This window comes from Helianthus annuus, chromosome 7, assembly GCF_002127325.2.
Source record: "Helianthus annuus cultivar XRQ/B chromosome 7, HanXRQr2.0-SUNRISE, whole genome shotgun sequence".
Taxonomy (NCBI): Eukaryota; Viridiplantae; Streptophyta; class Magnoliopsida; order Asterales; family Asteraceae; genus Helianthus; species Helianthus annuus.
In genome coordinates, this window is record NC_035439.2 from 91,147,932 (window position 1) to 91,220,020 (window position 72,089).

General features: G+C 37.2%; 2 protein-coding genes and 2 non-coding genes across 4 annotated transcripts; 2 read left to right on the plus strand and 2 right to left on the minus strand.

The window, feature by feature from the left end:
* Positions 1-12,304: 12,304 nt before the first annotated feature.
* LOC110903287 (rhodanese-like domain-containing protein 17) lies at positions 12,305-14,159 on the plus strand. Its single transcript, XM_022149332.2, has 5 exons — positions 12,305-12,495; positions 12,762-12,841; positions 13,512-13,582; positions 13,754-13,807; positions 13,953-14,159. Exons 1-5 carry the CDS (start codon positions 12,359-12,361, stop codon positions 14,046-14,048), a joined length of 438 nt encoding a protein of 145 aa, XP_022005024.1. The 5' UTR covers positions 12,305-12,358; the 3' UTR covers positions 14,049-14,159.
* A 1,931-nt stretch (positions 14,160-16,090) lies between these two features.
* Positions 16,091-16,164, minus strand: TRNAI-AAU. Its single transcript has one exon. It is a non-coding gene; the product is annotated as a tRNA-Ile (tRNA).
* A 3,569-nt stretch (positions 16,165-19,733) lies between these two features.
* Positions 19,734-19,807, minus strand: TRNAI-AAU. Its single transcript has one exon. It is a non-coding gene; the product is annotated as a tRNA-Ile (tRNA).
* Positions 19,808-66,151: 46,344 nt separating this feature from the next.
* On the plus strand, positions 66,152-70,695 carry LOC110899458 (protein ALTERED PHOSPHATE STARVATION RESPONSE 1). Its single transcript, XM_022146354.2, has 4 exons — positions 66,152-67,099; positions 67,750-67,943; positions 68,118-68,341; positions 69,684-70,695. Exons 1-4 carry the CDS (start codon positions 66,382-66,384, stop codon positions 70,450-70,452), a joined length of 1,905 nt encoding a protein of 634 aa, XP_022002046.1. The 5' UTR covers positions 66,152-66,381; the 3' UTR covers positions 70,453-70,695.
* The last annotated feature ends 1,394 nt before the right edge of the window (positions 70,696-72,089 follow it).

Genomic DNA, 72,089 nt, shown 5'->3' on the forward strand with positions numbered 1-72,089 from the left:
CCTTGGTGGGAGATTTTTGAAAACTATTTTAGAGAGTGGAACGGATTATTAAGATTCGGGTTTCACCCCTGACTTAACAGCTTCGTTCCTAATTGTGGTTGTGCTCATCGAATAAATCCGAGAGTTCCACTAGAATTTTGAAATGGAGACCTTTGTCGGGATATGGATGTCACTCCTAACTCAACGAAGGGTTCTCGTGCTAGAAATACGCTGAGTGGGCAATCTTATCGAGAGTTCTTAGTTTTCACACCTGGTGTCGACTGAATCACTCGGTTGCGATATGCGAGTATTTTCGAAAACGTGTGTATTGTGGCAGCCTTAGGAAAGGCTAAATAGTATTACAGCCTTAGGAAAGGCTTTTTTGTGCGAAGCTGTAGTATGCGGTGTTCACACAAAGCTGTAACTTTAGCGAGTTCGAAATGAGAGTATCAAGTACGCCCATACAAACCCTAATGGGTTCATACGAGTCGGCCTGTTGGTACTTAGACTATAGACTAGGTCAATTTGTAAGACGTCAACCCAGACTAGGTCGAGTCTAACCTAATTTCCCTATAGTTTTGGCTCTGATACCAATCTGTCACACCCCAACCGATGGCGGAATCATCGGGGCGCGGCACTAGGCGAATCAGATTGCTCAAGAGAATCCATAACAACTATATTGCGATAATATTTATTACATTCATTATCCCATACTAACAAATGATACAATCACATAAGTTATCACATATTTCTTGTCCTCTCGAACAATACAAATCCGACAACCTAGATTTTTGGTGAGTTTCTAGACTTCCTAGCTTGATTTGATGTAGTCTGCGATCTAAACCTGCAACATACGTTAAAACAACGTCAATACAAAAGTATTGGCGAGTATACAAGTTTAGATAGTAGCGAAAAGCGATAAAAGTGCTGCGAATTTCACTTACATAAACGAGATATGCTAACACATAAACACCAGACAGTTACTACCAGCTAAGTCTCTCGAGCTGCGATTGCTACATCCTAACTAGACCTCGTCGGGTACTATAGTACTTACTAGTTAAGGCGGGACCTCGCAAGTAAAAGTCCTATCACTTATGCAACTAGCATCACGTGTTAATAGGTAATTCAGTCATTCGCAAGTGATTTAATAGATTAAACATTTGATTAATTCGATTTAATTTGATAGACGTATGTTACACCCAAAATGCAATAAAAAAGGATTCGAGTATACTCACAGTCGGTGTTTAACAAGTAAACACAACTTGGTTGGATTGAATGGAGCTTGTCTGATATTAGCCTGATTACAAAGCGATAGCGTAAGTGATGAACAGTGCGATAAGCGGTGTCGAGGGGTAACCCAATCGGATGGCAATCCGATCGGATGGCCAGTCGATCGGATGACAATCCGATCGGATGGCAATCTGATCGGATGACAATCCGATCAGATGGCAATCCGATCGGATGGTCATCCGATCGGGTGACCATTCGATTGGGTTGTTATCTCATTTGGTAAGGATGTGTTTGTGTATGAGGGTTTGTTCTTTGAAGTTTTCGTTGTAGCATTTTGGAAGTATCTTCCCCTGTCAGGTGGGTCGATCGAACGGTCGTTCGATCGGGTGGCAACCCGATCGGGTGGCTGTTCGATCGGACAATGATCCGATCGGCGAGATACTTTAGTTGATGAAAAATTCACAGTAGACTGGTCACGTGATCGGATGGAAATCCGATCGGGTGACAATCCATTGGAACTGATGTGTGATGAAGATTTGTAAAATGTTTGAGTGTTGAAGATCCAAAAGTCAACCGATCGGATGGTCGTTCGATCGAAAGGCAATCCGATCGGACGACAATCCGTTCATCATTCAGATCTTTGAATGTTTTGAAAATTGTTTAAGTCTTGACACCAAATGCAACCCGATCGAATTGCAGGTCGATCGGGTAGCAATCCGATCGGACGGCAATCCGTCCCGCAACCTGATCGCGTTGAACTTGGATATTTCGAAGGTTTTGCGGTTTGATCGAGACGGTATGACTACGAGCTAAAAAATGGGACTACGAGCTAAATCACCCCGTCCGATCAGTTAACTGTTCTTGACGGTCGTTCATGTTCATCACGCTAAGTCGGTCATCTCGTTGATAGGAACCAGTTCTCACGCCGACTCTTCACTAGAAAAATGAGTAGAAGGTCTGTACGAGCTCTGTTTCAATCGGTTTTGAGTAGAAAGTTAAGAAATTTTCAAGAAACACTTGAAAAACTTAGATTCGGCTTAGATCTAGGTGAGATTAGTGTTTATACACTGTGGAATCTACCAGATCTGAACTATTCTTGATGGGATGAGGTCACATTTCATTGTTCCTAAGAACTCCATGATGACATCACCTTAGAACGGTTCAAATCCGAAGATTTAACGGTGAAAAAGTGAGATTTATTGGTGAAAAAGATGAAGGAGTGCGTGTAGATCATAGAAGTACAAGATTTAGGGTGAAAACTTATAAGAATCGCGAGAAATCGATCGAAAATGGCGAGAAAGCGTCTGGTCGAACGAGAGCAATCACATCAACTGTTGTTGATGTGACAAGTGGGGTATTTATAGGCAAATGAGGAGAAAGGCGGTGCAGTGGATCGGATTGGGTGGTCACTCGATCGGGTGGCAATCCGATCGGATGGCCACTCGATCGGTTGGCCATTCGATCGAGGGCATCCGGCGTGTTACGTTTGGCATTTCGTTTTGATCGTTAAGCGTTGAGATAATTTGGTTACACATTTTCATGCACATATTTATATATTTATTATAATTAATCACGTTGGGTCGTATATACATATCCATTTTCACCAAACTGCGATAATCGAATCGCGCGAAACTGCGAGTGCGTTCTTCGAATATGCGTTGCGTTGCGACACATCACGGCTGTCGAGGAGGGTAGAATAGGTCCTCACTCAACGTCATCGTGAGTGTTAGTGTGTGCGATGCGATGTGTTATAGCGATATAGTTACATTATGATCTGAATCTCTGGTGCTAGGCGTAACGAGTATAGCGAGTGGTAACAACGCACGAAACTGCGGGTTGTTACACCCGGTACCATTTGCTCATCCCTAGTTTGCAGCGGAATGGAAGGAGGTTGTGGTGGTGGTAGAAAGATGAAGCTTGATGTATAATATTTTTGTTTTTTTTTCAAAATGTATTTTAAACAATATGGTAAAAGACATACCGTGCAAGATTCTGAAACAATAACTACAAAACTCGTAAATTTTAAAGGTAAAGGACACTGTCTGAAATCATGTATATGGGTAAAGGGCAAAACTTGCAATTCACTCTAATATTTCAGGTCTAATCACGTATTAAGTATAAATGTAATACGAAACATTAGTCAATCAACCTATAATAACCACATAATATCATATATTTGCGATTTAATCACGTAATAAAGCATAAACACTTAAGTTCTAGTTATTGAATGTGTAATAACGTAAAAAGCATAATTGTAATAATTTGAATTGTAACAAATCATATTGAATGTTTAATCATGTAATAGATTTATATAAATATGCAATCACGTAATGATTTATGTTGAATGTGTAATCACATGATGATATATATCGAATGTGTAATCACGTATCCTACAAAAACAATTAACAAAATTATAGCAATAGTGTACTCGAATTAAAAAGAATAAAAAGCTCGTTCATACAATACAATTTTTTTAAAAAGTATTATCGTATGAAAAAATTATAGTCGTTTAAAAATTAAGGGGAAATAAGTTCAAGAGATAAAAGACCATCATACCCTTCTTTACTTAAATTGCAAAAGACATCAATGAGATAATGGTTCTCTCCACTTCACATGGAATTGTTGTCTTGTAAATGATATCTTTTCTAATAATTATTGGGTACTTTATTTTAAAGTTTAAAAAATATAAAAGAGATTAACATGTTTCATACCTAAACGTAATTTTTCTTATATTTTCTTTGCAACTTTTGTTTTGCTCTCTGTGGTTTGGTCGTTAGTTGTTTTGCTCCAAACTTTTAAAAATAGCCATTTTACTCCCTGATGTTTTGATTTTGCCTCCAATTTGCTCCATGGTCTTAACTCCATCCCAATTGTTTGTTAACTGAAAGGGTATTTTGGTAACTTGCCACATAAAAGTAAGGATATTTTGGTAATTTTACCTATAAATATATTTTTAATTTATATATAATATATGTATACAATATATACCACAACACATACATACATACACTCTCTCGTCTCTCTTTTTAATCAAAACCACTGAAATCACCACCATTCCCGTCATGGTCCATCACCACCCACCCAGTTTTCGCCGCCGCCACCATCCCCCGTAGATCTGAACAATTCTAGAAAGATCTGCGATTGGAAACCCTAGCCGCCGCTACGTGTCGTCGAAACACGGGAATGATGGTGGTTAACCTTGGTAGTTTCGAGCTTAGATCTGGTTTCAAGTTAGGAGCGGCTAGGGTTCTGGATTGCACGGCGGCTAGGGTTAGTCGTTTGCAGGTGCGATTGGGTTATGCAAACACCATCGGATCTGAACACACCTCCAAACATTTTGTATTAATAATAAACAAGAAAAAACTTTGAGCCGATTCTTGACTGAAATAGAGAGAAAGAAAAATAAAAGATCTTGAGCAGGTTTGAAAAATGAATGTGAAGAAGAAAAGGATTTCGTTGCAGTTTTTTTTTTGTTGTGGGGGTGTTTGTGGTTTGTTCTTACAATTTGTTATACAGATGATGATGATGAAATCTAATTGAAAAACAAATGGTGGTGGTGGCGGCGGCGGATTATGGTGGCGGTGGCAGATTATGGTGGTGCTAATGGTGGTTGTGGGTGATGTTTGAAGGTGAGAGCTGATGATGATAAATTGGGTGATGTTTGAAATGTGTCAGTACATATATGAATAAATAGAAATGATTTTATCTTTTTATTTTTATTAGTTAACTCTTTTAGGAATTAGTAATTAGTAATAGGTAATTAAATACTCATATATAAAGTTACTGAAATACCCTTACTTTCAACTGAAGGTTTTAACTGAGTTAGAGCCTTGGAGCAAACTGGAGACAAAATCAGAACATCAAGGAGTAAAATGGCTATTTTTAAAGGTTTGAAGCAAAATCATTAAAACGACTAAACCACAGGGAGCAAAACAGAAGTTTACTAAAAAAATATTCAGGTTAAAAGGTTGTTGTTTGTTGTTTGTGTCAATCTATGAAAACTCTTGTGTTTGTGTTTGACTCTATTTTCGTGTTTTGGTTCCTATCGAACTTTCGAGTTCCTATTGTGTTAAATCCACAAACCCACAAACATAATACATTAAAGAGTAAAATGCCTGTATAGTCCCTGTGGTTTGTCAAAATTTCACCTTTAGTCCTCAACTTTCAAAAATTACACTCTTGCTCCCTGTGGTTTGACCAGTTGTTTCTCGGATAGTCTTGAAGAGGATGGAGGTTAGTTTTCTCAGTTAAGAGAGTGTAAAATTACAAAAATACCCTTATCATTAAAAAAATATTAACTTCATCCTCATCCCCAACCCAAACCACATGTGTAGTTACTGTCAACAGCTCCAAGGACAGGTAAACCACCCTTGTTTAGTGGAACCACCACAGCCCCACCCAATTAACTCCGCCAACCATCATTGTGGAACCCACCCACAACCACCACCATCTTCAGCCCTGTTTATCCGGCCATGGTTTCCAGTAAGACCATGTGTAGTGGGGCGTTTTTTTTAAATTCAAAAAAATGCCGAATCACGCCCCTATCCCATTACATACCGGCGTTATCGGGCGTTTTTCGAGAAAAAAATTCGATTGGCGTTTTTCAAATCCCGCCAAAACTTGAATTGGGAATTGAGTTGACCGTTGCCAACGGTCATTTGTTTATTATTATTATTATTATTTTTTAATTCCAATATTAACACACTATATATATTACCCACTTTTCCATCATTTTTTATAAAAAAAACTCACACACTCTCAAACTTTCTCTCTACTACTTCTATATTTTATAAAAAGATGCATCCATTCCGACCCCCATTTGGTGTCCCCTCAAGACCCATGAACCCGAACACAACCCAACCGCAACAACCCTTTAACCTTCAAGACATGGACCCGAACATGTTAACGTACGCGGCCTACTTGGGTGGCGCTACTCAATTCGTGCAACCCACTTTCGGATTTGGTCAAGCCGGCGGGTCGTAACCTTCACAACAACTAGCCGAACCCGATGTCGATATCGTGCCAGAGACGCAACCCGAACCGGAGTGAGAGACATCGAAACGCGGCCGAAGGTCGTATAAGAAGAAGGAAACGAACGAACCTCGACGTAAGCATTCTTACGTTAATTGGACGAAGGAGGAGGAATACACGTTGGCTCGGGCGTGGCTCGAGGTTTCGGAGGACCCCGAAATTGGTAACTTTTATATTTTTTTACTTATTTTTTCGTACACATCTATTTTGTTTTATTTTTAATGTACAACTTTATATTACAATTTGTAGCAAACTTTCAAAAGGGCCCGAATTTTGGAATAGGGTTCATGCACTCTTTTTTAGCACGTGGGGTAAGGGCGAGCATCGTGACAAAGATTCCATTTCTAGAAAATGGACCGACATCAACAACAAGTGTCACGCCTTCCAAGAAGTGTATCAACGTAACTACGATAATCGCCCGAGCGGAGAAGGTGACGTCGGGGTTTTAACGAAGGCTTTGGAAGAGTACGAGAGAACGAAATGCCCTTTCCCGTACTATAAGTGTTGGGATCTACTACGAAAAAGTCCAAAGTGGGTGAGCATAGTGACCATGACTTCGAGTAGTAGACGTCGAGCTAAATGGTCAAAAACATCTTCCTCCGTTGACCCTGAAACACCGACTTCCGATGCCCACAATGTCGATCTAAATGATGTTGTGGAGGTTGACAAAGAGCAACTTGAAGAAGAGTTGGCCCGACCGCCCGGTAGAAGAAAGGATAAGCGAAGCGGGAAAAAACGGTAAAGTCGTCTTCCAATCTCGAGTTGAAGGAAGATTTCGAGGAGATGAACCGTCGTCTCCAAGAGATTCGCGACCTCGGCCACAAACGTTGGGAGATTATGAAGAACGAGTCGCCGAAACCAAAAAGTTTAACGAGATGCAAGAGGCAAGGCAAATGGAAAAGGACATTGAGTTTTTGTCCAAACCGATCGACCACCTCCAAGGCGACGCGTTCATCCTTGCGCAAATGCATCATCCTTTTTTTAACTTTATTTTTTTCCGTTTTTTTATATTATGTTTTTTTTTTCGTTTTTCTTTTTTTTTTTATTTCAAGTAGTGTAATTTTTTTTAAATTAATGAAGAATTTTATGTTTTAAATTTTAAAAAATAAATAATTATGTAATGATTGCATGAGCATTACTGGGCATTATTTCTACTAAGGCACTTTTGCAATAGCCCCTATAATGCCCTCATGCTGACTGGACTGCCACATGGCAGAAAATGCACTATGGTGGGGGCATTATTGATAAAACCACTACGCATGGTCTAGAAAATAGAAATAGAAATAGAAAATCATTCATGTTCGAAAACAAACCGACAAAAGTTTTCCCGGCTATAAATCTGAACTTCCGGTAGCATTTATTTGAACTATGCAAACGATCATTATCTAAACTTCCAAAACTCATCAGTTTATTATAATACAAAACTAGTGAGTTTCCCTCCACGCTTCGCGGCGGGAATTCTTTGTTATCTGTTCGAATTGTTACGGTACCGTCATTCACTATAATAATAGAAAGAGAAAACCTTACATCTATAAAAAACAATAAAAACGAATATGATGTTGCTTAGTTGATATCAGTTAGTTTGTTTGTGTGTGTTCTATATTTATTTTTTACAACATTGCGATATAAATCATATTGCAAACGAATATTGTACCACTATAATACCAAACCTAACTGAAATTGACTGATGTATTGTTTTCGGTATTTGTTTTTATTGTTTTTGCTTTTGATAAACTTACACCGTATAAGTGAGATTCCCCCGTGCTTCGCGGCGGGTGCTACTATCGTATCAAACCGAACCGAAACCGACTGAACAACATATGTGTTGGTATGTGTACTTATGATTTTTGTTTTTGCTATTGATAAACAAACATCGTATCGCTACCTTACCGTACTGGACAACATCAGCACGAAATGTATTCACTTTTATAGTTTTCTATTTGATAACGGATACAGTGTCGCTACAATAGTGAACTGAACGAACAATATTGGTTTCGGTAATACTATTTTTTATTGTTTTCTTTCGACAAACTGACACCGTATTACTACCGTATCGTATTGTACGGAATAGCATCAGAAATGGTACTTGTATTTATTTTTATGGTTATCGGTATAAAACAAATCATTTATACAACTCTGTTTGCAATGATAAATGAATATCGGAAACAGTATCGTGACAATCTGAACCGATCGATACCGTTTGAACATCAGTGTCGGTGCCAGTGTTCGATTTTATCGTTTTCGGTCAATATAAATAACATGTTGATTTCTATACCGAGTGCATGTATTGTATTGGTAATGTAACTAACCGAATCGATACCGATCTAATGCCCGTCGTAACATACCTTCACAACGTGCGACCAAATAACTTGGAATGATAAAAAATAAATGTTACGGATTTAGATTTTTAAAAAAGTTAACAATGCAAGTTATTACTAAAAATAAAAAATAATAATGTTAAAAAAACAAAGACTTGAATATGATAAATTATCATTTATTATTAAAAATCAAATAAAATGATAAATAAGTATTAATAAAAAATAAATCCTTAAAAATGATGAAATACTATTCATCCAGAATTATTTTTATGGTTACCAATGTAAAAAAAATTCGTTTATACAACTCTGTTTGCAACGATGAATGAATATCGTAAACATTATCGTGACAATCTAAACCGATCGATATCGTTCGAACATCGGTGTCAGTGCCATTGTTCGATTTTATCGTTTCCGGTCAATATAAATCACGTGTTGACTTCTATACCGAGTGCATGTATTGTATCGGTATTATAACTAACCGAATCAATACCGATCTAATGCCCGACGTAATGTACCGTCACAACGTGCGACCAGATAACCTAGAATGATAAAAAAAATAAATGTTACGGATTTAGATTTTTTAAAAAGTTAACGAATGCACATTATTACCAAAAATAAAATATAATAATAGATAGTAAAAGTTGAAAAAAAAAACAAATACTTAAATTTGATCAATTATCATTTATTATTAAAAATCAATAAAATGATACAAAAATTATTAACTACTCATTAAAAATGATGAAACACTATTCATCATGAGTTTAAGTTAATATGTATAATGTATAATAATAAAATTATCTAAATAACATGTATAACATCATAAAAAAAGGCATTAAAATTGATTTAATCATAATTAATTATACATCACGCAAATGCAAATCCAATCATCATTTATTTGCAGAATAACAAAACTTTGTATTATACCTCAATGGTAATCAGAATTAAAGATCTGTTGATCTAGGAACAGATCTGTAACAAATATTCAAAGCCTATACACATGCCATCGGTTCTAAAATTGACGATTTACCGGCAATGGGGTGACACTTGTTCTTTGTTTTAAGACATCGCATACCGGATCAGTTTCTCCCCATCTTCCGACGTAGTAACCCGCGGATCAGTTAGGTGCTGTTTGTTTTTGCAGATAAAAACTGTCTGCATTTCAGCTGATTTTATGTATGCAACTGAAGATGTGGTCTGAAGGTCTGCAAGCTGAAAATATAATACTGTTTGTTTTATAAACTGGATACATCTGTATAACATAAAAAAAACCATAATACAACCACCACCTCCACAATAATTCTCTCAATCACAATAATACCCCACCACACTGCCACTCTCTCTCTAAAACCAGACCGGACTCCGGCTGGTGAAACCGGGGGAGCAGGTGATTAAGATAGTCATGGTGGCGACACACGGTGGCGAACGTCGATGGCTAGAGAAAGAGAACAGGAGAGCGAGAGAGAACGAAGGAGGAAGAAGGGGGCGGCGACGCCGCTGCGGCGACGGTGATGGAGCCGGTGACGACCGGTGACCAGTTTCGAGCGACGGAGGGGACAAAATCAAACATCGGCAGCCGTATTTCACTCCGTTAAGCACCTGGCTCATCTCACTTTCAAATCACAAGTCATTCCTACTTTTAAAAGCTTCTTTTTTTTCGATTCATATGAGTTTTAGGGGCATCGGGTGTCGGATGGTGGTGGTCGTCGGCCGTGGTTACTGCACGGGAAGTGGCGGAGGTTTTGTGGGTGTTGTTGGGAGTGGAGCGGCTCGGCTGGAGTGGTGGTGACGGCCGTGTGGTAATGACGGCAGTGTTGGTCGTGAGACAGACGAACCGAGCCATAATGAAGGTGGAGATGGAGGTGGAGGTGGTGGTGGTGCTGGGTTTTAAAGAGGGAGAGAGAGGGCAGGAAGATCTGTGCTGGGTTTTGAAGATCTGATGGGTTGTTGAAGATGTTAGATATAGGCTTTTTTTAAGCTAATAAAAGCACTTTTCATATCTTCTTTGAAAAAAAACAAACAGTCTTCAAAGCCTTGTGTCTGCCCGCTGCAGACATAGGCTTCTTGCAGATGTTTTAAGCAAAAACAAACAGCACCTTAATGGAATTGTTTGCCACCACCGTCATTTGATCAGAGTGTCCCTTATTTTGCATCGACCATCACGTCGCCCAGAAGGAGAAGAACATATCTGGGAAAGATGAACTGGAAGGGTAATTAGATGGGGGCATTCGATATTTCTGGATTAGGATCAAATATAAAGGCTCCTAATTGTAATTGTAAGAAGGGTACAAAGGCTTTTAAAAAAACCCACTACATAAAAAAAAATCTAAACACCCACTACCACCCAAAAACCTAAACCCCCACCCCACATCACCCACCCACAAAAAAATATATATATACACTTTTTTGCCTGAGGGAGGAAGGGGGTGGGTTGGGGGTTTAGGTTTTTGGGTGGTGGTGGTGAGTGTTTAGGATTTTTTTAGGTTTTTGGGGTGGGGGTGGGGGGTTAGTTTTTTTTAGGTTTTTGGGGGTGGGTGTTTAGGTTTTGGGTGGTGATGTAGTGGGTTTAGGTTTTAGGTTATTGGACACTTGTCACTCTGTAAATCCTTCTTACACTTCTTACAATTAGGAGTCTTTGTAAAATAACTTAACCCTAATATTTCATAAATCTCTGTTTTAGTTTTACTAAAAAAGAAGTAGGCCCAGATTCTTTTATTTTTTATTTTGTTTTTTCAAACATTAAGGGCAAAAATGACATTTCACACATACTTAACTGAGAAAACTAACGTTCATTCGCTTCAGGGGCTATCTGGGTAACAACTAGTCAAACCATAGAGAGCAAGAGTGTAGTTTTAGAAAGTTGGAGACTAAGGGTGAAACTTCAACAAACTAGAGGGACTATCTGTGCATTTTACTCTACATTAAATGAACTTATTACAAGAGCATTCACATTCAATCTCTTATCCTTATTCTTATAATTACACTAAGAGAAAGTTACTTTTTAAGTACTTGTGTTTCAGGGGTATTAATCAGTTAAGTTCAAAATCAAAATATTTAACCTCTTAAGTCCTTAAGCGGTCTTTGACTCAGGGCATTACATTTTAATTTTGGTTCAAGTGGTTAACACCCCTAAAACATAGGGACTCAAAAAACATTTTTCTCTTACACTAAAAATTACTATTTTCTCTCTGTTTTTTTTTTCAATTAAAAATATTTTCATATACATTTATTATTACCTTTTCTCTCTTTTACACTCATAACCACTTTCAAAAATGTTAAAAAAATTATAGAGTTGAACAGTATTTCCTGTATATTTACAGATGAATAGTAATATTTTTTCTCCTTCATTTAAAACTACTCATAACCATTTCTGATAATATAAGTAACTCACTCACATAAATATAAGACATCCATTCTGAATACTCTAAAATATGATTTCCCTTTTCTTTTTTGTTTCTCGTATACCGAAATTTAACTTCAAATTAATAAAAAGGTTCTAGTACTTGCTTGTACACGACGTTGGGAAATCACAAACAATACACTACTAAAAATTTGTAAGTGGTGTTGTGATTATTCAAGACGACTTTTATCAAAAATAACTAAAAGAAATTAAAATTGCTGTTTTAACAAATACACTAAACTCATTTTGTGTGCGGAAGGGAAAGTCAAAATCCGAGCCAACAACTTTGTGGGCGCACCAAGTTACCAATTACAATGTTCATCTTCTTCATAATTTCCTTTTCATGGTATTTAATCTCCCAATTCACTCTGCAAATTCCAACATTCTTTAAATCTCCACCACCATGAACATGATCTACCTCCTTCTTCTTCTTCTTCTTATTTTTAAATCATGTAACTCAGAACCAGAGATGATCACCATCGATATTCATAAAGCGAACCGCCTTATTCGCAATGGTGACTACCGTTACCTTGACGTCAGGTAATCGATCTCTGAGTCCCTAACCACTCATTTTGTAACGTTTTGAGTCCATGTGTTATACTTGTTTTAACCACTTAAGTCCAAAATCAAAAGTAAAAGTGTTAAAAAAATTGGACTCAAAACGTTGTAAAATGAGCGGAGACTTAGGACGTTAAACTTTTTGATTTTAGTCTCAAGTGGTTAAAACTCTAAAACACACGAACTCAAAAAGTAATTTGCTCTTATATTTTGTTTCATTTTGGATTTTTTTTTTCTTTTGCTGGCAGGACTTCGGAAGAATTTATGAAGGGACATGTTGATTTTGATGATGCTCTTAATGTTCCATATATGTTTGATACCCATCAAGGTAAAGTTATCATTTCTGGTAGTTGAAATTAATGAACATGAATCGCTCAAATATTTATTTGTGTTAAAATTACCAATCTTAACCTGGACGGTTAAACCATGTAAAATGAGTCAACAAGATAAACGAGTTGATGAATAAAAAAAATAGTTGTAATTAAGTTTTAAACGAGTTATAAATGGGTTGGTGGATTATGGTTATAAATCATATAATTTTGGTATTAAATGGGTTTCTGGTCGCCTAATTTGATTTTAGAGTTAAATGTCATTTTAGTTCTTGTGGTTTTGGTCATTTTGCCAGTTTAGTCCAAAAGTTTCATTTTTCGCTTGTGTGTCTAAAAAGATTTCACCGTTGCCATTTTAGTTCACTGGGTTAAGTTCATCCATTTTTTCTGTTAACGAGAATGGCAATCCGGTCATTTTATATGGCCGAATTGCCCTTCTAATTAACAGAATTACATATAAAATGACCGAATTGCCCTTATCGTTAACATAAAAAATAGATGAAGTTAACACAGTGGACTAAAGTGACAACGATGAAACCTTTTTGGACCAATTGGTGAAAAATGAAATCTTTAAACTAATCTGACAAAATGACCTAAACCACATGGACTAAAATGGCATTTAACTCTTGATTTTAATAACACAACATTTTTATTTTTATGCAATTTCAGGTAGGGTGAAGAATAGCAACTTCCTGGAACAAGTACTCTCATTGTGCAAGAAGGATGATCATCTTGTTGTGGTAAATTAAATTAAATAAATAATACGTATAAATACTTCATTAAGTAATAATTACAACTTATCATTGATATTTATTTTCCTATCTAATAATTTTATATTTTGCTATACTTTACTTAAAAGAAACTAAATTATAAATTTAATGAATCATGTAACGTTAGAATGTTGTGTGAAGGGTTGTCAATCCGGAGTTCGTTCCGTATATGCATCAAACGTTCTTCTTGAAGCGGTATGTTTTTATTTCTGTCTTAAAAGAAGTGTATTTTGTGGGTAGGCTTGTTTGTTTGTTATTTTTTATTTAAGATTTAACTATTAAAGTATTTAAATTTAATGTGAATCTAATGAAGTAACTATGTACAAACAAATAATTTCAGGGATTCAAGCATATATACAACATGGGAGGGGGCTATCTTGCATGGGTAGAGAATGATCTACCTGTGGCAGTGTTGACACCCAAAGGGGAGCTCTAAGCCTTTACTATTTCCTAACTTATGTATGTATGGTTTTATTATTCAGACTTGTACATCACGAATCTGGTTTTCTTTAATAGAGTATATAATATAATGTTATTACAAGTAGAATGAACTTATTAGTGGGGTTGATTTTACTAATAATATACTTATAAAATTGCATATAATCGATTCATCTATCATATTTGACTGTTAGAAATATAATATAACCGAATCGGTCTATAAACACTACAAAACAAAGGAGAATTAGCAACGGACAAATCCATTGCTAGTTCGTAGGTAAATAAATATAAGATGCCATGGTAATTCATCAGTGAAGGTCTGTAAGAAAACTAGGTGAGGGTAATAGTTTTACGGACGCATCAAAGACGATATTTGTGTTTCAAAGTCTTATTTGCAAAACCTCTTGTTTGTAGGGGAAGTCATAATAAATACAATCTTTGAAACTGTTAATAAAACGATTTAAATGCTTTATAAATTCTCACATTAGGGAGTAGGGGCACTCCACTAGTGATGGTTTTCCATCACTCACAACATCCAATCAAGTTCCGCCACGTCGTTGATTTTCATTCCATCACTAGTGATGAATTTTACTAGGGGTGCCCATCACTAGTGATAGGTTGTTTTTTTAAATATAAATTAACAATAAAACTCCAATCAGTTACAATACTTCAAGATCTAGAAACTTCAATCAAAACTCCTTAAACCAACACCAACAAAAAAACAACAACTTCCACCTTCAATTAAGTCAAACCCACAAACAATCAAAGTGTTCCTATAGATCACAGAATAGAAAGCCAACAACATAGATATACGTATAGACATTGGCATGAAAGATGTGGAGGAGAGATCAGGGTGGTGGATGATGCTCCGGTGAACGCCGCCATGAATGGATCGGATCGGATCGGAGTTGTAGAAGGATCGGCGGAGGCTACAATGTAATGTGATCATCAACAGTCATCAAATTCATTTTTCAACGCGTGATGCCAACGACACGTTGTGGAATCCACGCGTGGAAATTAGGGGCGGCGGTGGTGTTTGACGCTCTAAAACGTGTGGAGTTCGGTGATCACGGGGCGCCCCGACCCCCTTATGGGATACTTAAAAGAGTTAAAGGGGGCCTTGTAGAGAATAAACATACTCTATCAGACTACTAGTCCAAAACTTAACCCAATAAGTAAATGTTCAACCCAATAACACTAGATGGTTTATTAATTGGGCTTCTTGTTGTGGACTTTCTTTGTTTGCATAGCATTATCCTCTCTTGGAACTTTCTTACTTTTCAAGGTTTTTTTAATCAGATAACCAACGGCATAAAGTGCATTAACACAATATTTCTTTATTTTTTCTAATTAGATTCACATCACTTAATTATGTTATCATTTTTTATAGTTACTAATTTACTGTTATGAATATAATTATTATCAGAATACAAATCAATGTTTTGTCATTTGTCTGCAAATTAAAATTAACCTTCTCATTTAACTCTTATCACATATTTCAAAAATGTAACTAAATCTTCTAATATCTCATTACTAGATTCCAACCTGAACCTTCATATTTAGACTCTTAGATTTTTTTTTATAAATTATTGAATATCAGTTTACAAGTATTTTATAAATTCTCAAACCATTGGCAGCAAATGGCATGTTTTCGAAACTTAGATCACCGGACTATAAACAACGTACCTATATCATCTTGATCTGTGTAACACAGACCTCAATCTTTCGGACAACCTAAAACACCCGTGTCACTATGATCTGGATCTCAAACTATGGTGGCAAATGGCAGGGGCGGATATAACCTTTGAATAGGGATAGGTTTTTTCGATTTCGTTATCCATTTTTATTGAAACGTTACCCCTTAACGTTTTTTATAGTTCCGCCAATGGCAAATGACATGTTTCTGGAGGCCATTACTAGTCAAAGGCCATAAATGCATTTAAAGTTGGGTTATATAGTTGTAGAAGATGGACATGGTGAAGGTGCATGCTATGGAAGCTTTACAAAATCCACTAGAAGGTGAGAAAAAAAATGATACTTTGGCCCATGCAGGTCTCGAACCTGCGACCTTCGCGTTATTAGCACGACGCTCTAACCAACTGAGCTAATAGGCCATGTGTTATATTATTGTAAACCAGCATATTTGACAGACATACAAACCGGACAACTTTTCGTTCAAACAGTTTGAACAGCCAAAAAAAGGTCTCTAATTTAAATAAAAGAAATTCTAAGTTACTTTCACTTTAATCTGAAATAATTATTCTAAATATTATTACTATTATTAAGTTTTAACTTGTGGCGAAACTTCTAATGGAGAACATATTGTTTCTGTTAGATGTTATTTCATCTAATGGATAATTATTGTTTCTGTTAGATGTTATTTTAGTTGATTAATGAGTAATTTGATGTTTGAAATATCTTCATTTCTACTTTTTATTTAAGTTTTATAGCCTTTCTATACAAAGTATTCATTATTTAAGTTAGGGCCAATATAAAAAAAAAAAAACAGAATACTTTCTTATTTTTCTCATAAACGTCTCAACAATTTTTTTGTATATGAAAAATCAACATACCTTTTGTTTTGTCTCATAAAAGTCTCTCAACAATTACTTAAATATTAAAGTCACTTCACATCTTAAATTTGAACAATATTCTAACAAAAAAATAAAATTAACAACTTGAAACCTTTAGAGGTTTCCATCGATCCGGTTCTTTTTGGTATATTTGATTACTTGGTTCGTTTTATTTGGTTTGAAATTTGTTGGGTTAAACCAAAAATCGAACCAAACTAAACGGAATTTAAGTACTTCAAAACTAAATCACAAACCACGTTCGAATTTGGTTTGGTTTCAACCGAATACAACGAATTCATATTATTGGGTTTATTCATCTAAATATAAAGTGTGGTTTACTTTGGTTATTCGGTTTATTGGGCTACATATAAATCGAATTCATTTTATTTGGTTCGGGTTTAATCACTTTTTTTGTTTGATTTTTCGTTGTTAACTGTTTTCGGTATTGTATTAATTACCTATACTTTTTCAAACATATCTTAAGTTGAAACATAACTTTATGTAACAAGTGACAAAAAAAAAGTTTATCATAATTTTGTTCAAATTTAACATGTAAATGGACTTTAATGTTCAAAAAATTGTTGAGAGATTTTTGTGAAACAAACAGAAAGTATGTTTGTTTTTTACATGCAAAAAATTGTTGAGGAACTTTTATGAGAAAGAAATCAAAAGTTTGTTTGTTCTATGTGTAAGATACACAACATATTACAAGATTATTAATAACATATGATTGATGTGTGAGGAATTTGATGCCAGATATGTGTTTAAATATAATTTTAAGAGCATCAACCGAAACAACATAATATGTATTGTTGTTTGGATGAAGTATTTATACCAATAATGTTAGAGAATCAATCATATTATAAGTATCATTTTCATAGTGATATATATGGGCATGTATATATTTGTGTACATAAACATATATAAAATATGTAAATACAAATATATCATTCAACTATTCAAGTATGATTAAGGGCCGGTTTTGGGCCTGTGCAAGAGGTGCCATTGCACAGGGCCCAAAACATTTAGGGGCCCAAAATTGTTTAAAAGTTAATATATATTTATATATAAATTTGCTGTTTGGAGAGCTATATGTATTAGTCATTTGGCTCAATGGGTGCAACAATTACTTTTAAAGGTGGAGATACTGGGTTCGAATCCCTTGTTGTTCATTTCTAATTGTTTTTTTTTCCATTCTTAATTCTTTTTTTTTTTCATTTCTAATTATGTTTTGTTTTTGTTTGCCATTTAAGTGGCTGATTTTAGCATGTTTTATCAGTAGGGTAAAAAGTCTCATGTGCTCACACCAATTGCAATTTTGTAAGCTTATTTTTTTATTTTAATTTTGATTTATGCTTACACCAATTGCAACTTTGCAAGCTTATTTTTTAGTTTTAATTTTGATTTTTCACATCTAAATTTGGGCCTCCACAAATTTGCAAGTTCATTCATTTTTTCTTCTCATTTAATCATTTACGTAACAAACTTTACATGTTTTCTTGTAGGTTTTTTTATTTCTCATTTAACCATTTACAATATAAACTTAAAAGAACTCAGTATCTAGTTCTATTTTTTTTTATATGAAAAGGTTTGTATAGGCAAACTAATTTTAGGTATGTTTACATATGTTCAGTTCTTTTTGATACGCTACTTTTGTTTTGTTTATTTTATAACAAATATAGTCGTATTGTGGTTTTTTGATATATGATTGATGAGTTTATATTATAGGGAGGGGCCTGATTTTTTTTTCGCACGGGGCCCAAAAGTATTTTATCATTCTCGGGGACGGCCCTGTATGATTATGCATATATTTGGTTTTAACATATGTAAACATGGATTGGTATGTTATGTAACTAATAACCAGTCAAATTGATAGAATGAAACCTTCTTTACACCATAATTGACTTGTTACAATGGAATGAGTTTCATTATATCATAGTTCCTAAATGTATTGAATTTACACACCAGAAATGGTAGTTTTCAAAGGGATTTGAAATGCAAGATTATTACACTAGTACAGGGTTCCTCTCTCGCCTGCTTCTGGATGAAATGGTCACTAGTCATATAGGAGTGGTCTCCCTATTTGTTTAATTTAGCCTCTCATCCCTTTTTACAAGCATGCTTATTCTTTTTGCCCCCTTGCTCACTTGTGCCCGCCTACGCTCATACAGGGTCCTTTGGTTGTTTGCACCACCAGCGGACTCCAACATCCCAATGTCAGGTTTTGCATGAGCAGGTCCGAGTGAAGGGTAATCCAAATGAGGCAGTGGCTTTGGCCCACACTTTCCAAAGGGCCTCCAATATCTAATAAATTAATTATTTAATTATATATGCAGTAATTCAAATGAGGCTTTTATCAAGAATTGAGTTGTATATCCAGTAAAGAAACCATGATCTAATTGTATTTGGCTAGGAAACTATAAAAGTAGACATTTTAATACATGTTATCCGCCCAACCTGTCCGGTTTATTTGCTCAGTTATACCGTTAGCCAACTGACTTTAGGTTATTATTATTTTTTTTTTACAAAAAAGGCCGCAATTATTGAATTCGCTTTTGGCCTCTTAAAGGGTTGAGTCGGCTCTGTGCATGAGTTCGCTACAACTCTACCCATGCAAGCGAACTGTCTATTTGTACAAAACCTTCCAAAAAAACCCTCTAGAAGTACTTAGCACATCTCTAAACCACCTGAAATTCCATAAGGTTCCCATCTTGTCTTCTTTATAAGGTCATATTTATACAAGATCCAAACTTCTATAAACATTGTTCTGATTTTTTATATCAAGGAGCAAGAATCAAAAGAAATATAAAAAGGCCTCTTTTAGTGTTTGGACGTATCATTTCAAGTCTGAAAAGTGTTGCTTCATTATGAGAATGAACCAGGGGCTAACTATTCTCTTATGGTTTAAAAATAGATCAAAGTGTAGTTCGGTTAGTTGGGACATTTGGCGTAATTTCAACATTAATGTAGTTTTTCATTGTGGTTTGGCGCCCCTATTTGGGGATGGGCGTTGTGAATAAAACATGCTTTTCAAAAAAAAATAAAAAAATAAAACTGTTCTCTTGAACTAACTGAAGTTTGGTTGGCAGAATTAAAAAATACTAATATGATGGCCCATGCAGGTCTCGAACCTGCGACCTTCGCGTTATTAGCACGACGCTCTAACCAACTGAGCTAATAGGCCAAGTGATCTAATTGTTACAACTCTTTAATGTGTTTTTAAATTGTTTTTGGTTATATAATTTATAGTTTGGTTTTGGAAATGTATTCTTTCTTTTTTGTTTTATTCTTTTTAACATTTATATAAAAAAACTTAACGTATTTATTATTTGTTAGAAATAATCTATAATCTAATTTATATTAATTTTACTTGTAATTTCATTTTGTTCATTGATAATTATGCATTTTAGTCAAGTGTTCCTACTTCATTTGCTGTTGAATGGCCAAATCCATTAAATGAGAAACTAATTGGGCGTACAAAACATTTTTACCACTTTGATCACCTCTTCCAAATCTCACCAATAGGAAACCAAACCGATTTCAAAATCCTTAACGCATCAATTTAAAATTAACCCTAATGGGTGGGTTTAAGCAACCAAAATCCCAAACTTATGCAAAAGAAATGAAAGCCTACTGATTCAAGATTCTAACCTTAATTCGAAACAGTGTCAATCCGAAAAGTAATCCGAAATGTCTTATCCGAAAAGCTATCCAAAATTGTGTGTTCAAAATGCTGAATTTGAAACACTGGATCCGAAATGATTTGAAACCTGCAACACAAAAGTTGTTAGTAACAAACTTCCGAATTATCAGGGATTCGAAATCTGATAAACTTGGTAATTGAAATCCCAAAAAATCTTGTAACAAATTTTTCAAGATCTTTCAAGAAATCTTTTCGAATCATTCGAAAAAACCCTTGGCAGATCTTCAAAGATTATTCGAAAACAGCAGCAGACTCAGGAAATCTTCAAGCAACTTTATCTGAAAAGCTCAGAAGATGATCCAAAATCAGCAATGATGATCCGAAATCGACGATTCTGAACACAGCAACCCATCAACTTCCAAAATCAAACCGAATCAGTGTGATATCAATCTGAGCCTAGAAACGGGTTCAAGAGGCTCTGATACCAATTGTAAGTCCCGAAAACCGGATATGACAATGATATCACAACTAGTTTGATTGGTGGTGGAATCACACAATCAAATTGATTCAGTATTAATCACAAGAAATAAGATGAAGCAGAGAAATTGTCTAAAAAGCTTAACTTGCATACAATGATTGTCAGATACAAGTTACAACAGAAATCAATAAGAGTCAACAACCCTAAACAAAAAAACTAAACAAGTATTTATAGGAGAGTCAAGCCCACAACTTCCCCTAAACCTTAAGCCCATGCGCCACCCAAGCCCACTCCATACAAGCCCAAAACCTCAAACTAACAACTAGCCCAAACCACTAAATAATAACTAATGTATAAACCTTTAAGGGCCCAATATCTCGTTATCAATCACAACTAAGGTGTTGTTTGTTTTTTCAGAGGTAAAACATTTGCAGTCTGCGGACCACATCTGCAGACATCTGTAGCTGAAGAGGTGAACCAAACCTCTTCAGTCTGCAAGAAAAAGACTGTTTGTTTTTTAACTTCTGCAAGCTGCTGAAATAAACTGATTTTATTTAACTTAAAAAAGTTTTTCAACATTCAAACATAAATAATAGTTATACAATACTGAAATAATATTCATAAAGATATAATAACATTTTTTAAATCATTTATTCTATGCTTTGCATTAACTGCTCAACAATCTCATCTCGTAACTAAGTCATATATTCCCGATTCGATGCAGTACCATGTGCTTCAACTTCGTCTTCATCAGCATCAACGTGCACTTGACTATTATGCAATGACACATTGGGTTGATCGTATTCCGTAAACAACTCATCGTTCAAACCCTCTTTCCTTATAAAATTATGTAGCGCGAAACATGCAATGGTAATGTTCCTTTGTGTAACCAATGGAAATGGTGCCATCATCTTCAAAATAGGGAATCTTGCTTTCAAGACACCAAAAGCACACTCAATTACGTTCCGAAGTCTTGCATGAGCATGGTTAAATTTCTCTTTATTAGTCAATGCACGTTTACAGCTAAAATCTCCTAGCCAATACCTCACATTACGATATGGAGCCATAAATCCTCATATGTGTGCATATGCGGCATCACAAAGATAATACTTGTCTGTAAAGATATACAATTAATTAGAAAAGTAAACCAAGTTATAAATATTTAACAAAACATAAACATACCTTGTGGTGGAAACGGGAATGGTGCATCTGGATCTAATAATGCCTCTGATAATATTCTTGCATCATGTGCTACACCTTCCCAATCGGCCACAACGAATGTAAAAATCATGTTGAAGTCACAAATTGCTAATACGTTTTGATAACAATCCATTTTCCTCTTCCTCTATATAAATCTTGTTTACTAATAGGGACAACACCATGTATTAAAGTTCCATCTAGCGCACCAACCGCTCCTTTAAAAACCCGTCATAGCCTATTGTTATGTCCCGGTATGTTTGGATTAGGATTGAAAGAAGTTGGTACTATCATTTCTTTGGCAAAAGCATCATTTTATTCAAGACTTCGTAAAAATATTTATGAATTGTTTGCTTTGAGTGTTGAAATCTACGCTTGATAACTACATATCGTTGATTATGGCCGATTATCATAAAAAACAAGCCATCTTCTCCTCAACCAATACATCTTTACTATCCTCTAACGAATAATTTACTCTAAAATGTGCACAAAGTCGGACAAATGATTCACGAGACATACGTAGAAGTTCAATTCATTGTTTGGGATTTCCTGTCATGAGACATACGTAGAAGTTCACGTTATGGGTTGAAATATAAAAGAAAATAAAGCTTCATGCAGGGAAGACCAATGTATAGAGTAGTGACATATGCAGATCAATTATTCCAGTAAATGAAATCGCTATTATCAAAAGAATAACAACTGAACTCGGTGGCTATTATCATTTGTGATAAACCAAATTGCAACTCATCTTTCAAAGAAAGATCAGAGCATATAGATGTGAGCAGCAAGCATGATAGAAGCAGGGACAGTTAAGGTGGAGAAGATAAATGTCACACCCCAACCGATGGCGGAAACATCAGGGTGCGAGCTCTAAGCGTTCAGATTGCTCATGAGATTCCATAACACTATTGTTTCAATATAGATTAATAAATTTCATGCAAAATTGTCTAACAAAATTCAATACCAAAATAAGCCACAAGTATCAAACAGGACATCGAGTTTTAAACATTGTTCATAAACAAATTAACTAGGTGAGTTTCTAAGCTTCATCCTAGCTTGATTCCATGTTATCAGCATCCTATCAGCCTGCAACATGTATTAAAATAGAGTCAGTACAAAAATGTACCGGCGAGTATACAAGTTTGAATATAGAATAATAGATTAAAACAACTCGTATCCACAATGTAAGTAATAAAAATAGTTTCAGTCGTGCTAGTGTCGCAGTCCACGCAATGATAGCCCAAGTATCCCTATGCTTTAGTGTTTACCCAAGACTCAAGGTAAACTAGAATCCTCCTAACAATACCCCCTGAGAATAATGGGAGAGGTGCACCTTCTATAGCGCTACTATTGTTAAGGCGGAACTACACACCCTGGATTAAACGTCACATAGCACAAAATAGAATACTTGAATGCACAAGTTTCACATACACATAGGATAGAGTTTAGTTTGCAAAGTCTCAAGTCTCGTAGTTTAATAGAATACATGTTACATCCCAAAGTTTAAAGCAAAAGGGGATCGAGTATACTCACAATGATAGCTTAACAGTATAGACTGTTATTGGATCAAAGGGAGCTCTTCTAGAATAAGCCTGGTTAGATTACCACAGATAAGGGTCGGGTAGAAATGACGAGATTGCGTAAATTGTTGGAACAGTCACTTGATCAGGTGGCTGTCCGATCGGATGGCTATCCGATCGAATTGCCACTCGATCGGTGACTAATGAGCGAATGGGACGGGTGGCTGTCCGATCGGACAGCTATTCGATCGGGTTGCCACTCGTTTCCAATTGCCAAGTTTCAAGTTTGCTGGCTAAGTGCTTTGATTACCTTGATTGGGTGGCTGCTCGGTCGGATGGCTATCCGATCGGGTTGTCACTCGATCGGGGTTTCCAAAGTTTCAAATTTCTGAAAAGTTTCTAAGTGTTTGAAAAGTTATGAGACAAGCGTCACCCGATCGGTTGGCTGTCCGATCGGATGGCTGTCCGATCGGATGGCTATCCGATCGGGTTGCCGCTCGATCGAGTGATCCTTGTCCCCTCTTGTCACTTTGTAAACTTCTAAGTTTCTAGACGGCACGGTGCGTATTGCGACAACAGTAAACTCATCATTTTACAGCCGTTTTGATCGGGTGGGAATCACCCATGTCCGTTCGGTCGTCTGTTTGCAACAGTTTATGTCGGAATCCGTTCCACGATCGTCTTCTCTGGCAACAATCAGTTTCCAACCCACTCTAGACTATTTGTCAAGTCTACAGTCCATTTATACCCGGATTCCACCGTTTAAAGTAATAATATTAAACGGATGATGAAGAAAACTTTAAGTTTTATTGTAAAACTCCTAGATCTAGCTTAGATTTAGTGTAAAATACCTGAAATTCCTTTGATCCAAGTTAGATCTTATCAGGAACAACATCATATGGCAGTTTGTACAAACCACCGTGATGACATCATCCTCAAGAGCTTAGATCCGAGAGATTTCACGATGAAAAGTGTGATTTCAAAGGTGAATCACATAGAGAATGAAGTGTAGGTCAAGAAAGTACAAGAATCTAGCCTGGAACGTACCGAAATCGCCAAGAATAGTGAAGAAAAGTGGTGTACGTGCGTCTGCTCGAGTGAGGCTGTCACATCAGGGAATTTGGTGATGTGACAAGCCTATTTATAGTGTGTGTGGAAGTCAAGGCGGTGTGGCACGGATCGGATAGCAGGCCCACCGAGTGGCCATCCGATCGGGTGGCCATCCGTGTCACACCCCGACCACGTAAAACAACAAAACGTGGCGGAAACGTCGGGGAGTGTTGTAACAGAATCATTGTTTCACAACCATGGATTAAACAGTTTTGTTTTATTGCATTATTGAACTAAATGTTTTGATACAAATTAGATAAATACAACTATTATCTTTCAAGTTTTAAAGTCGCTAAGGCCTTGTTCATTCCTATGTGAGAGTGCACCAATATCATCATCAAGCATCATCAACTATAGTACCTGAAACACATGTGAAAATAGGTACGTCAGCACAAAAATGCCGGCGAGTACATAGGTTTTGTATGAGTTTCAGATTCATGGCTAGTTTGCATGTTGCAATACTTATTTAAAAACCTTGTTTTGAAAAATATAGTATTGCGACATAGTTAACCAACTCAAATCAAATTGGTTACAGTTTATAAAATCTCGTAGCCATGGTTCTTAACTCCAAAACATTTGTTTAATTAAATCCAGATTGTAAATCGTTTTTGGAATAAAATTTTGAATAGTATATATATATCATTGGAAAAACCTTGTAATATATCTTTGTTTCAATAACCTTGCCCAAGTGATCTAGTTAACGCAACAACATCTAATGTATTAAAAGCACTTATATATAGGAAGTACCAGCGGCGTATCCACCATGCTTTTAACACATTACACCTGCCCTGTTACCTAATCACTTCCCTAACCCAACGGTTCAAACAGATTTCAAACGGTTCATGTCAATCAGCGGTTACAAACGGTTCACATAGTCAAGTAGTCACAAACGGTTCACATAATCAAACGGTTACAAACGGTTCACATAGTCAAGTAGTCACAAACGGTTCACATAATCAAACGGTTACAAACGATTCACATAGTCAAGAGATCACAAACGGTTCACAGGATCAAACGGTTACAACGGTTCAGAGGATCAAACGGTTACAACGGTTCAAAATGTAAAACAATGTGTCCATATGCTGGATGAGCATATGAGACAAAATGTAATATACGGAAATCAATATGCTAGCATGTTAAGTGAACATACATAGCAAAACATAATGAAATCATGTACTAATAGTGTACTATTGAACATAGTAAGTATATGATATAAAAACATGGGAAACATGAAAGTATCAAGTAGGCACATGTGTTCCACCCCAAAACAGTTTGAAAACAGTAAAAGAGGGGACTATGTACTCACTTGAGGGTGCTTAGAAGTCTTGGACAACAACCAAGCAAAGCTAGAGGGATCACGGAATCAAACGGCACCCTATATAGGTAACTATGTAAATAACCGGACCTAAATCGGGAGATCGGATAGAATGAGGTCTTGTAAACAAAATGAGTGTTGGAACTCATGTGATATGGTTTAACAAAGCCTACATCCTAAAAGGAAACCAAACCTAAGTGCTTTCGACCCGTTACGACCCGTTTAAGTAGCTTACGCTACTTTAACGCGTCGTTCGCGTAAAACGCGTTCGAGACGTCTAACTAGTCCTATGACAAGTATTATATGCCTAAACATGTTTAATTATGTTGCATAATCAGTTAGGTGACAAATGTTTAGGTTACATATGCTTAAAATCCAATTATGCATGAAAAGGGCATTTTGGTCATTTACCTAAGGCATATAATCTACCTATCATACAACTACTTAAACTAGGTGACCATAAGGTATAACCTCGGAAGGTTATTCCCTATACAACTATGGTCACTAAACATGCTTAGTCGGATCCTAATGATCGACCAAACGGGTCGAGTTCGAAAGTCTAAGCGGTGGTTTAGACCGCTTGACTTACGACTCTAAACAAGCACTAAACTAAAAGTGACGAGCTAAGCATGTTAAAACATGCTTAACTAAGTTAGAAAACGGGTTTTGATATCAAAACAAAGTGTTTCGATACCAAGAGTAGTTTGGTTGCAAAATACGCTTAATGCGCATTTTGACCGAAACTACGACTCGTCACTACGCCTAGTCAACATGGTAATCAGTAGGTATAGTCACTAAGGACTATAACCATCGTGATTACGCTCACGTTGCGAAGTTCAAACGAACTTCTCGTTGACCATCTCGTGGTCAAAGCTGAAAGTCAAACAAAGTTTGACTTTCGAGCTAGGAAAACAATAAAAGAATGAAAGAGGACTTACAAAGGGTCCAAAAAGATTTGGTTCCAAGTATTCTCAGGTAGGAAGTGAAATATCACAACCACTTAGAGAAATCTCAGACCAAATGCAAGGAAAAAGGAATGAAAGCATGGCCTATATATAGTTTTCTCAAAACCGTTAGGATCATTTCTTGGAGAAGAGGGCATGATCCAAGCCATACAAGTGTTAAGGACTGATTGGGGGACTTGTTCCCCACACAAACCAGCCCATAGCATGAAAAACCATTGATCAAAACCATCAAAATCGAACTGAATGACCAGATTCAATGTTTCTGTCTGATAGGCTCATGCGCCCCGCGTAAGAATAAGGCTTGGGTTTACGCGGGCCGCCTGGCCATGTGTCACGGCCCCCGACCCGGTTTGACCCGTTTCAGGAGCCGCGGGACAGGAATCCCGTGGTATTTAATTTAAGCGACAGCGGAAGTCTTTTTAAAACAGGATCTTTTAATAATTTAAACTGCCCGTTTCATAACTTAGGGATAAATTCCCGAAATTTACAATACTGTGATTTCTCAGGGAAATCTTTATTTTCAAAACATGTTCATTTATTTATTTACATTGAGCCACTTTTCTAAGCTGGGAGTGCTCCACGGCACTTTTCTTTGCTCATACCAGATCACCTGAAACATGTTTGAAAAAGGTTTTGTCAGCGGGGAAATACTGAGTGAATCATTCAGTTTACTGAAAACGACACATTTGTTATAATCTACAGTATTAAGGGGAATTACAATGTTTCTGATATGAAACCAACTACCCACAGTATTTGTCACTCGACCATCCATTGGCTAGCCCATTTGTCCAATGGTGTCTGTGACTGTGGTCAGATCACCCCTTGGCCACCCGTTTGTCCAAGTGTGACGGGAAATAAGTAATGTATACAAAACCCCACATACCGGCTGTAACTTGGTGATTACATAGACTTAATCACTGTAACTATAACTTTGAAAATAATTTGGAGTTTTGTAAAATAGTTGACTCACAAACTGTGAGAAAAGAGTTTATAAAAGAGGAATGACTCACATTGCAGATTTACGAGCAGAGTATAAGCTTTACTGATTAGCCTTTTAACCTAATTTAATGCACACACAAACGGGATTAGTAACTAATTCAGCAGTTACTTCAATTCACGAGATTAAACCCTCACAACTATTATCAAGCGCGATACTTAACAATTCAATGGATTCACAACGAATGACAGAGCATAGTCCGAATTCAAACAGCACTCAAACATTCAAGTTGAAATCACAATGAATAACAAAGTACAAGCTCAATTTGAGCAGCACTCAGACAATCGTTGGATAGTTATAATCGATCGGACGTTGAATCGTAATAGCGATTGAGTTATTACCCTGATTGCGGCAGCACCTCGTGATCGTGTGTGTGTTTATTGTGGTATAATGGCCTGAACTCGACGTACACAGAAGCTATTTACGTCGTTTTAACTTCTACAGATGAGTGCCAATGTCGGCTATTTATAGCAAGTTTTGAGGCTCCCTTACGGACCGTAAGCCCGAACCTTTACGATCCGTAAGCTAAGCAGTCTAAATATAGGCTGCCTAGGCTCGGGACTAGCTTGGGTGAATCAATGGAATTGGCCAATCAGAAGTTTGCAACGTTTGAATTTAGATAATTATCAACTAGGGTTTACCCCCCTCGAGTTTTTAGGGGCCCTGATCCTGATTCCGATCATTCTGAAAATTTTAGGGTTAGTGCAGAATTACTTGGGTGTCTCAATTAGGGTTCTCTTATTGACTAATTATTGTCCTAATTATTGATTTTAGTGGCAGTTGTTACATCCTCCCCACCTTGAGAAAAATCTCGTCCTCGAGATTTACTGAAATAGATGAGGGTACTTTCGCTTCATTTCTGATTCCAGTTCCCAAGTGTATTCTGGTCCTCTCCTGGATTCCCATTTGACTTTTACTAGCACTAGTCGTTTATGTTTGAGAAACTTAATCTTCCGATCTTCTATTTGTAGGGGTTTCACTACGAATTTCAGCTTTTCATTTACCTCTACTACCAGGGATTCGTCTGATAAACATTTCTTGAGATTGGATACATGAAACACATCATGTACTCCAGCTAACTCTTCTGGTAGTTGTAAACGATAAGCTACTGGTCCTATTCGTTGGATCACTGGGAATGGTCCAACATATCTGGGACTCAGTTTTCCTTTCTTACCGAATCGTACTACTCCTTTCCAAGGAGATACTTTTAATAGTACTTTGTCTCCGACTTGGAATTCTAACGGCTTGCGGCGATTGTCTGCATAGCTCTTCTGACGATCTCTAGCAGTCTTCAGTCTTTCCTTGATTTGCGATATCTTGTCAGTAGTTTCTTGCAAAATCTCTGGACCCGATAATTGACTTTTTCCTATTTCTGCCCAACATACGGGAGTTCTGCACTTGCGTCCATACAGTGCTTCGAATGGAGCAGCTTCGATGCTTGAATGATAACTATTGTTATAGGAGAATTCAATTAATGGTAAATGGCTATCCCAATTACCACCAAAGTCAATTACACATGCTCGGAGCATGTCTTCTAGGGTTTGTATCGTCCTTTCACTTTGTCCGTCCATTTGAGGATGATATGCAGTACTTAAATTAAGTCGAGTTCCCATTGCTTCTTGGAAACTTGCCCAGAAACGGGAAGTAAAACGACTATCTCTATCCGATACAATGGAGAGTGGGACTCCATGTAAGGATACTACTTCATCTACATACAACTTGGCTAACCTTTCCATGCTAAAGGTTTCCTTCATTGGTAGAAAATGAGCTGATTTGGTTAATCGGTCCACAATTACCCAAATAGCATCATTACCTTTTCTGGTTTTGGGTAACTTAGTAACAAAATCCATTGTTATGAGTTCCCATTTCCATACAGGCATCTCTAACTGTTGTAGTAGTCCTGAAGGTTTCTGATGTTCGGCTTTAACTTGTGAACAGGTTAGACACTTATATACGTATTCGGCTATATCCTTTTTCATTCCTATCCACCAAAAAATATTTCTTAAATCCTGGTACATCTTATTATTTCCTGGATGTACAGTATACCTAGATTTATGTGCTTCTTCTAAAATCTTATTTCTTAATTCTCCTTGCTTAGGTACCCAAATTCGTTTCTTGTGGAATCTCCAAATTCCATCTCTTCTTTGTTCTAATTCCTTTTGGTAACCTTTCATTCCTTCGGCATCATCCTTGATTGCCGTTTCTTGAACTTCCTTTATTTGTTCCATTAAATCTAATTGTAGATTTAACCTAAGAGCACGGACTTGCTTTTGCTTTTCATAGTACTTACGACTTAAGGCATCTGCTACTACGTTTGCCTTTCCTTCGTGATATTGAATATCACAGTCGTAATCACTTAAGATTTCCATCCACCTTCTTTGCCTCATATTTAACTCTTTTTACCCAAATATATACCTTAAACTCTTGTGGTCCGTATAGATAGTAAACTTACTTCCATACAGATAATGTCTCCAAATTTTAAGAGCAAAAATTATAGCTCCTAGTTCTAGGTCATGAGTCGTATAATTTTCTTCGTGCTTTTTCAATTGCCTAGAGGCATACACAATTACCTTTTTGCGTTGCATCAACACACATCCATATCCTAATTTTGAAGCATCACAGTATACTTCAAAATTCTCGGTTCCTTCGGGTAAAGCTAAAATTGGAGCATTTGTCAATTTGTGCTTTAGAATCCTAAAAGCTTCCTCTTGTCTAGATCCCCATTCAAACTTAACGGCTTTACAGGTTAGCTTAGTTAAAGGTACAGCTATCCTAGAGAAATCTTTAATAAATCGTCTATAATATCCAGCTAATCCTAGAAAACTTCTAACTTCCATAGCCGTTCGTGGAGCTTTCCAATTCGTGATTGCTTCTATTTTAGCAGGATCTACGTGAATTCCTTCGTGATTCACCATATGACCTAAAAATTGCACTTCTTGTAGCCAGAATTCACACTTCGAGAATTTGGCATAAAGCTTTTCCTTTCTTAACAATATTAAGAGTGCATGCAAGTGCTCACAATGTTCCTCCTGACTTTTGGAATAAATGAGTATATCGTCAATGAACACGATCACAAATTTATCCAAGTATGGTTTACAGATTCTATTCATCATGTCCATAAATGCAGCTGGAGCATTTGTTAATCCAAAGGGCATGACTGTAAACTCATAATGACCATACCTAGTTCTGAAAGCAGTTTTAGGTATGTCCTCCTCTTGCACTTTTAGCTGATGATATCCTGATCTTAAGTCTACCTTAGAGAAATACCTAGCTCCTTGCAATTGATCAAAAAGATCATCAATCCTAGGTAATGGGTATCGGTTCTTAATTGTAACCTTATTCAATTCCCTATAATCGATACACATTCTCATTGATCCATCTTTCTTTTTCACAAACAACACTGGTGTACCCCAAGGGGATGAACTCGGTTGTATGAATCCTTTGCTTAGTAATTCATCTAATTGCTTTTTCAATTCTAGCATTTCAGTAGGTGCTAATCGATAAGGTGTCTTAGCTATTGGTGCAGTACCTGGAACTAAATGAATTCTAAACTCTACTTCCCTATCAGGTGGTAAACCAGGTAATTCTTCTGGAAAACATATGGGTATTCTGAAACTATAGGGATGTCCTGGAGTTCCTTACTTTTAGTGTTAATGATTACAGAAATCATATACACCATTTCTTGTTTCCTTGAATAACTAGCCAATTTCATTACTGAAATGAATTTCAGTGGCTTTCGAGGTCTATCTCCTGTAATTAGAATTACTTCTCCTGTGGGGGTACGGATTTCTACAGAATTCTTATCACACAGGATTCGAGCATGGTTGGCTATTAACCAATCCATTCCTAATACCACATCGAATCCGGCTAAATTCATAGGTAACAGGTTTGCAGAAAACTTATGACCTAACAATTCTATCTTTACTTCTTGCAAAACCTTGTCTATGTTGACAGAATTTCCATCTGCCGTTTCAACAGTAAAGATCTGCCTAAGGGTATTTAAAGGTAAGTTAAGAGCTTGACAGAATGCAGTATTAATGAAACTTTGGTTTGCACCAGAATCAAATAATACTTTTGCATAGACGTTATGCACTAAGAACGTACTCGCTATCACGTCTGGAATGAGTTCGGCTTCTTGAGTGGTCAGCTGGAATGCTCGCGCATTTTTCTTAGTAGTTCCTTCAGTCGTTTTAGCTCTACTGTCTGCTGGTTTAGCTAACTTAGGACATTCAAACTGGAAGTGTCCCGTTTCTCTGCAGTTATAACAGACTCTTGTTTTCCTTCTGCAGTCTTCTTCCCGATGTCCTTTTGCCTTGCAGAAGTTGCAAAATATATTACACTGTCCATAGTGTTTCTTCTTGCAATTTCTGCAGAAAGGAGGTGACGAGGATTGCTCTGTTCCCCTCTTTTTGAACTTATTGTTATTATTACCCATGCGAAATCCTTGGGTAATCTTCTGAGCCAATTCCTTCTTGCGATCTTCTTCTCTGGTACGGACTAGTTCATCGGTTAAGGTATTAGCTAATTCCACAGCATCGTCAATCGTGCGTGGTCTCGCAGCTTTAACGATTTTACGGATTTCTCCAATTAATCCCCAAATATAACGGGAAATAAGTACCAGTTCTGGCGAAGCCAGGGAAGGTACCACTCTCGCATATTCGAAGAATGTCGAAGTATATCCTCGACAGTCTACACCTAGCATACGATGACTCAGGTACTTATTTACCATTTGTTCCTTCTCGTATTCGGGACAGAATTTTCTTTCTACAAGACTCTTAAATTCTTCCCAATTTATTGCATAGGCCACTCTTCTTCCTTTTGCTTGTAGCACCGTGTTCCACCATTCTAGCGCCCCTTCTTTGAACAAGTTTGATGCATACATCACTTGATCTTCTTCAGCACATTTACTTATTGCAATTACTGCCTCGGTTTTCTCTAACCAACGCAGTGTTGCAGTTGCCCCTTCATTACCTGCAAATTCTGCGGGTTTACAGGCAAGAAATTCTTTGTAAGTGCAACCAGGCGTTGCAGCTTTCATTCTCTTAGGGAGTGGGGCCTGTTGCGGATCATGATCGTCATGATTGCCGCCTCCGTTTATGCTGTTACTGCCGTTATCTTCCGGAATACGTTTACTAGGAATTAATTGTGGTTCGACAGGTTTCTGAACAGCAGCCACGATTTCTGGAATAGCATTGGCTATCCCTTGAGCAATAAAGTATTCAATATCTTGTCTAGTTATATATTGATCTTCCTGATTTTGCTCAGACTGATTTACTTCATTAACTGGTTCACTATTAGCGTTTTCCATCTGCTAATTTAGTATTAATAGAAATTATTAGTGCCTAATTATTGATAACAAAATCACAGATAAACATATAGATCAGTATAACATGCAAGCATAGTCAAAATTGTCGATGCCTCGACTTCTGTTTTGTTTTATATATTATACCTGCTTCAGTACACACTTTTTATCTTACAGTGTTTTATTGCCCATTTTACAGAATCAGTTTTACTATTTTAGTTATAATACAAACAAACTTCTCCAAACCCCTCCTATCTTTTGGTTTGCTGGCAGTTTCAGTAACGACGCTCCCTCTCGTCGTACTTCCAAGAGATTTGCTCCCCCATTTCCCGGATCCTATTCCCGGTGCCTATCAGTTCTTCACCAAACTGACGTAGTTCAGCTAAATTTTCATAGCTCATTGGCGGATTAGGGATAGGTTCTGGATCAAACTGTGGGAGAAAACTATAGGGACTATTAACTATATTTTGGAATTGCCAGTCATTGGTCCACCATTCTTCCATTTGGCCTAATGGTCGGGTGTGAACTAGTGGGTCTGGAATAGCTGGTCCTAGGTTTATTGGGAATTGTGCTGTAGCAGGATAAGAGAAGAGATTATCGTTGATAGGCTCTAAAACATCACAATTATCCAGTAGGCGGTCTATTTCGTCCTGGAATGTGATTTCCTCAGACTATTTAGAGCTTTCTCCGATCTCTATTCCCTTTTGCTTTAGGTCTATTCCTATTTCTGCTGGCTTGGAACTTTCTCCGGTTTCTATTTCTTTTCCCTTGCTCACACTCACAGGGTTTTCTATTTTAGGGATTCTCCTAGGTTTCCTTCGGCGCACCTTTCGCCACCCTACATATCTTCTCTTCTTTTTAGGTTTTGCTTTTTCCAGCGGTGGAGCTTGGAATTCTAGCGGTTCCTCTATGTCAGCAATGTAACCAGTGAAGTTGTGGGAGACTTCAATTGGCACAGGATAGAGGTTGAGGTTCTGAAATGCTTCCGACATCTCATTCATGCTGTATGGCATATATGCAAAATGCACAAAATGTTAAGTTAAAACTTTGGAACAAAGCTTAACAAATAAACATTTTTATTGCACACTAGTTTGTACAACATAACAGCAAACAGAACACACTCAGATCTAGTTATTTATTTACTAGGAAGTAAATATTTCTAGATTTAAAGCTTAAAGATTTGCATTTTCAGCTACAGTAGCGAGCAGATACAGATTTGCCCATTTTCATCTAAGTTATTTTCCCCTGGTGGATTATTGCTAATTTCCTGAATTTCTGGGTTAAACCCCACTCTCTTGGTTCGGGGTTTCTTTTTCTCTTGACCTTTTCTAAGGATTGAATTCCTCTTCTCCGGTGTAAGTGGGTTTTCATAATTTGCCTTACGAACAAAGATTCCTTCTTCTAAATTAGTGGGAGACTTGGAGGAAGAGGTTCCCTGTTCTTTGGGTGTACTATCTAATTTGCGGTAGATAGCAGAAATCTATTGTTTACCCATACTGTAATTTTAACAATTAATCAGTTAATACACATATATTCACAGAATGACAAATAAATATTTTCCTATTTGTAATAGGCTTAAATCAATTAGAACAATGAGCTTAATCAGTAAGCTTAAAACAGTGGCTCTGATACCACTTTTTCCTGTCACGGCCCCCGACCCGGTTTGACCCGTTTCAGGAGCCGCGGGACAGGAATCCCGTGGTATGTAATTTAAGCGACAGCGGAAGTCTTTTTAAAACAGGATCTTTTAATAATTTAAACTGCCCGTTTCATAACTTAGGGATAAATTCCCGAAATTTACAATACTGTGATTTCTCAGGGAAATCTTTATTTTCAAAACATGTTCATTTATTTATTTACATTGAGCCACTTTTCTAAGCTGGGAGTGCTCCACGGCACTTTTCTTTGCTCATACCAGATCACCTGAAACATGTTTGAAAAAGGTTTTGTCAGCGGGGAAATACTGAGTGAATCATTCAGTTTACTGAAAACGACACATTTGTTATAATCTACAGTATTAAGGGGAATTACAATGTTTCTGATATGAAACCAACTACCCACAGTATTTGTCACTCGACCATCCATTGGCTAGCCCATTTGTCCAATGGTGTCTGTGACTGTGGTCAGATCACCCCTTGGCCACCCGTTTGTCCAAGTGTGACGGGAAATAAGTAATGTATACAAAACCCCACATACCGGCTGTAACTTGGTGATTACATAGACTTAATCACTGTAACTATAACTTTGAAAATAATTTGGAGTTTTGTAAAACAGTTGACTCACAAACTGTGAGAAAAGAGTTTATAAAAGAGGAATGACTCACATTGCAGATTTACGAGCAGAGTATAGGCTTTACTGATTAGCCTTTCAACCTAATTTAATGCACACACAAACGGGATTAGTAACTAATTCAGCAGTTACGTCAATTCACGAGATTAAACCCTCACAACTATTATTAAGCGCGATACTTAACAATTCAATGGATTCACAACGAATGACAGAGCATAGTCCGAATTCGAACAGCACTCAAACATTCAAGTTGAAATCACAATGAATAACAAAGTACAAGCTCAATTTGAGCAGCACTCAGACAATCGTTGGATAGTTATAATCGATCGGACGTTGAATCGTAATAGCGATTGAGTTATTACCCTGATTGCGGCAGCACCTTGTGATCGTGTGTGTGTTTATTGTGGTATAATGGCCTGAACTCGACGTACACAGAAGCTATTTACGTCGTTTTAACTTCTACAGATGAGTGCCAATGTCGGCTATTTATAGCAAGTTTTGAGGCTCCCTTACGGACCGTAAGCCCGAACCTTTACGGTCCGTAAGCTAAGCAGTCTAAATATAAGCTGCCTAGGCTCGGGACTAGCTTGGGTGAATCAATGGAATTGGCCAAGCAGAAGTTTGCAACGTTTGAATTTAGATAATTATCAACTAGGGTTTACCCCCCTCGAGTTTTTAGGGGCCCTGATCCTGATTCCGATCATTCTGAAAATTTTAGGGTTAGTGCAGAATTACTTGGGTGTCTCAATTAGGGTTCTCTAATTGACTAATTATTGTCCTAATTATTGATTTTAGTGGCAGTTGTTACACCATGTTTGACAGATTGACAGTTTCAGTCCCTGCAGCTTAGAAATGAAGTTAAAGTATTGGGAACTCAAAACATGCTCAAAAAATATCTCGGATGTCGCTTCGTTTGGTCGTACGGTTGCGTTGTTCGGTTAATTACGACGGAAGTCGTAACGAACGCAAAAACGATCCAAATTGAGCGACGAATGGAATTTTATCATGCCAATCACTAAAATATAATATTTTAATGATTACATAAATTTTTGGAAGTCCGGATATATTCAGAACGTAACATATGCGCGAAAATGCAAACTTGTGCACTTTTTGACGCTTTTAGTCCCTGAATGAGCATAAAGTTTATTTTAGCACACCGAACCCCTCAAAGCTTATTTCTAAGCTATGTAAAGGATATTTAAGGTGTGTTTAACTTATGGTCAAGTTCCGGATTGTTCATTACAGTACAAATCGGCATACTTTCGCAGTTTGTCGAATTTAGGCCCTGTAAGCGAATAAACTTGATTTCGGCATACCAAACCATCCAAAACTTATTTCTAAGTTATGTAAAGGTTATTTAAGGTATGTTAAGCCTATGTCACTGTTTCGGAGTGTTTGTTGCATTAAACTGGCTATATTTACGCATCAGATCGCGTATAACCTTCCAGAAAGCGATTTAAAGCCCGAAATCGAACAAGAATTGATATGTGCAAATGATACACATATTTTCACAAATCCCAAGTATGAAACACAAAATTTCATTGGTTTGGCATTTGTTTAACGGTCATAGTGACACAGGTGTCACAGTCTCCCCTACTTTAGGAAATTTCGTCCCGAAATTTATTCGTAGGAGTCTGTCTGTGACTTTGTGTCAAATAACCCCTAGAGATATGCAAAGCATAATCCTATCATTTCCTTAACAGACATTCTTCAGAAACGAAAATGAATAGACAGAGTCATTTTCAATAGATGCTTCCTCAGAAACGAAAATGAAAAGGATAATCAAACGGATATTCATTTCCTTCAACGGATATTCTTCAGAAACGAAAATGAACAAACGGAGTCATTTTCAACAGATGCTTCCTCAGAATCGGAAATGAAAAGGATAATCAAAAGGATATTCATTTCCTTCAACGGATATTCTTCAGAAACGGAAATGAACAAACGGAGTCATTTTCAACACATGCTTCCTCAGAATCGAAAATGAAAAGGATAATCAAATGGATATTCATTTCCTTCAACGGATATTCTTCAGAAACGAAAATGAACAAACGGAGTCATTTTCAACAGATGCTTCCTCAGAATCGGAAATGAAAAGGATAATCAAACGGATATTCATTTCCTTCAACGGATATTCTTCAGAAACGAAAATGAACAAACAGAGTCATTTTCAACAGATGCTTCCTCAGAATCGGAAATGAAAAGGATAATCAAACGGATATTCATTTCCTTCAACGGATATTCTTTAGAAACGAAAATGAACAAACGGAGTCATTTTCAACAGATGCTTCCTCAGAATCCGAAATGAAAAGGATAATCAAACGGATATTCATTTCCTTCAACGGATATTCTTCAGAAGCGAAAATGAATGGATGATCCATTTTCCTCAACGGATTCTTCATCAGAACGGAAATGAAGGATTAAACAAACGGATATTCATTTCCATCAACGGATATTCTTCAGAAGCGAAAATGAATGGATGATCCATTTTCCTCAACGGATTCTTCATCAGAGTTACATGGGAACATAAAGACAAATCTTGAACCTAAGTGACCACATTTGATTCACAACTCCCCTGCGACCGATGGCATCACTTGAATTTCGGGACGAAATTCTTTTAACGGGGGGAGACTGTGACAACCGTCACTTTTCCGTACATTCTAGGGATGGGCTTTTTTCCCAAATACCCGTAATCGTACCCGTACTGTACCCGTACCGATTTTAGGTATTTGGTACATGTATCGGTACCCAGTTTTATTGATTTTGGTATTCGGTACTTTCGGTATTGGTACGGGTACGGGTAAAAACGGGTACTGGTACCGAATTTTATGTAGACCTAAATATTTTTTTTTGTATTATGTTTTATTTCGTATTATGTTATTTATAGTACTTGTATTGATTTTACCTATATGGTACCCGTATCGTATTGGTACTCGTACCAATTTTACCTATTTGGTACTCGTAATATATTGGTACTCATGTCAATTTTACCTATTTAGTACTCGCACAAGTGTTCAAAAACTAAATAAAAATAAAATGGTACCAAAGCGGGTACTGTACCGAAAATACCCGTACCATACCTATATATTTGGTACGGTATTTGGTACCCAGTTTTGTTCAAATTCGGTACCGGTATTTTCGGTACCGGTACGGGTATGGGTATGGGTACTGTACCAATCCCATCCCTAGTACATTTCGTACACTAATTGAACAGTAATCTGTGCTTTAATAACTGTGCATGATCTAGTTTACAAGACAAATGAAATTTTTGATTACTGTTATATACATACAATGGTATTTCATGTTGCAAGACTTTTATCGTTGCTACGTGCAACACGAGATAGTTCAAATGATACACAGAACAGAACTGTCACCATTACCAGACAAACTAAAAATGCTGACGAAGTTCAGTACATAGACAGACAGTATTTTGAGGCCCAGTATGAGCCAGAGACCAAGTGATACACTAGTATAGTCTGTAGGGAAGTAAGGACCCCAAAACTGCGTGCCTAAGTGATAGTTTAAGTGTCGGGAAGTGCCTAAAACTCACATAAAGTGCAAAATTCTGCATATTTAAGCAAAATTCAGCATTTTAATAAACTAGTAATGTGCAAAAATATGGCAAAATGGTCCTGTATGCTTTCCTAAGTGTCGGGAATTAAAAGTGTCATAAAAGGGTGCATAAAAATCATTAAACGGTAAAGCTTGACACTTTAACGAACCAGTATCTAACCGAACAACCGGACATTACCCGGAACACCAAAATACTACTAGAAGCATTGTTTTATTATTTCTTGGGTAGTTATGGTTCCCGCACACCCTAACACACTACATAATACATCCTACACTTAAAAACACTAGATTTTACACTTAACATCCTAACTAATTACTTAACTAAACATCAAAGTTACACTTACCCTGTCACGGCCCCCGACCCGGTTTTACCCGTTTCCGGAGCCGCGGGACAGAAATCCTGCGGTATTTAAATTTAAGGCGACAGCGGAAGTCTTGTAAAACAGGATCTTTCAATAGTTTAAACTGCTCGCTTTATAACTTTAGGGATAAACTCCCGAAATTTACAACAATGTGATTTCCCAGGGAAATCTTTATTTTTCAAAACATGTTTCTTTTATTTATTTACACTGAGCCACTTTTCTAAGCTGGGAGTGCTTCACGGCACTTCTCTTTCTTTGCTCACAACATATCACCTGAAACATGTTTGAAAAAGGTTTTGTCAGCGAGGACATACTGAGTGAATCATTCGTTTTACTAAAACGACACATTTGTTATAATTCACAGTATTAAGAGCGATTACAATGTTTCTGATTATCAAACCAACTACCCATGGTACTTTACCACTCGACCCACTGGCCCACCTGTCCAGTGGTGTCTGTGATTATGGTCATATCACCCATTGGCTGCCCCAATGTTGAAGATTATCAAGTAATGTATACAAAACCCCACATACCGGCTGTAACTTGGTGATTACAAAGACTTAATCCCTGTAATTATAACTTTGAAAATAATTTGGAGTTTTGTAAAATAGTTGATAAAAAGAGAATGACTCACATTGCAGATTTAACGAACAAGATATAAGCCTACTGATTAGCCTTGATTAAACCTAATTTAACACAATGCACACACAAACGGGTTAGTAACTAATACAGCAGTTACGTCAATTCACGAGATCAAACCCTCACATCGATTAACAAGTGCGATACTTAATAATTCAATCGGATTCACAACGAATAACAGAGCATAGTCCGAATTCGAACAGCACTCAAATATTCAAGTCGAAATCACGACGAATAATCAAAGTACAAGCTCAGTTTGAGCAGCACTCGGACAATCGTTGGATAGTTATAATCGATCGGACGTTGAATCGTAATAGCGATCGAGTTATTACCCTGATTGCGGCAGCACTTCGTGATCGTGTGTGTGTGTTGTGGACTGGTTTGAGTATAACTCGACTTACACAGAAGCTTTGTGCGTCGTTTTAACAACAGATTTCAAGTGCCAAGTTCGGCTATTTATAGTGATTTTTGGGACATGCTTACGGACCGTAAGCCTTTTCCCTTGCGGTCCGTAAGCTAAGCAGTCTAATTCATAGGCTGCCTAGGCTCGGGACTAGCTTTGGTGATTCAACAATTCAGCCAATCAGAACTTTGCAACGTTTATTTTAGATAATTATTCAACTAGGGTTTGCCCCCTTTGAGTTTTAGGGGCCCTGATCCTGATTCCGATTGTTCTGTAAATTTTAGGGCAAATGCAGAATTATTTGGGTGTCTAAATTAGGATTTTCTTATTGACTAATTATCGTCCTAATTATTGATTTTAGTGACAGTTGTTACATCCTCCCCACCTTGAGAAAAATCTCGTCCTCGAGATTTACTGAAATAGATGAGGGTACTTTTGTTTCATTTCTGATTCCAGTTCCCAGGTGTACTCTGGTCCTCTCCTGGATTCCCATTTGACTTTCACTAGCAGTAGTCGTTTGTGTTTGAGAAACTTGATCTTTCGGTCTTCTATTTGTAGGGGTTTCTCTACGAATTTCAGCTTTTTATTTACCTCTATATCTTGAAGAGGTACTACCAGGGATTCGTCTGATAGACATTTCTTGAGATTGGATACATGAAACACATCATGTACTCCAGCTAATTCTTCTGGTAGTTGTAAACGATAAGCTACTGGTCCTATTCGTTGGATCACTGGGAATGGTCCAACATATCTTGGACTCGGTTTTCCTTTCTTACCAAATCGTATCACTCCTTTCCAAGGAGAAACTTTCAAGAGTACTTTGTCTCCTACCTGAAACTCTAGTGGCTTGCGACGATTGTCTGCATAGCTCTTTTGACGATCTCTAGCAGTTTTCAGTCTTTCCTTAATTTGTGTTATCTTTTCAGTGGTTTCTTGCACAATCTCTGGTCCTGATAATTGACTTTCTCCTATTTCTGCCCAACAAACGGGAGTTCTGCACTTGCGTCCATACAGTGCTTCGAATGGAGCAGCTTCGATGCTCGAATGATAACTATTGTTATAGGAGAATTCAATTAATGGTAAATGGCTATCCCAGTTACCACCAAAATCAATTACACATGCTCGGAGCATGTCTTCTAGGGTTTGTATCGTCCTTTCACTTTGTCCGTCCGTTTGAGGATGATATGTAGTACTTAAATTGAGTCGAGTTCCCATTGCCTCCTGGAAACTTGTCCAGAAACGGGAAGTGAAACGACTATCTCTATCTGATATAATAGAGAGTGGGACTCCATGTAAGGATACTACTTCGTCTACGTACAACTTGGCTAACCTTTCCATGCTAAAGGTTTCCTTCATTGGTAGAAAATGAGCTGATTTGGTTAATCGATCCACAATTACCCAAATAGCATCATTACCTTTTCTGGTTTTGGGTAACTTAGTAACAAAGTCCATTGTTATGAGTTCCCATTTCCATACCAGCATTTCTAACTGTTGTAGTAGTCCTGAAGGTTTCTGATGTTCGGCCTTAACTTGCGAACAAGTAAGACACTTGGTTACATATTCAGCTATGTCCTTTTTCATTCCTATCCACCAGAAATTATTCTTAAATCTTGGTACTTCTTATTGTTTCCTGGATGTACAGTATACCTAGATTTATGAGCTTCTTCTAAAATTTTATTTCTTAATTTTCCCTGCTTAGGTACCCAAATTCGTTTCTTGTGGAATCTCCAAATTCCATCCTTTCCTTGTTCTAGTTCTTTTAGGTAACCTTTCATTCCTTCGGCATCGTCCTTGATTGCCGTTCCCTGAACTTTCTTCAATTGTTCCATTAAATCTAATTGTAGATTTAACCTAAGAGCACGGACTCGTTTTTGCTTTTCCTGATACTTACGACTTAAGGCATCCGCGACTACGTTTGCCCTTCCTTCATGATATTGAATATCACAGTCGTAATCACTTAGGATTTCCATCCACCTTCTTTGCCTCATGTTTAGCTCTTTTTGCCCAAATATATACCTTAAACTTTTATGATCTGTATAGATAGTAAACTTACTTCCGTACAGATAATGTCTCCAAATCTTAAGGGCAAAAATTATGGCTCCTAACTCTAGGTCATGAGTTGTATAATTTTCCTCGTGCTTTTTCAACTGTCTAGAGGCATACGCAATTACCTTTTTGCGTTGCATCAACACACATCCATATCCTAATTTTGAAGCATCACAGTATACTTCAAAATCTTCGGTTCCTTCGGGTAAAGCTAAGATTGGAGCGTTCGTCAATTTGTGCTTTAGAATCCTAAAAGCTTCCTCTTGTCTAGGTCCCCATTCAAACTTAACTGCTTTACAGGTTAGCTTAGTCAAAGGTACATCTATCTTAGAGAAGTCTTTAATAAATCGCCTATAGTATCCAGCTAATCCTAGAAAACTTCTAACTTCGATAGCCGTTCGTGGAACCTTCCAGTTAGTAATTGCTTCTATTTTAGCAGGATCTACGTGAATTCACACTTCGAGAATTTGGCATAAAGCTTTTCCTTTCTTAACAAAGTTAAGAGTGCATGCAGGTGCTTACAATGTTCTTCCTGACTTTTGGAATAAATGAGTATATCGTCAATGAACACGATTACAAATTTATCCAAGTATGGTTTACAGATTCTATTCATCATGTCCATAAATGCGGCTGGAGCATTTGTTAATCCGAAGGGCATGACTGTAAACTCATAATGACCATACCTAGTTCTGAAAGCAGTTTTAGGTATGTCTTCTTCTTGTACTTTCAAATGGTGGTATCCGGATCTTAAGTCTATCTTAGAGAAATACTTAGCTCCTTGCAATTGATCAAAAAGATCATCAATCCTAGGTAGTGGGTATCGATTCTTAATTGTAACCTTGTTCAATTCCCTATATCGATACACATTCTCATTGACCCATCTTTCTTTTTCACAAACAACACTGGTGCACCCCAAGGGGATGAACTAGGTTGTATAAATCCTTTGCTTAGTAATTCATCTAACTGCTTTTTCAATTCTAGCATTTCAGTAGGTGCTAATCGATAAGGTGCCTTAGCTATTGGTGTAGTACCTGGAATTAGATGAATTCTAAACTCTACTTCCCTATCCGGTGGTAACCCAGGTAATTCTTCTGGAAAGACATCTGGGTATTCTGAAACTATAGGGATGTCCTGGAGTTCCTTACTTTTAGTGTTAATGATTACAGAAATCATATACACTATTTCTTGTTTCCTTGAATAACTAGCCAATTTCATTACTGAAATGAACTTCAGTGGCTTCCGAGGTCTATCTCCTATAATTAAGATTACTTCTCCTGTGGGGGTACGGATTTCTACGGAATTCTTATCACACAGGATTCGAGCATGGTTGGCGACTAACCAATCCATTCCTAATACTATATCAAATCCGGCTAAATTCATAGGTAACAAGTTTGCAGAAAACTTATGGCCTAACAGTTCTATCTTTCCTTCTTGCAATACTTTATCAATGTTGACAGAATTTCCATCTGCCGTTTCGACTGTAAAAATCTGCCTAAGGGTAGTTAAAGGTAAGTTAAGAGCTTGGCAGAATGAAGTATTAATGAAACTTTGGTTTGCACCAGAGTCAAATAATACTTTTGCATAGACGTTATGTACTAAGAACGTACCCGCTATCACGTCTGGAATGAGTTCGGCTTCTTGAGTGGTCAGCTGGAATGCGTGAGCATTTTTCTTGGTTGTCCCTTCAGCTTGTTTGCCTTTATTATTTGCGGTTTTAACCAATTTAGGGCATTCTGTTTTGTAATGTCCGGTTTCTCCACAGTTATAGCAGACTATGGCTTTCTTTTTGCAGTTATCTTCACTATGTCCTACTGATTTGCAAAAATTGCAGGTTATATAGCATCTTCCAAAATGCTTTCTCTTGCAATTTCTGCAGAATGGCGGGGTTGAGGATTGCCCTGTTCCTCTTCTTTTAAAGCGGTTATTATTACCCGTACGAAATCCCTGGGTAATCTTCTGAGCCAATTCTTTCTTTCGATCTTCTTCTCTTGTGCGCACCAGTTCATCGGTTAAGGTGTTGGCTAACTCTACAGCATCGTCAATAGTGCGTGGTCTTGCAGTGATGTGTGTAAAATGCAACATATAAATCACATCAATTAAGGCATAAAACTAACCCTTTTTAAGTACTAATGTTGGAAAAAGAGTGTTTTTGTCTTTCTTTTGTATTTTCAGGATGAAATGAGCTCAAATTCACAAAAGAAGCAAAAAGACAACTAATTCTAGCATAAATACAAGAAAAGGAATAAAAGTAGACTGCCCGGACCCTCAACGGCATCCTCCAAGGCAAAGAAGAGAAAGCAGAAGACTGAACACGCCCCGTGTCCAGCGGACACGGGGCCGTGCCCAAGAAGCAGCATAAAAGACAAACCTATAGAAGCTTCCATTGCCCACCACGGGGCCGTGTCCAGCGGGCACGGGGGCGTGGTGAAAATACAGCAGGCGCATTAATTGTAATTACGAATTACAATTAATGAGGAGAGAGAGTGTCAGACGGGCACGGGGGCGTGTCCAGCGGACACGGGGCCGTGCCCAGCCTTCTGTTCAACCTATAAATAGGAGTGCTTGGTTTCATTCCATCTCATCCCTTGGCACACCACCTCTCTCACACTTCATCCACCACCCACCACCACCATAACACCATCATCCACCACCATCATCCATTGTCCATCGTAGAGTGTGTGAGTCGTCTCGGGATCCAAGATTGATCGTAAGAGTTCTTGACAAGCAAGGCCATGTTTGCCTAAGTCTCTTACATCACTTGGTGAAGACAAGTGTTTAGTATAATACTTTTTATTTTTAATCTTTTGCACTTTTTATTTGGTTTTGTATTAATGACTTTAATAACTAGTTACTTATGTTGAAGGTGATCTTTCCTTATCGTTTGTCCATGGTGTCTTGGCATTATTTTACTGTCTATATAAAATAAAAGATTTTCACCATTCATATCTCCACGGTCTATATGGAGGTATGTTGGCTACCTGGTCGGGGGTTAAGGGAACGGTTTGGTAAGGGTCTTGCCCTTGTTCAGCGTTTAGAGGTCCTGCTTGGGACCTGGGTCAAATTTAGTAGGATCTCCTTCAATGCCCATAGGTATTGGATGGCGGGGATCCAAACTCTTTGACCCCCTCATAAGTTAACTACTATTAATACTATAACCCGGCTATTTAGGACTGTATCCTTGCTGACTCAGACTACTTAGCCGAGGGTAACGTCACCGCCGAAAGCGGGGCCTACCACAATTTGCATTAATAACTTAATTCAATATCTTTCAATAATCCGACCCTTTAGGATTGTATCCTTGCTGACTCAAACTACTGGGTTTGAGGGTAACGTCGCCTTCAAAAGAGGGGCCTACTACAATAACTAAGATAATCTCTTAAACAAGTGCAAAAGTGCGAAAATAATCAAAGGTTATACTAATACACGTGTCGGATCCAAGTGATTCATCTTGTCTATCTGTTTTTATTTTATTTTATTTTCAGCATTTAGTTAGTTTTTACTTTCTTAATTTAAAAAACATTTTTCTAACTTTTTGATTTGATTAGACGTTGAGGATAAACCGGTACTAAAAGCTCTTGTGTCCTTGGACGACCTCGGTATCTTACCAACACTATACTACGTCCACGATGGGTGCACTTGCCCATATGTGTGTTTAGTGTTAGTAAATATTGTGTTTTTTATAAATTTAAAACTTGGCTAAAAGTGTAAAAAGGGCTTAAATATACATCTAAAATATATCGCACTACACACGCATCATGCAGCTTTAACGATGTTACGGATTTCTCCGATTAATCCCCAAATATAACGGGATATGAGCACCGGTTCTGGCGAAGCCAGGGTAGGTACCACTCTCGCATATTCGAAGAATGTCGAAGTGTATCCCCGATATTCGACGCCTATCATACGATGACTCAGGAACTTGTTTTCCATTTGTTCCTTTTCGTATTCGGGGCAGAATTTTCTTTCGACAAGACTCTTAAATTCTTCCCAATTCATTGCATAGGCCACTCTTCTTCCTTTTGCTTGTAGCACTGTGTTCCACCATTCTAGTGCCCCTTCTTTGAACAGGTTTGATGCATACATCACTTGATCTTCTTCAGCACATTTACTTATTGCAATTACTGCTTCAGTTTTCTCTAACCATCGCAGTGTTGTAGTTGCCCCTTCATTACCTGCAAATTCTGCTGGTTTACAGGCAAGAAATTCCTTGTAAGTGCAACCAGGCGTTGCAGCTTTCATTTTCTTAGGGAGTGGAGCCTGTTGCGGATTGTTATCATGATTATCATGATTGCCGCCTCCATTTACACTATGGCTAAAATTATCTTCCTGAGTACGTTTACTAGGAATGATTTGTTGTTATTCAACAGGTTTCCTAGCAGCAGCCATGATTTCTGGAATAGCATTGGCTATCCCTTGAGTGATGATATTTTCAATATCTTGTCTAGTCATGTATTGGTTTTCCTGATTTTGCTCAGATTGATTCTCTTCATTAACTGGTTCATTACTAGCGTTTTTCATCTGCTAATTTATATTGATAGGAATTATTAGTATCTAATTATTGGTAATAAAATCATCACAGATAAACATATAGATTATTACATCATATAGATATAACCAAAATTGCCGATGCCTCGACTTCTGTTTTGTTTTATATATTATATCTGCTTCAATACACACTTTTTATCTTACATTGTTTTATTGCCCATTTTACAGAGTTAGTTTTACTGTATTAGTTATGATACAAACAAACTTTTCCAAACCCTCCCCACTATTCTTGGATCAACTGGCAGTTCAGTAGTGACGTTCCCTTTCGTCATACTTCCAGGAAATCTGCTCCCCAATTTCCCTGATCCTATTCCCAGTGCCTATCAGTTCTTCACCAAACTGATGCAGTTCAACTAAATTTTCATAGCTCATTGGCGGATTAGGGATAGGTTCTGGATCAAACTGTGGGAGAAAACTATAGGGACTATTGACTATATTTTGGAATTGCCAGTCATTGGTCCACCATTCTTCCATTTGGCCTAATGGTCGTGTGTGGACTAGTGGGTCTGGAATAACTGGTTCTAGGTTTATTGGGAGTTGGGCTGTAGCAGGGTAAGAGAAGAGATTATTGTTGACAGGCTCTATGATATCACAATTGGCCAGTAGACGGTCTATTTCGTCCTGGAATGTGATCTCCTCCAGCTGTTTAGAGTTTTCTCCGATCTCTATTCCCTGTTGCTTTAGGTCTATCCCTATTTCTGTCCCTGCTGGTTTGGAACTTTCTCCGGTTTCTATTTCCTTTCCCTTGCTCACACTTACAGGATTTTCTATTTTAGGGAGTCTCCTAGTTGCGAGTTTCCTTCTACGCATTTTTCTCCACCCTACATATCTTCTCCTCTTTTTAGGTTTTGCTTTATATTTTTCCAGCGGTGGAGCTTGGAATTCCAGAGGTTCCTCTATGTCAGCAATGTAACTAGTGAAGTTGTGGGAGACTTCAATTGGCACAGGATAGAGGTTGAGGTTCTGAAATGCCTCGGATAGCTCACTCATGCTGTGTAGCATATATGCAAAATGCACAAAAATGCTAAGTTAAAACTTTGGAACATAGCTTAACAAATAAACATTTTTATTGCATACTAATTTGTACAACATAACAGCAAACAGAACACACTCAGATTTATTTATTTATTTACTGGGAAGTACTTATTTCTAGATTTAAAGTTTAAAGATTTGCATTTTCTGCTATGGTAGCGAGCAGATACAAATTTGCCCATTTTTCATCTAGGTTATTTTCCCCTGGTGGATTATTGCTAATTTCCTGAATCTCCGGGTTAAACCTCACTCTCTTGGTTTGGGGTTTCTTTTTCTCTTGACCCTTCCTAATAATCAAATTCCTTTTCTCCGGGGTAAGTGGGTTTTCATAATTTGCCTTACGGACAAAGATTCCTTCCTCTAACTTGGTGGGAGATTTGGAGGAAGAGGTTCCCTGTTCTTTAGGTGTATTATCTAATTTGCGGTAGATAGCAGAAATCTTTTGTTTACCCATACTGTAATTTCAACAATTAATAAGTTAATGCACATATATTCACAGAATGACAAATAAAATTTTCCTAGTTATTTTTCAATAGGCTTAAATCAATTAGAACAGTGAGCTTAATCAGTAAGCTTAAAACAGTGGCTCTGATACCACCTTATTTCTGTCACGGCCCCCGACCCGGTTTTACCCGTTTCCGGAGCCGCGGGACAAATATCCTGCGGTATTTAAATTTAAGGCGACAACGGAAGTCTTGTAAAACAGGATCTTTCAATAGTTTAAACTGCTCGCTTTATAACTTTAGGGATAACCTCTCGAAATTTACAACAATGTGATTTCCCAGGGAAATCTTTATTTTTCAAAACATGTTTCTTTTATTTATTTACACTGAGCCACTTTTCTAAGCTGGGAGTGCTTCACGGCACTTCTCTTTCTTTGCTCACAACATATCACCTGAAACATGTTTGAAAAAGGTTTTGTCAGCGGGGAAATACTGAGTGAATCATTCGTTTTACTAAAACAACACATTTGTTATAATTCACAGTATTAAGAGCGATTACAATGTTTCTGATTATCAAACCAACTACCCACGGTACTTTACCACTCGACCCACTGGCCCACCTGTCCAGTGGTGTCTGTGATTATGGTCATATCACCCATTGGCTGCCCCAATGTTGAAGATTATCAAGTAATGTATACAAAACCCCACATACCGGCTGTAACTTGGTGATTACAAAGACTTAATCCCTGTAATTATAACTTTGAAAATAATTTGGAGTTTTGTAAAATAGTTGATAAAAAGAGAATGACTCACATTGCAGATTTAACGAGCAAGATATAAGCCTACTGATTAGCCTTGATTAAACCTAATTTAACACAATGCACACACAAACGGGTTAGTAACTAATACAGCAGTTACGTCAATTCACGAGATCAAACCCTCACATCGATTAACAAGTGCGATACTTAATAATTCAATCGGATTCACAACGAATAACAGAGCATAGTCCGAATTCGAACAGCACTCAAATATTCAAGTCGAAATCACGACGAATAATCAAAGTACAAGCTCAATTTGAGCAGCACTCAGACAATCGTTGGATAGTTATAATCGATCAGACGTTGAATCGTAATAGTGATCGAGTTATTACCCTGATTGCGGCAGCACGTCGTGATCGTGTGTGTGTGTTGTGGACTGTTTTGAGTATAACTCGACGTACACAGAAGCTTTGTGCGTCGTTTTAACAACAAATTTCAAGTGCCAAGGTCGGCTATTTATAGTGATTTTTGGGACATGCTTACGGACCGTAAGCCTTTTCCCTTGCGGTCCGTAAGCTAAGCAGTCTAATTCATAGGCTGCCTAGGCTCGGGACTAGCTTTGGTGATTCAACAATTCAGCCAATCAGAACTTTGCAACGTTTATTTTAGATAATTATTCAACTAGGGTTTGCCCCCTTTGAGTTTTAGGGGCCCTGATCCTGATTCCGATTGTTCTGTAAATTTTAGGGCAAATGCAGAATTATTTGGGTGTCTTAATTAGGATTTTCTTATTGACTAATTATCGTCCTAATTATTGATTTTAGTGACAGTTGTTACATCCTCCCCACCTTGAGAAAAATCTCGTCCTCGAGATTTACTGAAATAGATGAGGGTACTTTTGTTTCATTTCTGATTCCAGTTCCCAGGTGTACTCTGGTCCTCTCCTGGATTCCCATTTGACTTTCACTAGCACTAGTCGTTTGTGTTTGAGAAACTTGATCTTCCGGTCTTCTATTTGTAGGGGTTTCTCTACGAATTTCAGCTTTTTATTTACCTCTATATCTTGAAGAGCTACTACCAGGGATTCGTCTGATAGACATTTCTTGAGATTGGATACATGAAACACATCATGTACTCCAGCTAATTCTTCTGGTAGTTGTAAACGATAAGCTACTGGTCCTATTCGTTGGATCATTGGGAATGGTCCAACATATCTTGGACTCAGTTTTCCTTTCTTACCAAATCGTATCACTCCTTTCCAAGGAGAAACTTTCAAGAGTACTTTGTCTCCTACCTGAAACTCTAGTGGCTTGCGACGATTGTCTGCATAGCTCTTTTGACGATCTCTAGCAGTTTTCAGTCTTTCCTTAATTTGTGTTATCTTGTCAGTGGTTTCTTGCACAATCTCTAGTCCTGATAATTGACTTTCTCCTATTTCTGCCCAATAAACGGGAGTTCTGCACTTGCGTCCATACAGTGCTTCGAATGGAGCAGCTTCGATGCTCGAATGATAACTATTGTTATAGGAGAATTCAATTAATGGTAAATGGCTATCCCAATTACCACCAAAATCAATTACACATGCTCGGAGCATGTCTTCTAGGGTTTGTATCGTCCTTTCACTTTGTCCGGCCGTTTGAGGATGATATGTAGTACTTAAATTGAGTCGAGTTCCCATTGCCTCCTGGAAACTTGTCCAGAAACGGGAAGTGAAACGACTATCTCTATCTGATACAATAGAGAGTGGGACTCCATGTAAGGATACTACTTCGTCTACATACAACTTGGCTAACCTTTCCATGCTAAAGGTTTCCTTCATTGGTAGAAAATGAGCTGATTTGGTTAATCGATCCACAATTACCCAAATAGCATCATTACCTTTTCTGGTTTTGGGTAACTTAGTAACAAAGTCCATTGTTATGAGTCCCATTTCCATACCAGCATTTCTAACTGTTGTAGTAGTCCTGAAGGTTTCTGATGTTCGGCCTTAACTTGCGAACAAGTAAGACACTTGGTTACATATTCAGCTATGTCCTTTTTCATTCCTATCCACCAGAAATTATTTCTTAAATCTTGGTACATCTTATTGTTTCCTGGATGTACAGTATACCTAGATTCATGAGCTTCTTCTAAAATTTTATTTCTTAATTTTCCCTGCTTAGGTACCCAAATTCGTTTCTTGTGGAATCTCCAAATTCCATCCTTTCCTTGTTCTAGTTCTTTTAGGTAACCTTTCATTCCTTCGGCATCGTCCTTGATTGCCGTTCCCTGAACTTTCTTCAATTGTTCCATTAAATCAAATTGTAGATTTAACCTAAGAGCACGGACTCGTTTTTGCTTTTCATGATACTTACGACTTAAGGCATCCGCGACTACGTTTGCCCTTCCTTCGTGATATTGAATATCACAGTCGTAATCACTTAGGATTTCCATCCACCTTCTTTGACTCACGTTTAGCTCTTTTTGCCCAAATATATACCTTAAACTTTTATGATCTGTATAGATAGTAAACTTACTTCCGTACAGATAATGTCTCCAAATATTAAGGGCAAAAATTATGGCTCCTAACTCTAGGTCATGAGTTGTATAATTTTCCTCGTGCTTTTTCAACTGTCTAGAGGCATACACAATTACCTTTTTGCGTTGCATCAACACACATCCATATCCTAATTTTGAAGCATACAGTATACTTCAAAATCTTCGGTTCCTTCGGGTAAAGCTAAGATTGGAGCGTTCGTCAATTTGTGTTTTAGAATCCTAAAAGCTTCCTCTTGTCTAGGTCCCCATTCAAACTTAACTGCTTTACAGGTTAGCTCAGTCAAAGGTACATCTATCTTAGAGAAGTCTTTAATAAATCGTCTATAGTATCCAGCTAATCCTAGAAAACTTCTAACTTCGATAGCCGTTCGTGGAACCTTCCAGTTAGTAATTGCTTCTATTTTAGCAGGATCTACGTGAATTCACACTTCGAGAATTTGGCATAAAGCTTTTCCTTTCTTAACAAAGTTAAGAGTGCATGCAGGTGCTTACAATGTTCTTCCTGACTTTTGGAATAAATGAGTATATCATCAATGAACACGATTACAAATTTATCCAAGTATGGTTTACAGATTCTATTCATCATGTCCATAAATGCGGCTGGAGCATTTGTTAATCCGAAGGGCATGACTGTAAACTCATAATGACCATACCTAGTTCTGAAAGCAGTTTTAGGTATGTCTTCTTCTTGTACTTTCAAATGGTGGTAATCCGGATCTTAAGTCTATCTTAGAGAAATACTTAGCTCCTTGCAATTGATCAAAAAGATCATCAATCCTAGGTAGTGGGTATCGATTCTTAATTGTAACCTTGTTCAATTCCCTATATCGATACACATTCTCATTGACCCATCTTTCTTTTTCACAAACAACACTGGTGCACCCCAAGGGGATGAACTAGGTTGTATAAATCCTTTGCTTAGTAATTCATCTAATTGCTTTTTCAATTCTAGCATTTCAGTAGGTGCTAATCGATAAGGTGCCTTAGCTATTGGTGTAGTACCTGGAATTAGATGAATTCTAAACTCTACTTCCCTATCCGGTGGTAACCCAGGTAATTCTTCTGGAAAGACATCTGGGTATTCTGAAACTATAGGGATGTCCTGGAGTTCCTTACTTTTAGTGTTAATGATTACAGAAATCATATACACCATTTCTTGTTTCCTTGAATAACTAGCCAATTTCATTACTGAAATGAACTTCAGTGGCTTCCGAGGTCTATCTCCTATAATTAAGATTACTTCTCCTGTGGGGGTACGGATTTCTACGGAATTCTTATCACACAGGATTCGAGCATGGTTGGCGACTAACCAATCCATTCCTAATACTACATCAAATCCGGCTAAATTCATAGGTAACAAGTTTGCAGAAAACTTATGGCCTAACAGTTCTATCTTTCCTTCTTGCAATACTTTATCAATGTTGACAGAATTTCCATCTGCCGTTTCGACTGCAAAAATCTGCCTAAGGGTAGTTAAAGGTAAGTTAAGAGCTTGGCAGAATGAAGTATTAATGAAACTTTGGTTTGCACCAGAGTCAAATAATACTTTTGCATAGACGTTATGTACTAAGAACGTACCCGCTATCACGTCTGGAATGAGTTCGGCTTCTTGAGTGGTCAGCTGGAATGCGCGAGCATTTTTCTTGGTTGTCCCTTCAGCTTGTTTGCCTTTATTATCTGCGGTTTTAACCAATTTAGGGCATTCTGTTTTGTAATGTCCGGTTTCTCCACAGTTATAGCAGACTATGGCTTTCTTTTTGCAGTTATCTTCACTATGTCCTACTGATTTGCAAAAATTGCAGGTTATATAGCATCTTCCAAAATGCTTTCTCTTGCAATTTCTGCAGAATGGCGGGGTTGAGGATTGCCCTGTTCCTCTTCTTTTAAAGCGGTTGTTATTACCCGTACGAAATCCCTGGGTAATCTTCTGAGCCAATTCTTTCTTTCGATCTTCTTCTCTTGTGTGCACCAGTTCATCGGTTAAGGTGTTGGCTAACTCTACAGCATCGTCAATAGTGCATGGTCTTGCAGCTTTAACGATGTTACGGATTTCTCTGATTAATCCCCAAATATAACGGGATATGAGCACCGGTTCTGGCGAAGCCAGGGTAGGTACCACTCTCGCATATTCGAAGAATGTCGAAGTGTATCCCCGACAGTCGACGCCTATCATACGATGACTCAGGAACTTGTTTGCCATTTGTTCCTTTTCGTATTCGGGGCAGAATTTTCTTTCGACAAGACTCTTAAATTCTTCCCAATTCATTGCATAGGCCACTCTTCTTCCTTTTGCTTGTAGCACTGTGTTCCACCATTCTAGCGCCCCTTCTTTGAACAGGTTTGATGCATACATCACTTGATCTTCTTCAGCACATTTACTTATTGCAATTACTGCTTCGGTTTTCTCTAACCATTGCAGTGTTGCAGTTGCCCCTTCATTACATGCAAATTCTGCTGGTTTACAGGCAAGAAATTCCTTGTAAGTGCAACCAGGCGTTGCAGCTTTCATTTTCTTAGGGAGTGGAGCCTGTTGCGGATTGTTATCATGATTATCATGATTGCCGCCTCCATTTACACTATGGCTAAAATTATCTTCCTGAGTACGTTTACTAGGAATGATTTGTTGTGATTCAACAGGTTTCCTAGCAGCAGCCATGATTTCTGGAATAGCATTGGCTATCCCTTGAGTGATGATATTTTCAATATCTTGTCTAGTCATGTATTGGTTTTCCTGATTTTGCTCAGATTGATTCTCTTCATTAACTGGTTCATTACTAGCGTTTTCCATCTGCTAATTTATATTGATAGGAATTATTAGTATCTAATTATTGGTAATAAAATCATCACAGATAAACATATAGATTATTACATCATATAGATATAACCAAAATTGTCGATGCCTCGACTTCTGTTTTGTTTTATATATTATATCTGCTTCAATACACACTTTTTATCTTACATTGTTTTATTGCCCATTTTACAGAGTTAGTTTTACTGTATTAGTTATGATACAAACAAACTTTTCCAAACCCTCCCCACTATTCTTGGATCAACTGGCAGTTCAGTAGTGACGTTCCCTTTCGTCATACTTCCAGGAAATCTGCTCCCCAATTTCCCTGATCCTATTCCCAGTGCCTATCAGTTCTTCACCAAACTGATGCAGTTCAACTAAATTTTCATAGCTCATTGGCGGATTAGGGATAGGTTCTGGATCAAACTGTGGGAGAAAACTATAGGGACTATTGACTATATTTTGGAATTGCCAGTCATTGGTCCACCATTCTTCCATTTGGCCTAATGGTCGTGTGTGGACTAGTGGGTCTGGAATAACTGGTTCTAGGTTTATTGGGAGTTGGGCTGTAGCAGGGTAAGAGAAGAGATTATTGTTGACAGGCTCTATGATATCACAATTGGCCAGTAGACGGTCTATTTCGTCCTGGAATGTGATCTCCTCCGGCTGTTTAGAGCTTTCTCCGATCTCTATTCCCTTTTGCTTTAGGTCTATCCCTATTTCTGTCCCTGCTGGTTTGGAACTTTCTCCGGTTTCTATTTCCTTTCCCTTGCTCACACTTACAGGATTTTCTATTTTAGGGAGTCTCCTAGTTGCGAGTTTCCTTCTACGCATTTTTCTCCACCCTACATATCTTCTCCTCTTTTTAGGTTTTGCTTTTTCCAGCGGTGGAGCTTGGAATTCCAGAGGTTCCTCTATGTCAGCAATGTAACCAGTGAAGTTGTGGGAGACTTCAATTGGCACAGGATAGAGGTTGAGGTTCTGAAATGCCTCGGATAGCTCACTCATGCTGTGTAGCATATATGCAAAATGCACAAAAATGCTAAGTTAAAACTTTGGAACAAAGCTTAACAAATAAACATTTTTATTACATACTAATTTGTACAACATAACAGCAAACAGAACACACTCAGATTTATTTATTTATTTACTGGGAAGTACTTATTTCTAGATTTAAAGTTTAAAGATTTGCATTTTCTGCTATGGTAGCGAGCAGATACAAATTTGCCCATTTTTCATCTAGGTTATTTTCCCCTGGTGGATTATTGCTAATTTCCTGAATCTCCGGGTTAAACCTCACTCTCTTGGTTTGGGGCTTCTTTTTCTCTTGACCCTTCCTAATAATCAAATTCCTTTTCTCCGGGGTAAGTGGGTTTTCATAATTTGCCTTACGGACAAAGATTCCTTCCTCTAACTTGGTGGGAGATTTGGAGGAAGAGGTTCCCTGTTCTTTAGGTGTATTATCTAATTTGCGGTAGATAGCAGAAATCTTTTGTTTACCCTACTGTAATTTCAACAATTAATAAGTTAATGCACATATATTCACAGAATGACAAATAAAATTTTCCTAATTATTTTTCAATAGGCTTAAATCAATTAGAACAGTGAGCTTAATCAGTAAGCTTAAAACAGTGGCTCTGATACCACCTTATTTCTGTCACGGCCCCCGACCCGGTTTTACCCGTTTCCGGAGCCGCGAGACAGAAATCCTGCGGTATTTAAATTTAAGGCGACAACGGAAGTCTTGTAAAACAGGATCTTTCAATAGTTTAAACTGCTCGCTTTATAACTTTAGGGATAAACTCCCAAAATTTACAACAATGTGATTTCCCAGGGAAATCTTTATTTTTCAAAACATGTTTCTTTTATTTATTTACACTGAGCCACTTTTCTAAGCTGGGAGTGCTTCACGGCACTTCTCTTTCTTTGCTCACAACATATCACCTGAAACATGTTAAAAGGTTTTGTCAGCGGGGAAATACTGAGTGAATCATTCGTTTTACTAAAACGACACATTTGTTATAATTCACAGTATTAAGAGCGATTACAATGTTTCTGATTATCAAACCAACTACCCACGGTACTTTACCACTCGACCCACTGGCCCACCTGTCCAGTGGTGTCTGTGATTATGGTCATATCACCCATTGGCTGCCCCAATGTTGAAGATTATCAAGTAATGTATACAAAACCCCACATACCGGCTGTAACTTGGTGATTACAAAGACTTAATCCCTGTAATTATAACTTTGAAAATAATTTGGAGTTTTGTAAAATAGTTGATAAAAAAAGAATGACTCACATTGCAGATTTAACGAGCAAGATATAAGCCTACTGATTAGCCTTGATTAAACCTAATTTAACACAATGCACACACAAACGGGTTAGTAACTAATACAGCAGTTACGTCAATTCACGAGATCAAACCCTCACATCGATTAACAAGTGCGATACTTAATAATTCAATCGGATTCACAACGAATAACAGAGCATAGTCCGAATTCGAACAGCACTCAAATATTCAAGTCGAAATCACGACGAATAATCAAAGTATAAGCTCAATTTGAGCAGCACTCGGACAATCATTGGATAGTTATAATCGATCGGACGTTGAATCGTAATAGCGATCGAGTTATTACCCTGATTGCGGCAGCACTTCGTGATCGTGTGTGTGTGTGTTGTGGACTGTTTTGAGTATAACTCGACGTACACAGAAGCTTTGTGCGTCGTTTTAACAACAGATTTCAAGTGCCAAGGTCGGCTATTTATAGTGATTTTTGGGACATGCTTACGGATCGTAAGCCTTTTCCCTTGCGGTCCGTAAGCTAAGCAGTCTAATTCATAGGCTGCCTAGGCTCGGGACTAGCTTTGGTGATTCAACAATTCAGCCAATCAGAACTTTGCAACGTTTATTTTAGATAATTATTCAACTAGGGTTTGCCCCCTTTGAGTTTTAGGGGCCCTGATCCTGATTCCGATTGTTCTGTAAATTTTAGGGCAAATGCAGAATTATTTGGGTGTCTTAATTAGGATTTTCTTATTGACTAATTATCGTCCTAATTATTGATTTTAGTGACAGTTGTTACATACCCCCCTCTCATTTACGGCCCCAAGGATGGCCCACACATGATCCCCACAATCTCACTAGATATTGCTTAAATCTCCTTAAGATATGATAAGATCTTGTTTGTACTTGGAGAGACATACTAACCATCGGACAATGGAGATTATGGGTTATAAGAACAAGCATCCACACAACACCAACTCAACACCACATCTCTTCTCCCTTGCCCTCCTCATCTCGGCCGAACATAGAGCCCCCACCATCACCATTTTTCGATTACCAACCAACCAATCCAAGGTTATTTCAAGGTGTTACAAGGTGTCTAAGGAAGTGTGGAACTTTCGGAACTTGAAGGACCTCACCCGTTTGCTTTTATCCACTCCTTCCCTAGCTTGAAGCTAGTAGTAAGGTTCTCTTGATCCTTGTTACTTCATATTTTTAGTGGTTAAAAGATATATTGTGATGAAAATCATAAGAACACTAAAGAACATAAACTTGAATCTTGAAACAAAAAGCTAACATAAGATGAAATCTTGTTGAAATGATGTTGTTTAGTGTATAGATAATGTTTGCTTGTTGATTACTAGAGATATTAATGTTGATCATTACATGGGACTTGCTAGATTATGATTAAAAACATGATTTAGCAAGTTAGGAGATGATTATGTGTTTACATAAGATAATCATCTTCTAGTAAAGACATGAACTTGAACATAAAATGATTTCTTGTAAAATGACAAACAAAGTGAACTAGTAAACTTGTGAATCTAAGACTTGTGAATGATTTTCCAAGAAACCCAAGTTTAAAAAGATGATTTTTGAAAGGTCATGGTTTTTATTAAACCCACACTATTTTTAGTGACAAAATAAGTGTAGGAATACTTTTGAAACAAGAAGGTTTAATAAATACACATTTTTGTAAAATATGTTTACAAGTTGTAAACATCTAAAATCTTCAAGAATGAAGTTTACCAAGTAGTAAATATATTTTGGAGGGTAACTAAGGCTACTAAACACTTTACCAAGTTACTACACATTTTTGTGAAAGATCAAGTTCATGTTATTATGTAAGTTGTATAGTCTTTGCACTTGGTAAGTGTAAGATGATTAGTGAATTGTTGTTGATTGTTTGGATGATTTTTGAAAAGAAAATGATATGCTAAATAGCATGGACACCTCCATTTACAAAGGAAACTATGGCGAAATTTTCTAAAAATTCCAACACTTAGAAAATATTTTCTAAACAAGTGTTTACAAGTATGTTTTAAACTATGTTTTTCAATATAAACCTTGCCATAATTTTTTTTAACAAAAATACAAGTATTGGAGGTTGGTTTTTGTAAATAAAAATGGATAAATATGTATTTAGAATATATATTTTATATTAAGACACTTGTGTGAATATTTGTGTATTTTGTGGAATAGTTATATTATTTTAGGGTAAAATGATATAACTTACAAATACCAAGAATTTACAACTCCAAAATAATACCAAAAATCACAAGGAATAAATATATAAGTTACACACTTAATATTGCGAATTTGAACGCAAGAACGTAACTTACAAATATTCCGGAAAATACCGTTATAAATATATTTTTGGAAAATATTATTTTGGACACAAGAAATGAAAATGTGATTTTCATTATTAATTACAAAGTATATCATGTTTTCGACAAAAAGAAAATATATTATTTTTGGAAGTAAAAATATATTTTCTTAGAATATTTAGAAGATATATGATTTTTGAGAAAAATATATATTTTCTTGAAATACATTATTTTTGGGACAAAACAAGTTGAAATATATTTTCTGAAGTAAGACTTGAAAATAAATTATTTTGGAAACTACAAATACGAAAATACAAATACACATGTATGAAATACTCCCATCCTTGGGAAGGAAACACGAAAATAAATACTTGAGAAGTATTATAACTTTGGATGATGTTAAAGACATAAAGGAAACGTAACTCAAAACATGAATACTAAGGCAAGGTACGGCCCGCTCGTCTAATAGACCCTAGCACATTGTTGGTAGTCGTGTTTGCTGACGAGATTTAAGTTACGAGTACTGAAGACGCAAAACTGTGAGTTCATGCTCCCCCTTTTCTTTAACTGTTTTTGGTTTAATAACTCTCGCGGGTGAAATACATGTTACGAATGCTTAAAACGGTATGAAATGCCTATGAAATACTAGATCATGTGAGCATAGACAAGATATTGAAATGCCATTAATATTTAATTAGGGACGAGGGTTAGATCTAACGGGTACGGCCGAACCCCACTCATGGTCACAACTAATACCAAGTAGTGCTTCGGAGTCCCAGTCGAGGTTAATCGACACAATCAAGGGTAATCGACACAGTCGAGGGAAATCGACACAGTCGAGGTAAATCGACACAGTCAAGGTAAATCGACAAGGGTATATGCCTACTCATTACGAGTGCTCCCTATGTCCTCACCTGCCTTAAAGTCCTTGTAAAACATTCATGTTCATACACGCTTTTCATACCTATTTACAAAGGAGTCTCTCAAAGATTTACAAGATTGAAATACTCATACAAAACGCATGAACTCACTCAACTTTTGTTGATGTTTTCCAAAATTACATGTATTTCAGGTAACAGGATGGATCTTGGGCGCAAGTGTCGTAACTAGAAGTAGACTTCAAGTTTAGATGTCATCCACTTTTGTTGGTTTGTAACCTAGTCGAAGGTTGTGTTTTATAACCAGTGTTTGTAATACTCAACTTTTATAAATGGATGAACATCGTTTTGATCATGTAGTTGTTTATTACGATTGAATGCAATGATATTAAACCAGTCACACATCATACGCTTCCGCAAAAGTCAGGGTGTGACATATCCGATCGGGTTGTCACTCGATCAGGGTTTCCAAAGTTTCAAGTTTCTGAAAAGTTTCTAAGTGTTTGAAAAGTTATGAGACAAGCGTCACCCGATCGGGTGGCTGTCCGATCGGATACCATCTTTGATTCGGTTTGCGAGTTAGATAAGCGTTGCGTATTATTTGGTAATAGTATAACTAGAATACATCATAAACGCCAAAAAGTTTTCCAAGATTCATAGATTCCGCCAGTGACATGACTCCAGTCTCTCGTTCAACCAAGAATCAAGTTTCGCGAGTCTCAAGAGTCAAGCACCAAATAAGTATCTAGAATTAGACATTCCCAGTATATATAGATTTAGACATTCCAAATGTAGATATAGGCATTCCAAACATATAGATTTAGGCATTCCAAACACATAGAATTAGGCATTCAAATCATGGGTTTAGACATTCCAAGTTAGCAAAGTATCACACATTATATAGTACAGGGACTAGTCTTGCTAATAGATAAAGTTCAGGGGCTAAATCTGACAAAAGCCTAAAGTTTAGGGACGCTAGGCGTTACAATAAAGTACACATCACAACAGTGCTGAATAAATAACACTGCTTGTTATAATCCGCAATGCAGGTACATGAGATTGTTATAATCTTGATTTTGTGAGTAATATCAAGATCCACAAAGTTTATCCTTTATATTTCTCTCTAATAGCACAAATCATATTATAAAAACAAGGTTTATCTTTTATATTTCACACTATCAAAGTCATGAAGCAGATCACACTAGAGTAATTTAACAACTCTTAACATTACCTGTATATCATAATAAAATACCACCTACTGAACAAGACATCAATCATCATAAGGGATATCAACAACGAATCAAGTAAGAAAGTAGTATCAAACAGAGTGAATAACATCAAACCAATGATTAAAAATCACTAATTTTAAGCACAATCTGATAATGCAATTGGATCTCGTCACATACCTGAAGGTGGAGATGAAGGCTTCGTCGGAGATGAAAATGGAGATCGATGGGGGTGAGGGCTTCGTCGGAGATAAAGATGGAGATCGATGGCGATGGAGGTGGAGATCGATGTGTCGGATATGAAGATGGAGATCGACGGCGATGGAGGTGGAGATCGATGTGTCAGCTGATGCTAGGGTGTCACGGCCCCCGACCCGGTTTGACCCGTTTCCGGAGCCGCGGGACAGAAATCCCGTGATATTTATTTAATTGAGTTTCGCAGCGGAAAATTTTGAACATCAGGATCGTTGTAAAGCTAAATTTTTCCCGATTATTTTTATTTCACAATTTGGGATAAAACCCCGATAATTTACAATACATAAGTTTAGTGATAAATTCTTATTTTAAAACATCTTTATTCATTTTATATTGAGCCACTATTTTAAGCTTGAAATGCTCCTCAGCACTTTTCCTGATTTACAGCAGATCACCTGAAACATGTTTGAAAAAGATTTTGTAAGCGGGGAAATACTGAGTGAATCATTCATTTTACTGAAAATGACACATTTGTTATAATTCACAGTATTAAGAGTTTTTACATATGTTTATTATCAACCAACATTTCAAGAATAGGTATTTGTCACAGACCAGCTCTGTGACTATGGTCATATCACCATTGGCTGGCCCAATGGGTGACGTATATCACTTTCTTTTAGGCTCGCCCACCTAATGTGATTAAAACATTAATAATACTGTGCACAATACCCCACATACCGGCTGTAATTTGGTGATTACATAAACTTAATCACTGTAATTATAACTTTGAAAAATTGGTTTGGAGTATTGTAAAACAATTGATAAAAAGAGAATGACTCACATTGCAGATTTAGTACTGACAGAATATGATTTTATCCCTGTTAACCTAATTTTACAATAATGCACACAAAACAGAGTTAGTGATCAATACAGCAGTTACGATAATTTTCCGAGATCAAATACTCGCAATGAATGACCAAGTGCAATACTTCAACTCATTTATCAAAATGACAAACGACAAAGTATAGTACTTCAACTCATTATCGAATTATCGACAACGACAAAGTACAATGCTTCAACTCATTTATCGGATTACCGACAAACGACAAAGCATAGCCCAATGTGGGCGGCACTTAGACATTCTTTGGGTATATTGATCCCGGAAACTGAATCGTAATAGCGATCGAGTAATTACCCTGTTCTGCGGCAGCGATTCGATATTAGTGTGTGTGTGTTGGACTGTTTCTGTGATAACTTGATCTACGTAACTCAGATTTACGTCGTTTCAAAGACAGAATTCAAGTCCCAACCCCCTCTATTTATACCCAAAATTTGACACCGTCGCGTAGCGCGAGGGGTACCCCCTATAGGTGTCGCGCTACGCGAGTGGTAACCTATGTTCATAGGGTAGCTACGTGTGTAACTAGGCTTGCTGTGTTGACAGTTTCGTTAATTTCGAATTTTACACAGAGTTATGAGGATAATCGTTGGCTAGGGTTTATCCCCCCTGAGTTTTAGGGGTCCTGATCCTGATTCTGATTGTTTTGGAAATTTTAGGGTTAGTGCAGAATTACTTGGGTATCTCAATTAGGGTTTTCTTAATAGCTAATTACCATTCTAATTATTAATTTTAATGAGAGTTATTACATAGGGTTACGAGATTTCTTTTGAAAGAGCAGAGAAGAAGATAGAAGAGCCTTGAAGACACTAGTCCACATCTGCCCGAGGAAGTGGTTTTGAAGACCTTTTTTAATGAAAGCACTTTAAGAAAACAAACACACTGCAGACTTAAATGTCTGCGCGTAGTCTGTGTGAGACAGACATAAGAGATTCCGAAGTGATTTTGAAAAAAAAAAAAAAAAAAAAAACAAACAAACAAACACCCCCTAAATATTTGGTTTTTTTAAGTGCTTACGAGACATCTCATTGTCAATTGTCAGTGTAGCCTAAAAAAACCCCTCAAATATTAAAATTGACCAGATGATTAAATTGTTAGTGTAGAAATAAACATTTGAGCAAATATCCAATACGAAACAAACATGCATAGATATCATAAATCACAATAGTCTCTTAAAAGATGATTAATTGCTAAAAATTACCTAATGAATCACAATATTTTTTTTTAAATCTACCGTTCATAATCAGTACAAGTACCTCCAATAACACATGCTACTGATAAAAAAAATGAAATATAATAATGGTAAACAAACCAAAAAAGTATTGACATTGTAAAGCTCCAAAATAGTACACCTGAATCACATGATTTGTAATAGGTGTATGAAATTTTGTTGGCATTTTTCTTAAGGGACGGTAAATTTTTATTTTACAAAATCATTGTCTTAGAAAGGGTAAAAATAATTTTACATGAAATTTATTAGTCTACACGACACAAGTCGCTTAAACTAGACATTTCATAGCTAAAACATGTATCGAGATATGACTGTACATGAATAAACATTATAATGACCTTTTCTTAAAGATAGTTCTTCCAATTGTTCTTTTTCTTAAAGATGATTATACAAAGTAGCATAATGGACTACTACATGAGTAAAATTGTTCTTAAAGATGATTATACAAAGTAGGGTAATGGATTACTACATGTGTAAAATTGTTCTATTATATTTCTCTTTATTTTATATAGAAAAAAATACATGTCTATCTATCAAATTCCTAGATTATGAAGAGTTTGAATTTATAATAATACTAGGTTATAACCCCGTACATTAGACGGGTTGAATAAATAAATTTTATATACTAAATGATAAAACAATATATCTTTAAAAACCTCATTTATTGCATGGGTTGAATAAATGTAATTTTATTTATTAAATAATAAAAAAGTTATATCTATAAGAACAATATTATACGGGTTGAATAAATGTAATTGTATAACCAAATAAAAAAGTTATATATTTAAAACCACGTGTATTACACGGGTTGAATAAATAAATTTTATATATTAAATAATAAAACAATGTATCTTTAAAAACCTCATTTATTGCACGGGTTGAATAAATGTAATTTTATATACCAAATAATCAAAAAATTACATCTTTAAAAATATGTGTATTACACGGTTTGAATAAATGTAATTTTTTGTACTAAATAATAAAAAATATATATATCCTTAAAAAACCCCGTGTATTGTACGAATTGAATAAATCTAATTTTATACATCAAATAATAAAAATTTATATCTTAAAAAACCTCATGTATTACATGGGTCGAGTAAATGTAATTTTGTATAGTGAAAATAAAAATATTTAATATATTAACACAAAGTTTGGTTTTCGTGATAAAATATATTATTCTGTTCTTGCAAAATTTGTTAACGAAGTCTCAATAAATTTAACCCTTTATTTAAAACTCCGTAAATGTATAAATGACAAAATAATATTAGTTAATTTTATTTTAAGTTTCGTAAAATCTATTTGATAACAAACTAAACAAAATGTTCAAATATATAGTTAATATCAAATTAGATAATTAAGTTTGAATTTGAAGTAAATATATAAATATAAAAGTAATAATTAATTCAAATAAATAATATTATAAATGAGAAGAAGATTAAACTAAATAATAATTATCAATAAGATATTGAACTAAATAATATTTAGTAGGAGAGTTATTTATAATTAATTAAAAAAGATTAAATTAAAATAATAATTATCTATAACAGATGGCCTAATATGATGACAAGTGTCCCCAAAGTGGTTTCTTTTATTATAGAGTGATGATTATAATATTTATACTAATCAAAGTCTTATAGTATTTTTAATTTTACATATTTGTATATTAACCCATAAAATTATATAGCTCTTGTGATGTTTTTATTGTTATAACAGAATTTAGCTAATATAACTCTAAATTTTTTTTAACCACGAATATTTCTTCAACTTTACTTTATATCAAAACTAGGTTAGAACTCCGTGTATTACACGGGTTGAATAAATGTAATTTTATATATTAAATAATAAAAAATTATATCTTTATAAACCTCGTATATTGTACGAGTTAAATAAATGTAATTTTATATATTAAATAATAATTTGGCTAATATTACATTTGCTCAAAGTTATTTAATAACTTGTAATAATATTCACTTTCACACTATATAATAAGGCTCAAAGTATCTACACACCAAGTGTGTTATAGGCAACCCAAAAAGGTGTTTTTTGTTCTTTGTGCATACCCTGCAGTGTCGAGCTGTGACCCAAGTGCGGTGTTTTGGTCCGATCAACCAGACAAAGACTAACGGGTCTATTGACCGGACCAAATCACCGAGCTTTGGCCGCGTTTTGGTCCTGTCAACCAGACCGGGTGTCAGTCTTTTGTCTGGTTGACAAGACCAAAACGCGGCCAAAGCTCGGCGTTTTGGTCTGGTCAACAGACCCATCAGACACCCGTCAGTCTTTGTCTGGTTAACCGGACCAAAACGCCACGCTTTGGCCACAGTTCGACACTACAGGGTGTGCATATAAGACAAAAACATATTTTTGGTGTGACAATAGACAAATGGGTGTGCAAATAGGTACACCCATATAATAATAATAAGAAGAAAAAAGCATGTAAAATAGTGTTTACACTTAAATTACCAATACCTAACATGTAATAGGGGCACTCTAGTGAGTAAAATTAAATTACAAAAATATAAAAGCTCTTCTTTGCACTCTGTCCAACAATGTTTGTGCTCTTTCTCTTGTACTTCTCAAGACTTGTCTTCTTCACCCTCTCCTCCTCCACTACTTCACACTCCACACTCCAAACTCAAAACACCCACATGAAACTTGACCCAAAATGACCAACCTTTTGTGTTTTTCTCATCTTCTTGAAACATCAAGAAACACCCACATAAGATTTGTATAAAATCTTCAACATTTTTTTATAAATTGTTAAAAAATGGGGTGTTGTTATTCAAGACTAGAGAAAGAAGAAATCGTTTCAAGATGCAAAGCAAGAAAAAGATACATGAAACAGTTTGTAAAAGCAAGACATGCATTTTCTGCTTCACATTGCATGTATTTAAGGTGTTTAAGAACCACCGGATCCGCCCTTCTACAATTCGCCACCGCTGAAACCACCCTACACCACCCGCCGGACCACCATTTACCACCCACTCTCCCCACCCCTCCGCCGCCGCAACCACCCACTCCGCCGCCGCCACCTCCGCCGCCGATGAGTCCGACGTCGGAAACATGGACAACTTCCACCACCAACACCGCCACCACCCCACTCCCGCCGCCGCCGCCACCGCCGCCGTCGTCCACGTGGGATTTCTGGGACCCGTTCATGCCGTCGTCGACGAGATCGGGGACGGTGGATGAGGAAGAATGGGAAGATAGGTCGACCACTGTTCCGTCGGAGACGGTGGCCGCCACCACCGTTGGGGCGGCGAGTGTGGCGGCGCCGCCGTCCGCCGTTAGTGGGTTTTCTAAGATCTCTGTGTCTACTGGTACTACTAGTGAAATGGCGGTGGTGGTGTCGACAAAGGTTAAAGATTTGGTGGAGATTATTAAAGAATTAGATGAGTATTTTCTTCAGGCGGCGGATTCCGGTGGGAAATTGTCGGCGTTGTTGGAAGTTCCGGCGTGCACATTTCCCGGCCAAGGGTCGTCAGGTAAATTAAGGGTGTACTCTAGGTACTCATGACCAGGGGCGTGAATTTCTGACACGACCCGAAAACACGACACACGAACCTAACATGAAATTCGTGGGTTTAGGTTTAGCCTAAACGGGTTCGGGTCAGTTTCAGAACCCGTCCGTTTAGGTTAACGGGTCGGGTTGGGTCAACCTGGTTGGGTTGGCGGGTTGACCCATTTACCACATTTATGTTATATTAATTTTTTTTACAATATATTTTATGTCATAATTTAAATAGAGTATGTTTTATGTCATAATTATAACTTAAAAAAAGAGAAATTAACATCAGATTTATAATTTAAATATAATTGAGTTATATACATTAGTGTTTTTTAAGTAAATTTTAATAAAATAATAGTTTCAGTTTTAAAAATAAACTAATTTGGGAACAATGATTCCAAGATAGCGATGTGATGTTATGAGTATCAATCACGTGCACTTGACGTGTGTTCTTTTGTCTATCTAAATCTGTAACATGCTAAACAACATTAAAATCCACTAGGCAATTGAACTATTGAATGGTATTGTTAAATTTTGATTAATATTAATCTTGGATGTGGAAAAAGAGTTTAGGGTTGACTTCAAAGGTCAAAGCTTGAAATCCTGAGTTTATGTAATGTGTTATAGGTAAAGTTCAAGGGTATGGGAAGAATTTGAGCCCGTTGTTCGGCTCGTGGAGCTCAACTCCGAAGTTAAATGTGTTTGGATGCGATGGCATGGGTGGAGTTACCGCGGTTGGTGGCAGTCTTGGTGTTGGGAGCCATTGTTCTACGGTGGAGAGATTGTACGCATGGGAGAAGAAACTATACCAGGAGGTTAAGGTAACCATAATCTTGTAACAATGTGAAATTATCATTTTAGTTAAATGTGCATGTCTTTATATATGTTTTTGTATGGTATAAATGTTACCAATAGCTCTGCTGTGAGTGGGATTTTACTGGGTATGTTTGTTTTCTGACTGGATTTTTTTTTTTTTTTTTTGGTTGGGGTTATAGAATATGGAGAGTTCAAAGATTGAGCATGCAAAGAGGGTAGAACAATTGAGGAAAATGGAGCTTAAGAGGGCTGATTATATGAAGACTGAGAAAGCAAAAAAAGAGGTTGAGAAGTTGGAGTCTGTAATGATGGTTTCTTCGCAGGCGATCGAGTCAACGTCGGATGAAATAGTCAAACTCCGAGAGGAAGAGCTTTACCCGCAACTTGTTGAGCTTGTTAAAGGGTTAGTCTTCTTTTTTAACTTCATTTTGATTATGATCATATTGAACATGAATTGGTTGAAATCATGGAGCCATGGTTCGGTTTTTATTTAAGAGATATTAAATCAAGTATGAGGGTTTGATTCAAACTGGTTTTCATGGTCTTGCTCTAGAATGGCTAAGAAGTTGAAACCGAGTAGAGACAGTTTAGTGTCATGGTTCTAGCCAAAACTACCAAACTGTGAAACGGATCACCTGAGACCCTTACATTCCTTTGTGACAAACTCACAAATTCATCCACTCGCATTTAATGGAACATACAAATGTAAATAGAGCGTGCTGTCACCTTTCCCCTACCTCTTCTTCACTAAGGCTATATGGTGTGGGTCGCCGCGCCACATAAGCGAGGAGCTTTATCGTTAACTTGCACGGTGTTGGATAACACCCCTTTAAATCCCCCTTTAACTATTTAAAAAAAAAGAAAAAGAAATTAGAATATAAAAAGATTCTGATTGGCTAAAGTCTAAACCACGTGAGACCCCTCCTCTCCTTCCTTTCACCCCCGCCATTGCTTTAGCTGAGGTGGGGCGGTGTTGGAGGTGCCATCATGCACACATGGCATGGGCCGCTACCCCACACTGTATAGCCTAATAGTATAGGTAGTGTATCTTATTCTTACGCGGGTATGAGTATACCAATTGATAAGCGAATTAGATTCGAGTATCTACCTTTTGCATTCGCATATCCCTAAAAAATTGTTTCTCGTCCAACCATAAAAAATGATACGCAAATTAGATTCGAGAAAAAAATGTTTTTTCATCTGTGCTCATAAAAAACCAATACGCAAATGAAAAAAGGCCCTTCCCATGATAAATGATACGCGGACCACACTAGAGTATCTACATTGTATGTTCGCGAATCCTTAAAATTTGTCTTTTTGTCTGCCTCATGGATCACGATGCCTGGATCAGATTCCGGGTATGGGTATCTACTTTTCTATGCTCGTGACTCATGGTTTATATATCGTTATCAGACTAAAGAAATGTTACGTGAGTAAAGGTATATGCACGACGGATCTCATGGCTATAAATGCGATTTTGTCTTTACACAACGATAGAGACATAACACACCTGGCATAATGATGACTGTTTTCATAATTTTCCTGTTTACGGTCCTTTCGCATATGATATTTTTCAAAGCAAGATCTTGTACCATATGGTCAAACCCAAAGGACTAGAATTGTATGCTAGGTGATACGCTGATGCAAGTTGTACTAACTACCACAACCACTAGTACCATTTATTTTGACTTTTTCTGGTCAAAATTGGAATCAAAACACCTCTAAAAGATCTTATTTTCTTGCAGATTAATGGGAATGTGGAGGAATCTATATGAATGCCACCAAGTCCAAATGCACATAGTCCAGCAACTCAAGTACCTCCACGCCACCCAGTCAACGGACCCCACTTCCGAACTCCACCGCCAAGCGGGTCTCCAACTAGAGCTCGAGGTTCAACAATGGCACCAATCCTTCTGCAGCCTCGTAAAAAGTCAACGTGACTACGTCCAGTCGTTGACCGGTTGGCTCCGCCTCAGCCTCTTCCAGATCGGGAAAACCGCGTTATCACACACCAAACAAGACTCCCCCATCTACGCCCTTTGTGAAGAATGGCATCTCGTGGTCGATAACGCCCCTGACAACGTCGCATCCGAGGGCATCAAAGCGTTACTCACCGCGGTTCATGCGATAGTAGTCCAACAAGCCGAAGAGCAGAAGCAGAAGAAAAGGGCGGACTCGTCGTATAAAGTGCTCGAGAAAAAAATGTCCGTGCTCCGGGCTCTTGAACGCAAGTTTGGCCCGTTTTCAAGCTCGTCAAATGGGAAGGACCATGTTGGGGACAAACGGGCCAAGGTGGAGTCGTTGAGGGCGAAGACTGAGGAAGAGAGAGGCAAATACGAGAAAACGATCAAGGTAACGAGAGCCATGACTTTGAGTAACTTACAAATCGGATTGCCTCATGTTTTTCAAGCGGTGACGGGTTTTGCTAACGTGTGGACCCATGGGTTCGAGTCTGTCTACAACCGAGCCAAGCGGCCGGAGGAGGTGCATGATGTAAAGAGGCTAATGCTTTAGGGCAGGGTTGTTGTAAGACTTTAGTGTGTTTTGGCACATCACTGAGACACATGTGTTAACATGTGTGCGCCAAAAGGTTTGGACTTTAAAGTGTGTTTTGATTCCATTTTGATCTTTTTGTTTTAGGACATGTTCGAGGCATGAGAAAAAAGTGAAAGGAATCTAAAGAGAATTCGCCACTTGAGACAAATTAGACAACCAAAATAAAACATTATGAACGGTTTAAAGGGCATCCTTGCTTCTTTAATGTTTGTTTCTATTAAAGATAGTGGAAAAGATAATATTTTTTTTAGTTAAATCAACATTATGAGAGGACTAGAGTCTAGAGGAGAAAGCTCGTCTTTTGAGAAAAACTTGGATGATAAATGACTTTAATCCGTTAATACAATTTTGGAAAAGAAATTAATAAAGCACAAGTTTTGGGGATTAAAATAAAGACTTATATGACTAAATTATTAAAATCGACATTTATCTTTATTACCAATCCATCACTTGGGTCTAGTGGTTGAAAAGATTTGAGTTTTTTTGAGACTCAAGTTTAATCCTCACTAGTGTCATATTTGGTGGATAAAGGTAAATGAAGACTAGTTCTCCCAGACTCTAAAATAAGGGTTCGAGCCCGAGCCAACCCGGGTTTTAGTCCATCGTGCGTTACGCCAAAGAGATTTTCTCTTGTGGCGGCGCAAGCCCCTGCCAAGCAGTGGGTGGTATGGTTTCCCGGGGAACGCCGTTAGTCAAACTCTGACGCCAGCGTGGACTCGGTTAAGACAACATAGTCTAGCCAGAGTAGGGTTAGGGCCCTCTGTTTAGGAGAGTGTGAGATCTCTCTCACAACAAGTTAAAGATTCTCACCGTTCAAAAAAAATCTTTGTTACCAAATTTTTAAAATAAATATAGAAAAGGGGGTCTAGGATAGGGATTGATATAACGGTTTAACTTATTCTACAAATACTCCTAAAAATAAGAGATATAAAAAGGCATTATAGAGTGACAAGTATCCAAGAACATAAAACCTAAACTCACTACACCACCACCTAAACACCCACCACCACCCAAAAATCTAACCCCCCCCCCCCCAAAAAAAAAAAAAAAAAAAAAAAATACACCTAATCCCCCACCCCCCAAAAACATAGTCTGGCCAGAGTAGGGTTAGGGTCCTCTGTTTAGGAGAGTGTGAGATCTCTCTCACAACAAGTTAAAGATTCTCACCGTTCAAAAAAAAGTCTTTATTACCAAATTTTTAAATAAATATAGAAAAGAGGGTCTAGGATAGGGATTGATATAACGGTTTAAGTTATTCTACAAAGACTCCTAAAAATAAGAAATGTAAAAAAACATTATAGAGTGACAAGTGTCCAAGAACCTAAAACCTAAACTCACTACACCACCACCTAAACACCCACCCCCACTCCACCACCACCCAAAAACCTAACCCCCCCCCCCCACACACACACACACTGATGCGTGTGTGGTGTTATAGATTTTTATGTATATTTTTAGCCCTTTTTACACGTTAGTCAAGTTTTAAATTTATAAAACACGATATCTACTAACACCAAACACACATATGGGCAAATGCACCCATCGTGACCGTAGTATAGTGTTGGCAAGATACTGAGGTCGTCCAAGGACACAAG

Bases quoted from the DNA above. Each gene is read 5' to 3' on its own strand.
- LOC110903287 (XM_022149332.2), top strand. From the start codon at position 12,359: ATGAACATGATCTACCTCCTTCTTCTTCTTCTTCTTATTTTTAAATCA. The intron at 12,496-12,761 runs GTAATCGATCTC...TTTTGCTGGCAG, and splicing joins TACCGTTACCTTGACGTCAG to GACTTCGGAAGAATTTATGA. The intron at 13,583-13,753 runs GTAAATTAAATT...TGTTGTGTGAAG, and splicing joins AGGATGATCATCTTGTTGTG to GGTTGTCAATCCGGAGTTCG.
- LOC110899458 (XM_022146354.2), top strand. From the start codon at position 66,382: ATGGGGTGTTGTTATTCAAGACTAGAGAAAGAAGAAATCGTTTCAAGA. The intron at 67,100-67,749 runs GTAAATTAAGGG...AATGTGTTATAG, and splicing joins TCCCGGCCAAGGGTCGTCAG to GTAAAGTTCAAGGGTATGGG. The intron at 68,342-69,683 runs GTTAGTCTTCTT...ATTTTCTTGCAG, and splicing joins CTTGTTGAGCTTGTTAAAGG to ATTAATGGGAATGTGGAGGA.